The sequence below is a fragment of the Crotalus tigris genome, unplaced genomic scaffold (genome assembly GCF_016545835.1).
Source record: "Crotalus tigris isolate CLP2741 ecotype Arizona unplaced genomic scaffold, ASM1654583v1 scf7180000020307.159669, whole genome shotgun sequence".
Lineage (NCBI taxonomy): Eukaryota > Metazoa > Chordata > Lepidosauria > Squamata > Viperidae > Crotalus > Crotalus tigris.
The window spans coordinates 4,616-76,263 of NW_024097958.1; the positions used below are offsets into that span (position 1 = coordinate 4,616).

The 71,648-nt window shown below is 43.9% G+C and overlaps 1 protein-coding gene across 1 annotated transcript; it reads left to right on the forward strand.

Annotated features, from left to right (window-relative positions):
- The first annotated feature begins 22,106 nt into the window (after positions 1-22,106).
- Positions 22,107-49,835, forward strand: SUCLG1 (succinate-CoA ligase GDP/ADP-forming subunit alpha). The gene is made up of 9 exons (XM_039366419.1): positions 22,107-22,296; positions 27,920-28,023; positions 29,769-29,885; positions 32,745-32,957; positions 36,004-36,061; positions 38,810-38,893; positions 42,695-42,846; positions 46,301-46,489; positions 48,736-49,835. The coding sequence occupies exons 1-9, from the start codon at positions 22,122-22,124 to the stop codon at positions 48,760-48,762; spliced, it is 1,119 nt and encodes a 372-aa protein (XP_039222353.1). The 5' UTR covers positions 22,107-22,121; the 3' UTR covers positions 48,763-49,835.
- The last annotated feature ends 21,813 nt before the right edge of the window (positions 49,836-71,648 follow it).

The following is a 71,648-nucleotide window of genomic DNA, read 5'->3' on the forward strand; positions in this document are numbered from 1 at the left end:
AGAAAATTGGATGTGTTTAGCTTCAGGCTAAACGGAGTGATGGGCTAGCATGCTTCAAAAACCTGAAAGGATTTTGTAGGGGAAAAAAAAAAATCAAGATTTGTCTTTCCTCATTCCAGACTGGAGCAAAAAGCAAAAAGAAGAAGAAGAAGAAGAAGAAGAAGAAGAAGAAGAAGAAGAAGAAGAAGAAGAAGAAGAAGAAGAAGAAGAAGAAGAAGAAGAAGAAGAAGAAGAAGAAGAAATGGGGGAGAAGAAGGTTGAGAAGAGAGAAGGAGGAGGAGGAGAAGGAGAAGAAAAAGAAGAAGAGGAGGAGGAGGAGGGAGGAGGAGGAGGGGAGGAGAAGGAGGAGAAGAAGAAGAAGAAGAAGAAGAAGAGGAGGAGGAGGAGAAGGAAGAGGGGGAGGAGGAGGAGGAGAGGAGGAACGGAGGAGGAGGGAGGAGAAGAAAGAGGAGGAGAAGAAGGAGGAGAAGGAGAAGGAGAAGAGAAAAAAAGAAGAGGAGAGGAGGAGGAGGGGAGGAGAGGAGAGAAGAAGAAGAAGAAGAAGAGGAGGAGGGGGAGGAGGAGAGGAGGAGGAGGAAGGAGGAGGAGGGAGGAGAAGGAAGAGGAGGAGAAGAAGGAGAAGAGGAAGGAGGAGAAGGAGAAGAAAAAGAAGAGAGAGGAGGAGGGGAGGAGAAGGAGGAGAAGAAGAAGAAGAAGGAGAAGAAGAGGAGTAGGAGGGGAGGAGGAGGAGGAGGAGGAAGGAAGGAGGGGGAGGAGAGGAAGAGGAGGAGGAGGAGGAGGAGGAGAGGAGGAGGAGAAGAAAAAAGAAGAGGAAGAAGAAGAAGAAGAAGAAGAAGAAGAAGAAGAAGAAGAAGAAGAAGAAGAAGAAGAAGAAGAAGAGGAGGAGGAGGAGGAGGAGGAGAAGGAAGAGGGGGAGGAGGAGGAGGAAGAGGAGGAAGGAGGAGGAGGGGAGGAGAAGGAAGAAGGAGGAGAAGAAGGAGAAGGAGGAGGAGAAGGAGAAGGAGAAGAAAAAGAAGAAGAGGAGGAGGAGGGGAGGAGAAGGAGGAGAAGAAGAAGAAGAAGAGGAGGAGGAGGAGGAGGGGGAGGAGGAGGAGGAGGAGGAAGGAGGAGGAGGGGAGGAGAAGGAAGAAGGAGGAGAAGAAGAAGAAGAAGAAGAAGAAGAAGAAGAAGAAGAAGAAGAAGAAGAAGAAGAAGAAGAAGAAGAAGAAGAAGAAGAAGAAGAAGAAGAAGAAGAAGAAGAAGAAGAAGAAGAGATTTTTCTTCTTTTAAGATTCTTGTAGGGACTTATTGCAGACATTTATCATAGGCAACAAATCCTTTTTGAACCACAACTTAATAGGTAGTCCTGATTCTTTGCTCTTGACATTAATTTAGTCAACTAAAGTTCAATACTACATTGGATCCTGATAAAGGTCAACAGAATTCAAGATGGGTTCCACTTGGACTGTTTATGGCCAATGTAATAACTAGATGGATGATGCACTTAACTCCGCCCTCCCAGCTCTTCCTGCTCTTCTCCTATATTCAGCATCATTGAAGCTATACCTGTATACCATTGTCCCAACAATGCCCTGTTGACTGGGACAATGAAGTGAAATGTTTCACATACCTGGGAGATGCTGATTCACTTTGCTCCAGCTGGCAGTGCTCCATCCTGCCAAGAGAGCTCGTAGACTTTTGTCGCAAGCTCCAGCCCTTGACTCAGTTGTGGGATTGCTTCAGCCTCAGAGAATGTGACTCCCTTACATAATGCCATTCCTGAGAGTACAGAATTTGGGTGTCTTTTTTTTTTTTTAATTACTTGGTGCCAAACTGCTTTGACTCTTTCAGCTGAACATTCCTCTTCTTCTTGTACCATATCTGTTATTGGACGTTGGCGATCATGTTGGCGATCCTGTTTTTATCAGCAGCCGCACGAAAAAGTGCTGCTGAGTTTTGTCCAAACTAGTCCCTTATTTTGAAGCCACAATGTTCTTCTTCTGCCTGGACCTCGTTTGCCTTCAATCTTTCCCTGGAGGAATAAATGGAGCATGCCATATTTTTCTGGGCGTCGCATCACGTGTCCGAAATATTCTAACTTTCGTTTTTTAATTGTTTTGATGATTTCCCTTGGCTTTCCCAGGTGGCTTATCACCTCCTCATTTCTGATCTTGGAACATTCCTCACAAGCTTCATTTGATGGCCAGTGGCCGGACCATCTGCTAATGCTGTAGCTGTTTTCTAAGCAGGACACATACCTGCTCTGATTGTACACCACGACATGGGGTAAACTCATGATTTTCTAGGGAAGAGCTTTCCTTTGGCTTCTATTTTGGAACTGACCTCTTGCCCACAAAGGACAGTAGACTCAGTGTCATCATTGTCAGATGACTCAAAGGTCAACGGTTGTTCTTGGAAGACACCGTGCACTTCATGATTGGCTTCCGTCCACGGCCCGTACTAATAAAGAAAATGTCACTTTGATGGCAGGTAGAACCACTCAATCCTCAATGTTGCAATGCCGCTTAATTCTGCTTGGAAGAGTGGGACGTTGGAACTTAGATGGAAATCTACCAGAGTCTGTAAAGTAGGCTGGAAAATCAGAAAAAAACATCAAAAACAAGAGCCGAGGTGGCGCAGCAGTTAGAGTGCAGTACTGCAGGCCACTTTAGCTGACTGTGTTCAGCAGATCAGCGGTTCAAATCTCACCGGCTCAAGGTTGACTCAGCTTTCCATCATTCCGGGGTAGGTAAAATGAGGACCCAGATTGTTGTGGGCAATGTAAATATATATATATATATATATATATATATATATATATATATATATATATATATGTTTTCTGAGGTTTTCGCGGGTGTTTGTATGTAGGTCTTTGGTTGTTCGGGTTTTCTCCCGCGTAAAATTGGAAGTGTCTTGGCGACGTTTCGACGAAGTCCCATTCGTCATCTTCAGGCTGGTGTTTTCAGCTTCGTGCTTCGAGCAGCAATGTGTGGTCTTAGCTGTTTCTTCCTTTTAACTGCCAGTGGGGGTATGAACTGATTGGGTGGGAGCTTGGCTGTGTTCTGATTGGGTGGAGGTGTGTTCTGATTGGTTAGGGGCGTGGCTGTGCTCTGATTGGCTGGGGGGTTGGCTGTGCTCTGATTGGCTGGGGGAGTGTTCTGTTTGGTTGTGCTCAGGTTAGTCTGAGTTGCAGAGGGGTTTAAGATTTTGGGCTGCCTTGCTATTTTTTGGCTTCGCGTTTGTGGTCGTGCCTCATTTTCATGGAGGGTGTCAGTTTGCTTCATGTATGGATTGGAGGGCTTTAAAGTGGCTAATGATGCAGCTCTGGTCTGGCTTCTGGTTTGTGGTCGTGCCTCATCATCGGTGTGGCTTTGGGTTTGCTTTTTGCGTGGATGTGTGGTGGTGACATCCTGTGTGGTTTTTGTGAGTGTGGGTCTGGTATCATTTTTTGTATTAGGGAGTCGTTTGTCAATAAGGGCGGGTTTCCAAATGGCTGGTAGGCGGGAGGTATCATCTCGCTTGTTCATGCTGTGTGGGCGTTTTTCTATCTCGATGGCTTCTCTGATTATTCTGTTATTAAAATGTTCACTTTTGGCAATGGTTCTGGTATTTTTAAAGTCAATTTCATGTCCTGTGGCTTTAAGGTGTTGGACCAGGGAAGATGTTGGTTCCTCTTTTTTGACTGAGTTCTTATGTTCTTCAATGCGTGCACTTATTCTTCTGTTGGTTTGTCCGATGTATGTGGTGGGACAAGTGGTGCATGGGATTTCGTATACTCCTTGATTTTCTAATTCAATTTTATCTTTGGGGTTTCTAAGGATGGTGGATATTTTTCTGTTTGTGCAGAATGCTGTTTTGATGTTGTGTTTATGGAGGATCTTACTGATTCTGTCTGTGGTGCCTTTTATGTATGGGAGGAGGGCTTTGCCGTTTTCTTGTTCTTCGTCTTGGATTTTAGTGGGGGTTTCTTTTTGGATTAGGTTTGTAATCTTATTTCTTTGGAATAATATATATATATATTTGGTATATATATATATATATATATATATATATATATATATATATATATATATATACATTGCTTACTGGTGTACACCGCTTAGAGAGTGCTTGCACTTAAAGTGGTATATAAGTCTCATAAATAAATAAATAAATCAAAGGAGAATGCTGATACCTACAGCTTAATACCTGCTGGTATTCCTTAGAGATCATCTTCCAAGTGTTGTGTTTAGCTCCAACCTATTTTAATGCACACCATGACCCAGCCAAATATACGTAGTAGTAGGTTTTTGACTTAGAACTGTTCATTTACCATTCAAAGTTGCACTGAAAAAAAAAAGTGAGTTGTAATTGTTTTTCACACTTAGGACCATTGCAGCGTTCCCACATTTCCACGTGATCAAAATTAGGACGCTTGGCAATTGATTCATATTTATGACGGTTGCATTATCCTGGGGTCATATGATCCCCTTTTGTGACCTTCTGACAAGCAAAGTCAATGGGGGAAGCCAGGTTCATTTAACAATCGTGTTGCTAACTTAACAACCACAGTGATTCACTCAACAGCTATGGCAAGCAAGGTCGTAAAATGGAGCAGAACTCCCTTAACAACTGTCTTGCTCAGCTATGGGCTCCATTGTGGTCATCAGTTAAGGACTACCTGTATCTTAAAATATTAATAAGGTGAGCAGATGACTCTTCCATTGTCAGCCGTATATGGGGAAAGGGTGGTTAGTCCTTTGGACTTGCATTCTGGGAAAAAGACCTCAAAGCTCCTGTTTGAGCAGGGGGTTGGACTAAAAGACCACCAAGATCCCATACAGCTCCGTTATTCTGTTATCTAAGCCCAATCGTGGATACTTCTTCCAAGTACTTCTTCAAGATCACGTGAAGTATTAATACCACTCTACAGTGCCTTGGTAAGGCCACACTTGGAATACTGCATCCAGTTTTGGTCACCATGATGTAAAAAAGATGTTGAGACTCTAGAACAGTGGTTCTCAACCTTTTTAATGCCGCGACCCCCAACCAGTTGTAAGTCGAAGACTACTCAACCGGTCATAAGTCGAGGACTACTCAACTGGTGCAGCACCGTTTGCAGAATGGGACTTTTGGCGGGCTCAGCAGGACAGAGACAGCCTGGACAATTCCTATTGGCTTTTGAAAGCCAATAGAATTAGACTCTATTCAAGAGAGTCTATTCTATTGGCTTTCAAAAGCCAATAGAATAAAAGGGAGTAGCACAGCTAAGGAAAAGGGGGAAAAAATGGCAGACTGCGTTGTTTGGCGACCCCCGTGAAATGGTCGTTCGACCCCAAATGGGGTCCCGACCCACAGGTGGAGAACCACTGCTCTAGAAAGAGTACAGAGAAGAGCAACAAAGATGATTAGGGGACTGGAGGCTAAAACATATAAGGAACGGTTGCTAGAATTGGGTATGTCTAGTTTAACGAAGAGAAGGACAAGGGGGGACATGATAGCAGTATTCCAATATCTCAGGGGCTGCCATAAAGAAGAGGGAATTAAGCTATTTTCCAAAGCACCTGAAGGCAGGACAAGAAGCAACGGGTGGAAACTAATCAAGGAGAGAAGCAACCTAGAACTAAGGAGAAACTTCCTGACAGTGAGAACAATTAATCAGTGGAACAGCCTGCCTCCAGACGCAGTAAATGCTCCAACACTGGAAGTTTTTAAGAAGAGACTGGGCAGCCATTTGTCCGAAATGGTGTAGGGTTTCCTGCCTGAGCAGGGGGTTGGACTAGATGACCTCGAAGGTCCCTTCCAACTTTACTATTATTATTATTATTATAATAAGTTTCTTCCTCCCCAGATTGGTCTCAGCTCAGGAGTAACCTCAACTTCACACCATCTCAAACCTTCTCATCCTCTGGTTGACCCTTCACGAGGTGAGAATCAAAGGAATGCTCCAACGGCAAGCAAGTCACTCATTCCAACAGCATGTGTGAATAACAGTCTTGGCAAGGAGGAGGCTAGGACAACGAACTCTTTCATTCTTTGAGGATTATTGGAAACAGGATGACCGAGAGAGTCTGACTCACAACCATTTTTGTCCACAGGTCTACCCAGGGAGGGGTCTGCTGAAAACTTGATCCCTGGTCTGAATGCCCTTTGTTGCAAAAGACATTGAGGTTTCAGAATAATTCTCCCCTGGGAAAGATATTCTTACTCAGTCTGTCTGCATCAGCCGGGGCTCCATTTGCCAAAGCATTCACAAAAGACGCGGTCATCTTCATAGATTCTCCTTGGGAGATCTCCCAAGATCAAGGAGAGCATGCACTTAGTAGAGAGCAGTGTTCATTTGTGCGTCCTTGTTAAGCTACCCTATCCTCATATATCTGCTATGCCCTTAATCGGGGTTATAATAGAAATAGCAATAGCACTTAGATTTATATACCGCTTCATAGGGCTTCACAGCATCCTGCAAACGGTTTATAGAGTCCGCCTATTGCCCCCAATAATCTGGGCCCTCATTTTACCGACCTCGGAGGATGGAAGGCTGAGTCAACCTTGAGCCGGTCAGGAATGAACTCCTGGCAGTGGGCAGAATTAACCTGCAATACTGCATTCTAATCACTGTGCCATTATGGGAATAGAATAGAATAGAAAATAGAATAGAATAGAATAGAATAGAATAGAATAAATAGAATAGAATAGAATAGAATAGAATAAGAATAGAATAGAATAGAATAGAATAGAATAGAATAAATAGAATAGAATAGAATAGAAAAGAAAACAGAATAGAATAGAATAGAATAGAATAGAATAGAATAGAATAGAATAGAATAGAATAGAATAAGAATAGAATAGAAAAGAAAACAGAATAGAATAGAATAGAATAGAATAAGAATAGAATAGAATAGAATAAATAGAATAGAATAGAATAGAATAGAATAGAATAGAATAGAATAGAATAAGAATAGAATAGAATAGAATAAATAGAATAGAATAGAATAGAATAGAATAGAATAAATAGAATAGAATAGAATAGAATAGAATAGAATAAGAATAGAATAGAATAGAATAAATAGAATAGAATAGAATAGAAAAGAAAACAGAATAGAATAGAATAGAATAGAAAAGAAAACAGAATAGAATAGAATAGAATAGAATAGAATAGAATAAGAATAGAATAGAATAGAAAAGAAAACAGAATAGAATAGAATAGAATAGAATAGAATAGAATAAGAATAGAATAGAATAGAATAGAATAAACAGAATAGAATAGAATAGAATAGAATAAGAATAGAATAGAATAGAATAAATAGAATAGAATAGAATAGAAAAGAAAACAGAATAGAATAGAATAGAATAGAATAGAATAGAATAGAATAGAATAGAATAGAATAAGAATAGAATAGAATAGAATAGAATATAGGAAAGAATAAGAATAAGAATAAGAATAGAATAGAATAGAATAGAATAGAATAGAATAGAATAGAATAGAATAGAATAAGAATAGAATAGAATAGAATAGAATAGAATAGAATATAGGAAAGAATAAGAATAAGAATAAGAATAGAATAGAATAGAATAGAATAGAATAGAATAGAAAACAGAATAGAATAGAATAGAAAATAGGAAAAATAGAATAGAATAGAATAGAATAGAATATAGGAAAGAATAAGAATAAGAATAGAATAGAATAGAATAGAATAGAATAGAATAGAATAGAATAGAATAGAATAGAATAGAAAACAGAATAGAATAGAATAGAATAGAATAAGAATAGAATAGAATAGAATAGAATAGAATAGAATAGAATAGAATAGAATAAGAATAGAATAGAATAAGAATAGAATAGAATAGAAAACAGAATAGAATAGAATAGAATAAGAATAAGAATAGAATAGAATAGAATAGAATAGAATAAGAATAGAATAGAAAATAGGAAAGAATAGAATAGAATAGAATAGAATAGAATAGAATAGAATAGAATAGAATAGAATAGAATATAGGAAAGAATAAGAATAAGAATAAGAATAGAATAGAATAGAATAGAATAGAATAGAATAGAAAACAGAATAGAATAGAATAGAATAGAATAGAATAGAATAGAATAGAATAGAATAGACAATAGGAAAGAATAAGAATAGAATAGAATAGAATAGAATAGAATAGAATAGAATAAGAATAAGAATAGAATAGAAAATAGGAAAGAATAGAATAGAATAGAATAGAATAGAATAGAATAGAATAGAATAGAGGAAAGAATAAGATGGGAGAAAGGAAGGGGAAGTATAAAAGAAGGAGAAGGAGAAAGGGAAGAAAAAAGAAGGAGAAGGAGAACAGGAGAGAGATAAGGAGAGGGGGGAGAAGGGTAAGGAGAAGGAAAAGACCTTTAATACAATAAGGCTGGGTTGTGTGATGTTTTTCCGGGCCCTGCATTCAATCTTCAAGTGTTACATTAGTGGCCAGAGTTTAAAAGGGTAGTCAAGGCCAACTCTGTGTGGGTTCAGTAGAAAAAAAAATGAAATCTACAGTATTACATTAAGTGAATTCAGCTTAGATAATGATGCCCCAGGCATTTAATAACATCTTTAATAATGATGATGATGATGATGATGAATTATGATAAATGATTTATAAATGATAAAGTTAAACTGCTCTGGGACTTCAGAATTCAAACAGACAAGCACCTGCAACATAACACCCCGGACTTAACAATTGTCGATAAGAAAGACAAAAAAGTCTGGACAGTGGACGTGGCAGTGCCTGGAGACAGCAGAATAGAAGAGAAAGAACTGGAGAAGATAACAAAATACAAAGACCTACAAATAGAAATAGAAAGACTGTGGCAAAGGGTAGTACCAATAGTCATAGGCGCCTTGGGTGCAATCCCAAAACAACTGGAGCACCACTTGGACACCATAGGCATTGACAAATTCGCCATTAGTCAATTGCAAAAGGAGGCCTTACTAGGAACTGCTTCCATCCTGCGACGATATCTGTAATAACATCAAACATCCACATCTGCCTATCCCAGGTCCTGGGTAAGGACTCGATAGGTAGACAAAATGCCAAATCCATTCTGAACATCTGGCTGACTGTGCGATGATCCAAAATAATAAAGTTGGAAGGGACCTTGGAGGTCATCTAGTCCAACCCCTACTCAGGCAGGAAACCTTATGCCATTTCAGACAAATGGCTGTCCAGTCTCTTCCTAAAAACCTCCTGTGTTGGAGCATTCACAGCTTCTGGAGGCGAGTCGTTCCGCTGATTCCACTTCTTCCATATTAAATATTATAATTTGTTGGAATCTGTTGGGGCACATTCCCAGACTTTGGGGGGGGGCATCAGAAGTGACCCTTGGATACCCCTCAACCAACCCCCGCAGGCTGAATTGTTCTTAGACATCAAGGCCTCAAGAACTCTTGCAGAAGCTAGTAACCCCTTCGAGCAGTTACAGGCGGTCCTTGACTTACGGCGACAACGGAGCCCCAAAATTCCATCGCTCAGTGAGACATTTCTTAAGTGACTTTTGCCCCATTTTACGACTTTTCTGGCCCCAGTTGTTAAACGAATCCCTGCAGGAGTTAAGTTAGTAACATGGTTTTTAACTGACCACAGCTTCCCCCATTGACTTTGTTTGTCGGAAGGGGAATCACGTGACCCCCCAGGACACTGCAAACCGTCGTAAATATGAGTCAGTTGCCGAGCGGCTGAATTTTGATCACGTCAGTGTAAGTGTGAAAACGTAAGTGTGAAAAACGGTCCTAAGTCGCTTTATTGTAACTTCAAATAGTCACTAAACAAATCGTTGTAAGCTGAGGACTACCTTTTTATTATTCCATTAAATCCCAACTGGTCCGAAGCCGCTTTTTTTCCCCTGTGCCGATGTATCTTCCAACGGTCACTAAACGGACCATTGTTTAAGTCAAGGACTACCTGAATTATTTTGCCATTGAATCCCAACTGGATTTTCCATTAGTTTGTTTTGCTTATTTTGCTTTCTCCGAAGAGCATTAATATGCACAAATTCTCCTCAAGCTACTTGGATCTTCTCCTTGCTCATTATGAAGTTAAAAGAAAATTACCCTGAACGGGATGTTGGTGTCGTCAGAGAATCTGTTTTTGTCTGCAAAAACCCACGGTCAAAAAGAAAAATGTTGTATGTTTTTCATTATAAAAAGCAGCTCGGGGCCTCCAGTCCAAACATTTAATGAAATTCACCGCAAAAAAATAAAATAAAAATACACCTCAGACGTTTGCAGCCAGCGGAATCGTCCTGAGGTAACAGGGAATCAATGGGAAATAATTCTCTTTATTTATCCTCGTATTTTTTTGTTTATCAGCAGAAGTTTTCCCCCACTGCCCCCCCCCCGCAACCTTAGCTCCGGGATTTTTATAGAAGGCACCATGGAATTCTTTGCTTTTTTTTTTTTTCATGTTGTTTGAATTAGGAAAACTGGCAAGAGGCTGTTATGCATCGCAAATGAAATAAAACGTTGGGTGATGGCAGACGGCTGTTCTCTGGCTTGTGTGTGGAGACCTTATGTATCCTTTGTGTATGTAATATGTACCTAAAAAAAAACCCACCCACAGGCGGGCCTCAATTACACCAGGGGTCTTCAAACGTGGCCCTTTTATGACTCGTGGACTTCAACTCCCAGAATTCCTCAGCCAGCCACGCTGAGGGGAAAGCGAGAGGTTTCCAAGCTGAGCCATGCTGGCTCAGGAATTCTGGGAGTTGAAGTCCATGAGTCATAAAGTGGCCTAGGCCAGAGGTAGGCAACCTTGGCTCTTTTATGACTCGTGGACTTCAACTCCCAGAATTCCTGAGCCAGCCATGTTGAGGGGAAAGGGAGAGGTTTCCAAGCAGAACCATGCTGGCTGAGGAATTCTGGGAGTTGAAGTCCACAAGTCATAAAGGGGCCAAGTTTGAAGACCCCTGATATAGACTTTAAGAGGAGTGGACTTCAAGTCCCAGAATTCCTCAGCCAGCGTGCCTGCCTGAGGAATTCTAGGACTTGAAGTCCACAAGTCATAAAAGGGCCAAGTTTGAAAACCCCTCAATTACACTCTTGTGGCCGCCATTTTGATTTTTTGGGGACTGTATGCTGCAGAGTCCTCTGTTTTGCATTGCACAGGGAGTCATTGAGTTACGACCACAATTGAGCCCAAAATTTCTGTTGCTAAGTGAGACAGAAGTTAAGCAAGTTTTGCCCCATTTTAGGACCTTCTTGCCACAGTTGTGAAGCAAATCGCCGCAACTGTTAAACTAGTGACACAGCTGTTAAATGAATTTGGCTTCCCCATTGACTTGGCTTGTCAGAAAGTCACAAAAGGGGATCACACATGACCCCGGGACACTGCAATCCGTCATAAATACGAACCAGTTGCCAAATGTCTGAATTTGGGTCACACGGCCACAGGGATGCTGCAGTGCTCATAAGTGTGAAACTTTCAGTGATGTTATAACCTCAAACGGTCACTAAATGAAATGTTGTAAGTCAAATATCGGTGATATTTGAACAGCAGCCAAATGCTTAAATCATGCAATCATTCATTTTTTTTAAAAAAAAAAATCTGTAGGTAGTGCACAACATATAAGGAACGGTTGCTGGAATTGGGTATGTGTAGTTTAATGAAGAGAAGGATGAGGGGGGACATGATAGCAGCGTTCCAATATTTGAGGGGCTGCCCCAAAGAAGAGGGAGTCAAGCTGTTCTCCAAAACTCCTGAAGGCAGAACAAGAAGCAATGGATGGAAACTAATCAAGGAGAGAAGCAACCTAGAACTAAGGAGAAACTTCCTGACAGTTAGAACCATTAACCAGTGGAACAACCTGCCTCCAGAAGCGGTGAATGCTCCAATACTGGAAGTTTTTAAAAAGAGACTGGACAGCCATTTGTCCGAAATGGTATAGGGTTTCCTGCCCGAGCAGGGGGTTGGATTGGATGACCTCCAAGATCCCTCCCAACTTTATTATTATTATATCATGGGTGGGTTTATTGACCATTCAAATTTATAGAGCATCCCCCAAAAGCTACTTACAAGCGGGTTATAAAAGTCAAGAAACCTTTACTTTTATCTTTACTCATTTGCTCGTACAAATAATTATAGATTAGTGGTGAATATCTGCCACTCAGGTGTTAGATGAGGGTGAAGGTTAGTCCTCCGAGCTTGTGGGTTGATTTCCGAACGTTTCGTTACCAGGCGAGGTAACATTTTCAGCGGAGTTTAAGGTATGGCAGCGTCGGTGTTCTTCTGTTTTTAAGGGCTTCGTGTGAGCAACACAAACATCATCGGCCACGCTGTCCCCCACCACGCTTGTGAGTTCATCGAAGGCTGGCGCTCCACAAGCGATTCCATCAACAGACACATCGACCTCCAACCAGCCTATGAATCCCTCAGGATCCAGATCAACCACACAGCCAAGCAGAGACAGCACAACCCTCAACCATCCCGCGCAGTCCCCCCAAACCAGCACTTCACCTCCCAATAACTCTGACCTGATGTAACCTCCCCGTCACAAGACCCATCACAAGACTGCCAGTAGTCTTAAAGTTATCAAGGTTGCAGACCTCTGAATTACAGCATTGTCTCATCGGCCCCAAGTCCTGTCTCCCCATCTCTTCTTCTGTCTGTCCCTAATCCTTCTCTAGCTATAATGTTGCAGAATTAAAACCTGGGCCGGATTCAAGCATTTGGAGGGGAAGGTTTCCCAAGGTGGAAGCTTCAACCAGATGGCTTTGAGCCCTGCAAGGACCACGTTCTGTTCATCATCAGCCTTTTCTGCTCGCCTTGCGTTCTTTCGCGCATCTCTGGCGTAAGAAGGCGCATGGCTTCCCTGAACATGTTTTCCCACCCAGTGGCTGGATTCCTGCTGCATCCCGGTGAAAATGGTGGTTTCCTCCTACGCTTCTAGCTCCTGCTTCAGCAGAAGGTGGCCTTGGCTGATCTCCGAAGCTACGTTGGACATCAGCTTTGATGGGAGACCTCTGGGAAGTTCATTAGATTGGGAAAGGTCCCTCGAAGAAGGGGATTCTGGAATCTTTGTATGAACCTAGGGCAGGAATAGCAGCAGGGGATGGCAGAATCAGAAGGATGTAGGAGCATGTCTATATTCTGAATAGTTTGTTCCTTCTTGTGCTGCCTCTCTGTTCAGAAAGTGATAAGATTGTGGGAATCTAGGAAGGGCAGCAAAATCTGGAATAGATTGTTGCTTGATCAACATAGGGTTTGCTGATATAGGCTCCTTCTTTTGTGGAGGGAGGGGCTAGAGTTTAAAAGGAAGGGAGAGAGGGAGGGAAGGAAGGAGGGAGTTAGAAAGGAAAGACCGGAGGGAGAAAAGAAAGAAGGGAGGGAGGAATGAAGGAAAGAAGGGAGGAAGGGAGGAAAAGAAGGAGAAAAAAGAAGGGAGAGAGGAAGGAATGGAGGGAGGGAGGAGGGAAGGAAGGGAGGGAGGGAGGGAGGGAGGGAGGAAGGGCGGGAAGAAAGGAGGGAGGGAAAAAAGAAAGGAAGGGATGGAGGAATGGAGGAATGGAGGAATGGAGGAAAAAGAAGGGTGAAAGAAATGGAGGGATGAATGAATGAAGGGAGGGAGGGAGGAACAAAGAAAGGAGGAAGGAATAAAAGATGAAAGGGAGGGAAGGAGGGAGGAAGAAAGAAAGAAAGGAAGGAGGGAGGGAGGGAGATAGATGGGAATGCGAAGAAGGAAGGAAGGAAGGAAAGAAGGGAAAGGAAAGGAAAAAAAAGGATTGGAGGGAGGGAGGAATGAAGGAAGGAAAGAAGGGAGATGGGAATGCGAAGAAGGAAGCAAGGAAAGAAGGAAGAAGGAAGGAAGGAAGGAAGGAAGGAAGGAAGGAAGGAAGGAAGGAAGGAAGGAAGGAAGGAAAGAGAATAACAGGAATAGAAGGGAAACATAATTTCTTTTTTCCATGAAAACTGAAACTGAACAGACAAAAGAATTGCAAGAGCAAAAATTCTGGCACAAGACTAGGCCATATTGATCTATCAGATGTTAAGAAAGTGGTACCAGGAATAAACGTTCTTCGCCCATCTTTTCAGCAGATGGTTGACCTCCCGAATTGAACACGTGAGTCGCAGATCGTGCTGTAGAGATGCTGATCAGCCTGCTGGTACTATCAGACATGCCAATCATCTTCCCAAGGCTGGCATTTCATGTATACCATTATTGTTTTAATATATATATATATTCATTGAGTAACTATTTAATATTTAATAACTGATCGATTACAGTGATAAAAGCAAATGCAAGCTAAACTCGGAGAGGAAAAAAGAGAACTAGAAAGACTAAACGGTGCAAGGCAAGCAAAAAAAAAAAAAAGAGGACAAAGTAAGAAAAAGAATGGAAACATTTCAAGAATTTCAAGAATTCCCTTAATAACCATGTGACCAACTTAATGACTGCGTTGATTCCGTGAACAACTGTGGCAAGGAAGGTCGTAAAATGGGTCAAAATTCACTTAACAACTGTCATGCTTAGCAACAGAAATGTTGGGCTCACTTCATTGAGTCGAGCTCCTTCAACATTCCTAGAACCCCATCCAGAGATCAATAGACTTTCAATTCTATTTAATTCACTGCAGAAGAGGCTACGTCTGCTTTACTTGGACGATTAAACTATACACTTGCAGAAACAGTCAATGAAGCTGACGAAGTCAGATTCCACCAGCATATGGAGACAATTTGAGAGACCCATTTGAGAAACAGAAATTATACATTGGACTTGCAGCACGTAGAATATTTAACGATTGTTTACATCTTTTTTTTTCTTTTGTGCATATTTGTCCAGTCTGATTATGGGCCCAAAAAAATCTGAGCTGGACAAGAGATGTAATTCAACAAACCAAAATAGGATTCAATCCTAAAGACAACATTGAGGGCCAAATTTGTTTTCTTGACCAGCACTTTTTTTTTTTTTTGCGAATCTCCCAGACAGCACAGATCTTCTTAAAACTTTGTACTTCAAGCAAAGAAAGTTAATTTACTAGGCTTTCATCGGTGGTCCATTTTATTTATATGCTTATTAGTCATATTATTAACCATGAGAGTTGCTGGGAATCCAGAAACATATACATTTAATAGACTAATAGGGATAGAATCAAGATCACGTGAAGTGTTAATACCACTTTACAATGCCTTGGTAAGGCCACACTTGGAATCCTGCATCCAGTTTTGGTCACCGCGATGTAAAAAAGATGCTGAGATTCTAGAAAGAGTGCAGAGAAAAGCAGCAAAGATGATCAGGGGACTGGAGGCTAAAACATATAAGGAACAGTTGCTGGAATTGAGTATGTCTAGTTTAATGAAGAGAAGGACGAGGGGGGACATGATAGCAGCATTCCAATATATCAGGGGCTGCCCCAAAGAAGAGGGAGTCAAGCTATTCTCCAAAGCGCCTGAAGGCAGGAGAAGAAGCAACGGATGGAAACTGATCAAGGAGAGAAGCAACCTAGAACTAAGGAGAAACTTCCTGACAGCGAGAACAATTAATCAGTGTAACAACCTGCCTCCAGAAGTTGTGAATGCTGCAAGAATGGAAGTTTTTAAGAAGAGACTGGACAGCCATTTGTCTGAAATGGTATATAGGGTTTCCTGCCTGAGCAGGGGGTTGGACTAGGTGCTTCTCTCTTTGACGAGTTTCCATCTGTTGCTTCTTGTCCTGCCTTAATGTGCTTTGGAGAATAGCTTGACTCCCTCTTCTTTGGGGCAACCTCTGAAATATTGGAAGACTGCTGTCATGTCACCTCTGGTCCTTCTTTTCATTAAACTGGACATACCCAATTCCTGCAACTGTTCTTCATATGTTTTAGCCTCCAGGATTTATGTCTTTGCCGGCTAAGTTTCTAGAAGTCCCTAGAAAGTTCTAAGACATCTGAGGACAGGTACATTTCCCGTTGAGTGAAAATATAAAAAGGGCACCTCTCTTAGTTAATGGAGGAAGCTGTGGAAGGTGGTCAGATGCTGCTGGTGTTATATTTGGGCTGTGTGGGCTGGAGGTACAGCATAACTCCAAATGAGAGGAGGAATCTACAACGAAAGACACAGCCAGATGAGAAAGACAGATCTGCAGGATGGAGTTTGAGGGTGGAAATCTTTCAAGATTGTCCTTTCAAAAGGACACAACAGATGCCAACAAGGAAAGCTTGATAAAGATCCTGAAGATCCATAAAGCTTAAGAAAGAGCTACGTTTAGCTTCTGGCCACCCTCCTCTCTAAATTAAAAGCAAGTCTGAGAAATGAAAATATTGAAGTTGTCTCAACTTTATAGGAGTTTGATAAGGAGCACCTGCATGGATCAGGGAGGGAGGAGATGGTTTGAAAAACTGTAAACAGCTCTGCTTAACAACATATGCATAATCCACACAAGGAACAGTTGCTGGAATTGGGTGTGTCTAGTTTAATGAAGAGAAGGACGAGGGGGGACATGATAGCAGTCTTCCAATATCTCAGGGGCTGCCCCAAAGAAGAGGGAGTCAAGCTATTCTCCAAAGCCCCTGAAGGCAGGACAAGAAGCAACGGAGAGAAACTCATCAAGGAGAGAAGCAACCTAGAACTAAGGAGAAACTTCCTGACAGTTAGAACAATTAACCAGTGGAACAACCTGCCTCCAGAAGCGGTGAATGCTCCAACACTGGAAGTTTTTAAGAAGAGACTGGACAGCCATTTGTCTGAAATGGTATAGGGTTTCCTGCCTGAGTGGGGGGTTGGACTAGATGACCTCCAAGGTCCCTTCCGACTCTTATTCTGACTGTTTCTGTTAAGCTAATACATTAGAAACATTGTAGTATAATGTAATTACTTGAAAAGCACTGTGGCAACAATTATCCACATAATTTAGACACAAACTTTCTTTCTCTGTGTCCCCCCCCCACATGTGGGTGTGCAGGCATACAGGCATGTAAGTCCTTATCTCTAGATTGCTGTATTTTTGTAACCCTGGTGTAGAACTCCAGTCCTGATTCCAGCTGAAATGCCAAGTCTGCTTTTGTGATGTGGTTGCTGTGTAACTCTTTGTAGAGGAATTTTCTCTTCTTTCGTCTCCTGATACCGCCAAGGGCAAAGTGAGTAATTTATTTTATCCACTCTTCTTCTGATAACAACTCCGGAGTCAAACCGTGCAGTAATAGTGACATCTGGTGGACTTTTCATTAGTATTTGGAAATAGAAAAAATAAAAAATAAATTAGCTGGCTTTCATGCCTAAAGCGGGACTAGAACTCACAGTCTCCTAGTGATTGGCCCAAAGTCACCCAGCTGGTTTATATACCTAAGGTGAGATTAGAACTCATAGTCTCCTGGTGATTGACCCAAAGTTACCCAACCGGCTTTCATGGCTAAGGAAGGTTTTGAACTCACAGTCTCTTGTGAGTGCCTTAACTACTAGTCCAAACTGCCTCTCTCTCTATGGCTCTCTTAACAATCAAACAATCCAGAAATTCAGCTGTTTAAATTTCTGCAGATAGACCCCAATTCACATTTTGGAGAACATCCTGATCTTCTAGAAATGTAATCTTTCTGTTTTTTTAAAAATAAGTAAATAATATCACCCTGAACAGAGGAGGAGAGACTGTCAAGGGTGTTTGTGTGTGTTTGTGTGTCATTTCTTTTATCTTTCTCTGGGCCACCCAGATGCTACTCAAATGTCAAGATAACCTTTAGCAGACATAGTGGAGAAGGGGCACTGGGTGATTCCAGCAGAATACATACCAAATAAACAACGACAGCCGCTTTGAAAAGTCCTGACGGGCCATAAAAGCAGCCATCTCAAAGGGAGACACTGATAAGATGGTCAACAGAGAGAAAAGTCAATGACAACAAGGAAACATGACAGCTAAAGGACTGGAACAAGCCCACAATTGTCTAAAACAGTGGTTCTCAACCTTTCTAATGCCGTGACCCCATAATACAGTTCCCCATGTTGTGGTGACCCCCAAGTGGGTGTGGCCACCAATAAGAGGGAGTAGGACAGCTAAGGAAAAGGGAAAAAAATGGCGGACAGCATGGTTTGGCGACCCCCGTGAAATGGTCATTCGACCCCAAATGGGGTCCCGACCCACAGGTTGAGAACCACTGGTCTAAAACAATGTGAGTGAAATAGGGAATCCGATCTTGGGGTGGTGGAATGAACCTCCATTTCTAAACGTCAGTTTTGTCCGACCTGATAAACACTCTGATATAATCCATCTTTTGGAATTGTCGGAGAATGTTGGGAGTAAGGTGCAAAAGAGCTGCAATCACAAAGACACACTTATCAGATGGAAATTAGCAAGGTGGCACCATTCCGGTTATTTTTATCTTGTTTTTCTAAACCTAGGACAACAGTGTCCCAATGGACTCCCCTATTATCTGCTGGGATGGGTAAGCTGAGATCTTTCCTTTATCTCTTCTGAACGAGAACTGACTGCCAAGAACCAATCTCAGCTTTTTTATTTCACTGGCGTCAAATTGCCTGGGCACTTGCATTACAGGTAGTAAAACTGATCAAGGAGAAATAATAAGGTGACCAACTTTTTTACAGTGAAAAGGAGGACACAAATAAATTGAAGAAAAAAATATCGTAAATAAAAGAAACATTTTATTCATTGCAATAATACAGAATACACTATGATATGGTAAATGCATAATAAAAAACATTTGTAACAATAACATTTTATATTGTAATTATGCTTACATGCCGCGCCCCTGCCTGCAGCCGCCCCGCCAGCACTGCTGCCCCGCCATGTAGAGCAGGCCCCGCGGCTCCCAAAGCACCAGCTGCGCCAGCTCTGGCCCTGGGGGGCAACCCATCAACACACCCCGCTTGCAGCTGCCCCGCCAGCACCACCGCCCACCCTGCACAGTCCCGTGTAGAGCAGGCCCCACAGCTCCCACAGCAGGGGGGCAGCTGGCCACCACCACCCCTCACAACCCTGTCCGCAGCAGCCCCACTGCCCCTGCCTCCTGCGCCTGCAGCCATTATTGTCCTAGCAGGGCCGAAGATCAAGAGAAAGTTATCGTGGTGTTGCCGCTCCAGTCTCCTCCGGGTATCTTTGGGACTAACTAGGACAGTGGTTCTCAAACCTTTTTAATGCCGCGAACCCCAACTGGTCGTAAGTCGAGGACTACTCAACCGGTCTTAAGTCGAGGACTACTCAACTGGTGCAGTACTGTTTGCAGAATGGGACTTTTGGCGGGCTCAGCAGGGCAGAGACAGCCTGGACAATTCCTATTGGCTTTTGAAAGCCAATAGAATTAGACTCTATTCAAGAGAGTCTATTCTATTGGCTTTCAAAAGCCAATAGAATAAAAGGGAGTAGCACAGCTAAGGAAAAGGGGGGAAAATGGCGCACTGCGTTGTTTGGCAACCCCTGTGAAATGGTCATTCGACCCCAAATGGGGTCCCGACCCACAGGTTGAGAACCACTGAACTAGGAGATGGTGAAGTTGGGTAGCAGGGAGGGTGCAAAGTTCCTGCCAATTCACCTTTGCTGCAGACAACTTACATGTGCAAAGTTTGCCAGCCGGGTGTTTTGGCGTGCTCAGCAGCAATTCCTACTGGCTTTCGAAAGCCAATAGGGGGAGTAGCACAGCTCATGCAAAAGTTGAAAAAAAAACCATCAAAAAAGGTGCCAGAACACCATTCTGAGCATTCTATGAGGAAAAAAAAAAAGCCCTGCAGATTAGTCTTCAAATATCGAAAAGGAGGACATGTAGGAGGACACTTTTCGAGGGAGGACAGAACTCACAAAAGGAGGACTGTCCTCCCTAAAGGAGGACGGTTGGTCACCTTAGAAATAAGAAATGTTCTGAGAAATGAGAACAGTCAACCAATGGAACATGTTGCCTTCAGATGTTGTGGGAGCTTCATCGCTGGAAGCTTTCAAGAAGAGACTGGACTATCCAGAGAATTTTTAGAAGGAGGGTAAAATTTACTCCGCAATTATTTTTGTTAGGTATTGTTACAGATTGTGATACAAAGGAGGTAGTATTGATGTTAAATTTGATTACAGCCGCTAGGCTGTTAGTAGGACAATATTGGAAGAAGGAATCCTTGCCTACATTGCAGGAATGGTTTCTCAAAGTAGCTTATCTGGCGGAAATGGCAAAGATCTCGGCTTTCTTAAAGCAACAAACGCAAGAGAAGTTTTTTGCTGTTTGGGATAAATGGATAAAATTTATACAATTTAGATTGGGTATACAAAAATATTATATAGTTTTTTCATAAGTTTTATTTTTATATATATTATAGATAATCTTTCTATATATATAAATATAAAGTTCTTAATTTAATTTTTATTTTTACTTTTTAGCCTATATTCTGCTCTGGGAAGCTCAGGGGGGGGGAAGGGAGGGGGGGGGTTTTGGGAGGGGTGGGGTTTTTTTTTTATATATATGTATTGTTTAGTTTTATTTTTTTGTATATGTTGTCTCTTGTTTTGTATTCTTTTTTCTTTTTTGTAAAATTTATAAAACTTTTAATAAAAAAAAAAAAAAAAAAGAAGAGACTGGACTGCCATCTGTCAGAAATGGTGTAGGTAGGGTCTCCTGCTTAAGCAGGGGATTGGACTAGATGACCCCCAAGGTCCCTTCCAACTATTCTATTCTATTCTATTCTATTCTATTCTATTCTATTCTATTCTATTCTATTCTATTCTATTCTATTCTATTCTATTCCATTCCATTCCATTCCATTCCATTCCATATTTTCTCTTCTCTTCTCTTCTCTTCTCTTCTCTTCTCTTCTCTTCTCTTCTCTTCCATATTTTCTATTCTATTCTATTCTGTTCCGTTCCGTTCAGTTCCATTCCATTCTTCTAGTCTAGTGTAGTCTAGTCTTGTCTAGTCCTTGAGTTATGACCATAATGGAGCCTGCCCTTTATAGTCTTAAGTGATGAGGGACATAAAGTGGGTGGGTCACGTGACTGACCCGATTATATGTCTTTTGGGGGATGGTCGTTAAGTGAATGCAGCAGTCACTAAGCGAAGCCATGGTTCACTATCGGCCGATTTTGCTATTTTGAGACAGGTGACCAATGGCAATGTCTCTTAACCTTGGAAAACTTTTAATATATGTGGACATCAACTCCCAGAATTCCCCAGCTAGCATGACTGGCTGGGGAATTCTGGAAGTTGATGTCCACATATCTTAGAGCTGTTAAGGTTGGGAAATACCATTCTATGGAGTTTTGTAGAATTTTCTTCTGACTTTAAAGTCCAGCTTTTATTCTCAGCCACGGTTTGCCTTTGGGCAACATGCCAAACCCTAAATCGTGGTTTCAAAAGCATGGGAGGGGCTGCATTAGCACCGTGTCACTCACGGTTTTACTCTGATCTAAGCTTGATGCTGTTATACGAAATATTGGGGCAGCCTCCACTTGCCGCTAAGCTCTGTTGCAGTGGTTCTCAACCTGTGGGTCGGGACCCCATTTGGGGTCGAACAACCATTTCACGGGGGTCACCAAACAACGCAGTCCGCCATTTCCCTCCCCCCCCCTTTTCCTTAGCTGTGCTACTCCCTTTTATTCTGTTGGCTTTTCAAAGCCAATAAAATAGACTCTCTTGAATAGAGTCTAATTCTATTGGCTTTCAAAAGCCAATAGGAATTGTCCAGGCTGTCTCTGCCCTGCTGAGCCCGCCAAAAGTCCCATTCTGCAAACGGTGCTGCACCAGTTGAGTAGTCCTCGACTTACGACCGGTTGAGTAGTCCTCGACTTACGACTGGTTGGGGGTCGCGGCATTAAAAAGGTTGAGAACCACTGCTCTATTGCATAGGGCAGGGGTCTTCAAACTTGGCCCTTTTATGACTTGTGGACTTCAACTCCCAGAATTCCTCAGCCAGCGTGCATGCTGGCTGAGGAATTCTGGGAGTTGAAGTCCACAAGTCATAAAAGGACCAAGTTTGAAGACCCCTGGCATAGGAACTTAGGTAATTCCACGCCTGAAACTACCTCCCCCACAACCCCTCGCGTCAAGGGAGGGCTTCTTTCCTAGGATTAGACACCTAAGTGCCTGATTGATTTTCCTCCTCAAGCGCCCAGGGAGAACAAGAACCAGTTTTTTGGAGGGGGGGACGCGTAAAGCATCCCTGTTGTTCTGGATGGCGCGAGGGAAAAAGGATTGACGGGCCGCTCCCAATCAGGCGCCAAGGGCACCCTCAGCGCTCTGCGACGCATGCGCGCCGCGGTCGGCTGGGTGGGGGGCCTGAGGACCGGAAGAGGCGGGCCTAGCGCCATCCCCGCCCCGCACCCCCTTGTCATTGGCGGCCCCGCTGGAGGCACCGCAGGGACGGCGGCGATGTCTTGCTGCGGAAGCGGCGCCGGAGGCCTCGGCCGCCTCCTTCTCCTCCGTAAGTAGGGGGGCGGGTTGGGGGGGTGGGCGGGTGACGGGCCGAAGGGGGGGGAGGCTTCCTCTTCCGGCCGCGGTCACGTGACCGCGAGCGAGGTTGGGGGGGGTCCGCTCTCCCGACAGGGTGGATGGGTGGCTGTTTTGGGTGAGGGACTGCAGGCTCCATAATCCCCAACCGTGGTGTGTCTCTCCCCTTTCCCCCCCCCTGCCCGCCCCAGTCTGCCAGCGTGGCCTAGCCTTTCCCAAGCTTTGGACTACAACTCCCATCATCATCCCCAGCCATCTTACCTGTTAGGTTGGGCGACATATCCCTCCCCCAATCCTCCCCAGCAGGCTCGGCCTTTTCCGTCCTGCCCACATTGGAGTATCTTTTCCCCCACCAGGCTGGAACCTTCCCCCCCACTTCAGGCGCCCTGAACTACAACTCCCATCATCCCCAGCCAGCCTTATCTTACCTGTTACATTGGGGCGACATATCCCCCCCATCCTCCCCAGCAGGCCCGGCCTTTTCCCTCCTGCCCACATTGAAGCATCTTCCCCCCCCCGCCAGACTGGGGCGTATTTTCCCCCTTCAGGCGCTCTGAACTACAACTCCCATCATCCCCAGCCAGCCTCATCTTACCTGTTACATTGGGGTGACATATCCCCCCCCAATCCTCTCCAGCAGGCCCGGCTTTTTTCCTCCTGCCCCCATTGAAGCATCTTTCCCCCCCCCGCCAGACTGGGGCGTATTTTCCCCCTTGAGGCACCCAGAACTACAACTCCCATGATCTCCGGTTGTCGTGGCTGCTTCTTTCTTCTTCGGTGACACTCCTTTGTATTAAAAAAATAATAAAATCTATCATTCCTTGTGCCTGGGAGTTGGGCGGGAGTGGAGGGGAGGGTGAGGGAAGAGGGTCGCTTTGGGGATCCCATTCAGAGACTTCACCTGGAGCAGGGGTAGGCAATCTTGGCTCTTTTATGACTGGTGGACTTCAACTCCCAGAATTCCTGAGCCAGCCATGCTGAGGGGAAAGGGAGAGGTTTCCAGGCTGAGCCATGCTGGCTCAGGAATTCTGGGAGTTGAAGTCCACGAGTCATAAAAGAGCAAAGGTTGCCTACCCCTGTTATAGTAGATAAGGTACCAGGCTAGAAGCCAGGAGACTGAGAGTTCTGTTTTAGGCATGAAAGTTGTCTCAGTGGCTTTGGGTCAATCATTAGGAGATTGTGAGTTCTAGTCCTGGCTTAGGCATGAAAGCCATCTTTGCAAATTAGGGCTAATCCCAGGGTAGGCAACCTTGGCTCTTTTATGACTTGTGGACTTCGACTCCCAGAATTCCTGAGCCAGCCATGCTGAGGGGAAAGGGAGAGTTTCCAAGCTGAGCCATGGTGGCTCAGGAATTCTGGGAGTTGAAGTCCACGAGTCATAAAAGAGCCAAGGTTGCCTACCCCTGACCTGGAGGAACCTAAAACCCAGAATAAAATGAAATAAATTAAAATCTGCCCTGAACTCCGTGAGCTGCATTTCTGAGTTTTGTTAGGCTTTCAAGCTACAAGGCAGTGTGTCCTCTTTGCGTTATTATTACATGATTATTCTTGTAGAAAGGAATAGACTCTCATCTATTGAGATACAGGTAGTCCTCAATTTACAACTGAGCCCAACATTTCTGTTGCTAAGTGAAAGGGTTGTTAAGGGATCCCACAGGTGCCTTTTCAGGAGGCAACTGGACTTCCTTGTTTTTTTTTTCTTTTTGAAGACATTTCGCTTCTCATCCAAGAAGCTTCTTCAGCTCTGACTGAATTGGTGGGGAATGGAAAAATTTATACTCCTTGCAGACAGCTGGTCATTTGCATTCTTTTAGGGAGCCTTTGAAGCTACCTGGGTTTTTGTCTGTAAACCTCAACAACTCTCTAAAAGGATGCAAATGACCAGCTGTCTGCAAGGATATAAATCCTTCCATTCTCCACCATTCAGTCAGAGCTGAAGAAGCTTCTGGGATGAGAAGCGAAACATCTTCAAAGAAAAACAGGGAAGTCCAGTGGTCTACTGAAAAAAGCACCTGTGGGACAACTGTGACCTGGATGGATGAGAGTTTCTATAGACAGTTGTTTATTGAGGTTTGCCCGTTTCACGACCTTCCTTGCCATAGTGGTTAAGTGAATCACTGCAGTCATTAAGTTGGTAACACAGTTGTTAAGTGAATCGGCCTTCCCCATTGACTTGGATTGTCAGAAGGTTGCAAAACTGGACCACTTGACCTTGGGACACTGCAACCGTCACAATCAGTTGCCAAGCGGGCGGATTTTGATCACGTGACCATGGGGATGCTGTAATGGTCATAAGTGTGAACGACGGTCATAAGTCCCTTTTTTCAGTGCTGTAACTTTGAACGGTCACTAAATGAATGGTTGTAAGTCGAGGACTACCTGTAGATGGAATCTATTCACAGAGCCAGTTTTGTCTAGGAGTTAAAGCACCCAGTTCAAAAAACAAGTGATGGTGAGTTCTAGTCCTGCCTTGGCTATGAAAATGGACTGGGTGACTTTTGGGCCAATCATCAGGAAAAAGTGAGTTCTAGTCCCACTTTAGGCATGAATGCTGGCTGGGTGTCTGGGCCAATCACTAGGAGATGGTGAGTTCTAGTCCTGCCTTAGACATGAATGCTCACTGAGTAACTTTGGGCCAATCAGCAGGAGAAAGCGAGTTCTAGTCCTACTTTAGGCGTGAATGCTGGCTGGGTGTCTGGGCCAATCACTAGGAGATGGTGAGTTCTAGTCCCGCCTTAGACATGAATGCCGATTGAGTAACTTTGGACCAATCAGCAGGAGAAAGCGAGTTCTAATCCCACTTTAGGCATGAATGCTGGCTGGGTGACTTTGAGCCAATCACCAGGAGATGGTGAGTCCTAGTCCCGCCTTAGACATAAATGCCAATTGGGTAACTTTGGGCCAATCAGCAGGAGAAAGTGAGTTCTAGTCCCACTTTAGGCATGAATGCTGGCTGGGTGTCTGGGCCAATCACTAGGAGATGGTGAGTTCTAGTCCCGCCTTAGACATGAATGCTCACTGAGTAACTTTGGGCCAATCAGCAGGAGAAAGCAAGTTCTAGTCCCACCTTAGGCATGAATGCTGGCTGGGTGACTTTGAGCCAATCACCAGGAGATGGTGAGTTCTAGTCCCGCCTTAGACATGAATGCTCACTGGGTAACTTTGGGCCAATCAGCAGGAGAAAGCGAGTTCTAGTCCCACTTTAGGCACGAAAGCTGGCTGGGTGACTTTGGGCCATTCACTCTCTTTAGGTCAATTCACCATATAGGATTGCTGTTGTGAGGTAAATAGGAGGAGGAAGGGACATTAGGTATGCTTGCAGACTTGAATTACTTTAATTAAAAATCAGGATAAAATCTAATCAACAAGCAAACCTCTAATTACTGCAAAGGTGATGTAGTCTCGGACTGCAGACCATATGTGTCCTCCTCTGAGATCCTTAAAACAATTCTCAAGTAGGATGGGGATAAATATATCGTTTGTTGTGGTTGATTTTTTTTTGGGGGGGAGTGGTTGGGACATATTTAATAATTAAAAGTCATCCCCTAATTCAGTGGTTCTCAACCTTTTTAATGCCGCGACCCGCAACCGGTCGTAAGTCGAGGACTACTCAACCGGTCGTAAGTCGAGGACTACTCAACTGGTGCAGCACCGTTTGCAGAATGGGACTTTTGGCGGGCTCAGCAGGGCAGAGACAGCCTGGACAATTCCTATTGGCTTTTGAAAGCCAATAGAATTAGACTCTATTCAAGAGAGTCTATTCTATTGGCTTTCAAAAGCCAATAGAATAAAAGGGAGTAGCACAGCTAAGGAAAAGGGGGAAAAAATGGTGGACTGCGTTGTTTGGCAACCCCGTGAAATGGTCGTTTGACCCCAAATGGGGTTCCAACCCACAGGTTGAGAACCACTGCCCTAATTGCAAAAGAGTGATCTTAATCACATTGCTGGAAAGTAGAATTGTCATTCCTTTAATTATTGCTTCTGTTACTTGGGATTTGATTCCTACACTTGTTCCTAGAGCTGTTGTATATATATATTTTTTCTAGGCTAAGGGTGCATTAGGTGTCTTTAATCTAAACCCTTCACAATGTTCTAAAGTGATCTTTTGGCTTCTGTATCTTGCATCCTTAGAAACTACAATAAAGTTGTGTTTTGTTTGAAAGAAAAGCAAAAAATAAAATAAAAATAGGGTTTTTGTTTGAATCCTGGCAGAGGTATTGTATCCAGAATATCTGCAGAGAACTGGGATACATTCATTTCTAGAATTGCGATAACTTGGTATCTCCACTGTGGGCAACTAGGCAAGCAGTGTGTGCGATACCATCAAAAAAAGAGTATTTTGTTTGCAGATGGGGCTGGACGCTTGGTAAAAGTAACAACATGTTGTAAGGCAATTCTGCTTGGAAAGTTTAGCTTGGGTATACACGTGCAAACTAGTTCTTCTTCCCAAAACATTCAACTCCTATTAGTACTTATAAAATGCAAATACAATTGTCAATCTGGGTCTGAGAATCTCCGAGTTACATTTGCTCATTTAACTCTTAAAGCTGTTGACCTTCATTCTCTTCCTTAAACAACAAAATAAAAATGAATTGGCTAAGTACTAAGTGGGGCAAAGGTACGAGTCTTAATTGTTCTATAATTTATTAAACAAGAAGGTAACGTGCTACTGGCACTGGAAGAAGAATCAATAAGCTTTGGGTGACAGCAGAAGTCTCCAGCCTTGGCCATTTTTAAGACTCGTGGACTTCAACTCCCAGAATCCCCCAGTCAGCAGGGTTTCACGCCTTGACATTCTTAACTGGAATGTTGCCTGTTTTGGTATCTTTGATGTAATTCACATTTGGCTGGAGAATTAGTGAAGACTTTTGACTTCTTTTAAACCTGAGTTCTCCTAAATCGGGTAGGCAACCTTGGCTCTTTTATGACTGGTGGACTTCAACTCCCAGAATTCCTGAGCCAGCCATGCTGAGGAGAAAGGGAGAGGTTTCCAAGCTGAGCCACACTGGCTCAGGAATTCTGGGAGTTGAAGTCCACAGATCATAAAGAGGCCTAGGCCAGAGGTAGGCAACCTTGGCTCTTTTATGACTCGTGGACTTCAACTCCCAGAATTCCTGAGCCAGCATGGCTCAGCTTGGAAATTCTCCCTTTCCCCTCAGCATGGCTGGCTGAGGAATTCTGGGAGTTGAAGTCCACGAGTCATAAAAGAGCCAAGATTGCCTACCCCTGCGACTACTGTTTAACACATTAAATTTTCAGAGAATTTAGTTTTGATTTTCTGCTTCTATTTCTTTCTTTTTTTAAAAAAAATATATGAGTTTTAGAGCACGGATATAGTTTGGAGACTCCCTTCACGGTGTTTTTGTAATATGAAGTTCCCCCTATTACTCTGGTCAAGTCAGCAGCCACTCGGCTTCCAACTTTTTCTACGCATTTATCCCAACACACTTAAAAAAAAAAAAGCACGGCATCTTTCCTACAATTTTCAGGGAAGAAATATGATGCCACCTTAAGCTGCTTGAAATTTTGCAGATATTCTTGGAAGTGAATAATTTATTGTAATTTTTCCTTCCCCCCCCCCCTTTTTTTATTTTTAGTGCAGAAGAATGGAGTACGGCACTGTTCGTATTCAGCCACGCGGAAAAATATGTACATCACTAAAGATACAAAGGTTATTTGTCAAGGTTTCACTGGCAAACAGGTGGGTGCTCAAATGGCCAATTTCTTGTACCTTTGCTCAGGTTGTGTGGTATCAGGAGTTTTTGCCCTATGTTTGTGAGAAGCTTAGAATTCCTTATCAGGGCTTCCTGGTTGCAGAGATCAGAAGTACTTACAATCGGTTGCTTAGCGACTGTTTGAAGTTTACAAAGAACCCCAAAAAAGGGATTTATGACCCAAATCTGAAGTACTTATGTTCTGTCTTTCTCTTCTCTCTCTCTTTCTCTTTCTCTTCTTTTTCTTTTTCTCTTTCTCTTTCTCTTTCTCTTTCTCTCTCTTTCTCTTTTTCTTTCTCTTCTCTCTCTCTCTCTCTCTCTCTCTCTCTCTCTCACACACACACACACACGCAATCACATGCCTTCAGGGACTCAGCAACACAACTGCATTTACAGTTGTTTGCAGTGTCCCCCACAGTCGCCTGGTTACATTTTACCACTATTTTGCAAAAAAAACAAAAAAAACAAAAAAAACCCCAACCCTGGAAGTTATTTCGGGTTTTCAGGAAAACCATGCCGATAGCAAATTATTGGTTCGTTTAATGACTGCAGTATTTGCTTAACAACTTCAGGAATTCACACTGCAACCATCACCAAATTGTACAGTTGGGTTAGTCCCACGAGCGACTTATTTTGCGACCATTGCAATTTACAGTCCGAATGGGCAGGCTGCTGCAAATGGCTGCATTTCCTTGACTGTGTTTTTTTACGATGGCTTTGCTGAAAATCAGCATTGACATCCGGTTTTCATCAAAAACTGGCCCATAACAAGCCATGAGTTTGTTTTATAGTCATGATGTTCGTTTTATGACCCCTGCTAAAAAATAAAAAGATCGTAAAATTGGATCGACCACATGGGTGATCCATTTTGCGACCATTATGACTTACAGCCCTAATGGGAAAGCTCCATTATGGTCGTCAATCTCAGACTATCTGTATGTGGGTTCATATCTTGGTTTTCATTGTTCAATTACAGCAGGGTTCCCCCCCCCCCCTCCCTTCATTTAGAACAGCCTGGCTTCGTCAGGGCTCCTGGCCAATCACCAGGAGACTGGGAGTTCTAGTCCTGAATTAAGGAACGAAAACTGGCTGGGTGGCTTTGGGCCAATCACCAGGAGACGGTGAGTTCTAGTCCCGCCTTAGGCATGAAAGATAGCTGGGTGATTTTGTGCCAATCACCAGGAGACGGTGAGTTCTAGTCCTGTCTTAGGCATGAAAGACAGCTGGGTGATTTTGGGATAATCACCAGGAGACAGTTAGTTCTAGTCCCGCCTTAGGCATGAAAGACAGCTGGGTGATTTTGAGCCAATCACCAGGAGACTGGGAGTTCTAGTCCTGAATTAGGAACTAAAACTGGTTGGGTGGCTTTGGGCCAATCATCAGGAGATGGTGCGTTTTAGTCCCGCCTTAGGCATGAAAGCCAGCTGAGTGACTTTGGGCCAATCACCAGGAGACGGTGAGTTCTAGTCCCGCTTTAGGCATGAAAGACAGCTGGGGGATTTTGGGCCAATCACCAGGAGACGGTGAGTTCTAGTCCTGCCTTAGGCATGAAAGATAGCTGGGTGATTTTGAGCCAATCACCAGGAGACTGGGAGTTCTAGTCCTGAATTAGGAATGAAAACTGGCCGTGCAGGACACATGTTCTTACTCCTTGCCTACTCATTCTCCCCACCTCCTTCCTTCCGCCCTCCGTTGAATCGATCGTGCTTTTATGTTTGTACCTCCCCCGCAGGGCACTTTCCACAGTCAGCAGGCCTTGGAGTACGGCACCAATTTAGTCGGAGGGATTTCGCCCGGCAAAGGGGGCAAAACTCACTTGGGACTTCCAGTTTTTAATTCCGTCGAGGAGGTAAGATCACGGAGCCTTACGCCAAGCACCGTCTTGTCTTTCATGTCCTCGCCGCCGTACCTCTACGAGGCAGCTTTCAAAAGTAGCTGCAAACTTTGTCAAGACAGAATTTATCGGGTGTTTGAACCCCATCGTGCAAACTCTGTTCAGCTAAGATTGGTTGCGATAGAAGAGAATATTCGCAGCCAAAGGTTGAACTGTGAGTTCCTTGGTACTCTTGAACTTGGTGGATTTCTTGCATGCAGACGTTTTATTACCAAGTTAGGTAACATCATCTGGGCTAGAAGAGGGGGGGGGTTGCGGAATGGAGAAGAGGAGGAGGAGGAGGAGGCAGAGGACTGTAGGGTCCTTGGTGTTCTCTGAGCTTGTTAAGGTGTGTACCAAGAGCATTTTCCAACAGTGAGGACTGTGTGGTTCACTCAAAAGTTGTTAGTTCCTCAGGGTGAAAATTGTTGCAGAACCAGTCTCAAGAATAAAAAGTGGGCAGAGCGTCTGATTGTATAATTACACCCTCCTAACTTGTAATTAGTTATTCAGATTTTAACAATCAAATTGTTCAGGCAACCACATCTTTTGCAAAGCTCTCGGGCTGGCTTGACCCCACCCCGTCAGCTTTCTTTGCCCGTGTGTGCAAACACAGCCACTTGGCCTTGTGTGTGCAGAGGTGGATGCTGAGAGCCAGAGATGGCTTTTAAAGCAGCTATGCAAATGTCAAAGATGCAGCTACTTTCATGATAACAAAAAGAAGTATTTTGCTTGCAAGATATTACGAGTCGTTTCTTTCAAATCTTTCTTCTCCCCTTTCCAGACTCCCTAGATTTGCAGGAAGCCTTCATATTATGTTCTGTTTGGTCCTAAAAAAGTTGGTAGATCATTTTTTTTTTTCAACATAATGTTCTCTGTTGCTTTTAACACCCCTAATTCCGTGATGTCTGTGTTACAGGACTTAGAGGCAAAAGATAGCACGATCACCAACATTGTGTTTTGGATCAAAAGTATTCGCGCAGCACTTCTTGATCTGAACCTTGTAACATTTGTCATGTTCTAACACAGTGTTTCTCAACCTTGACAATTTTAAGACATGTGGACTTCAACTCCCAGAATTCCACAGCCAGCAATGCTGGCTGTGGAATTCTGGGAGTTGAAGTCCACATGCCTTAAAATTGTCAAGGTTGAGAAATACTGTTCTAACACGATGGAATAAGGGCAGTTAATATAAGAAACTCTGGTGGTGCAGTGGTTAGATTGCAGTACTGAAGGAGTTCGATCTGACAGGCTCCAGTTCCACCCTGCCGAGGTCAATAAAACGAGGATCCCAATTTTTTGGGAGGCAATATGCTGACATTGTAAACCACCTAGAGAGGGCTGTAAAGCACTACTGGGCTGTATACTGTATAAGTTTAATTGCTATTGCTATAACCCAAAGACTGACCTGAATCAATCATGTCACGCCATAGGCCAGCTGGTGAATCTAGTCCAAGGATAGGCAATCTTGGCTCTTTTATGACTTGTGGACTTCAACTCCCAGAATTCCTGAGTCAACATGGCTGGTTCAGGAATTCTGGGTATTGAAGTCCACAAATCATATAAGAGCCAAGGTTGCCTACCCCTGACCTATACCATCTCAGACAAGATGATGCTCAGATATCAGTCCTATAGCTCAGAGGTCTTCAAACTTGGCCCTTTTATGACTTGTGGACTTCAACTTCCAGAATTCCTGAGTCAGCATGGCTGGCTCAGGAATTCTAGGTATCGAAGTCCACAAGTCATAAAAGAGCCAAGATTGCCTACCCCTGGACTAGTCATTGGGCTCGCTAAACAATATAAGGGAACATCTCATTTATATTATTACAAGAAGATCTTCCATGTGTATGTTTTTGTCCCTATTCTTTCCTATTCTGGGATAGAAAAGGTTTAAAAACTAAAGTTGCCTTCTATAATGTATCCACTTGTTTTATGCTTGCCCCGTCTGGGGTAGTTTCCTTCCCCGTGGTATCTTGCAAGCATGTTTTGAGCCTGGCCATGTAGCTAAAACATCTGAAAATTAGAAACTCAGATATCTTTAGGGCAGGGGTAGGCAACCTCGGCTCTTTTATGACTCATGGACTTCAACTCCCAGAATTCCTGAGTCAGCATAGCTGACCTTGGGCCAGTCACCAAGGGACTGAAATACTTGTAACATTCCAGCACTTCCATTTTATTTTTTAAGTTTAGAAGTGTTTCAGAATCCTGTCTTCTCTAAGTCAGTTTTTTTAAAGACTCCATCGTCCCTTAAAACAGTGGTCCCCAACCTTTCCAGATTTGCGAACCGGAGAGGGGGGAAGAGGGGATGCTTCCGCAGCCCGGTTCCGACGGTCTGTGGCTCGGTACTGGATCGCACCTGAGGGGTTGTGGACCCCTGCCTTAAAGCAGAGGTCCCCAACCTTTTGGGCACCAGGGACCGGTTCCGTGGAGAGAGGTTTTTCCGTGGACCGGAAGGGATGTGGTTTTGTGTGCTGCCTGCATCCCGCGGATGGGGCTTTGCTTGTTTGTGCGGACCAGTTGCTGGCACGCCGTGGCCCGGTACCGGTCCACGGACTGAGGGTTGGGGACCCCTGCTTTAGAGCACTTAATCTATGCTGGAGAATTGCTTTTGGGTTTTAAACAGTAAAATACGTTTGGGCCACGTATTTTATTGACCAGCTATTTGCCAGCGGGTTGGTGGCCCAAAATTGCCTATTGAACTTAAGGGAGGGGCGGAATTATTTCAACGAGGGGTGTAAACCAGAATGTTTAATGTCTAATACCAGATTACAACATGCTGCATGCCTCACAGGAACAGTGTTTTTTTTTTTAAAAAACAGTGTATTTGGCTCTTAGGCTAAAGTAAAAACGGGTGCTACCGCCTCAGCCATATACGTGCCGCCGCCGTTCGCTGCCGCTGCCATCAATGAAGCCATTGACGCGGAAATCTCCCTTGTTGTGTGCATTACAGAAGGTATTCCCCAGCAGGACATGGTGCGCGTCAAGCACCGGTTGAGTCGTCAGGACAAGACTCGGCTGGTCGGCCCGAATTGCCCTGGAGTCATCAATGTAAGGGCGGGGGGCAAGGAAGCTGAAATAGTAGGGGCGCTTGGGACATAGTAGAAGCCGGGCGGGGTTCTTCTGCCATGAGATTGGTCGCCTAATGCCAGTTTAAGCGAGGTAGTAAAAGCAAGGGAGTAGAACTCAGTGCCCACCCTCAGCGGTGGAATCTTGAAGGTTGAGGTCCTCTCTCCCTCTCCCTTCCCCTTCCCTCTCCCCTCTCCCTGTCCCTCTCTCTTCTCCCCCTTCCTCTCCCTCTCCCTGTTCCTGTTCCCTTTCTCCTCCCTTTTCCCCCTTCCCTCTTCCTTCTCCCTTCCCATCCCCTTTCGTCTCCCTCTCCATTGTCCCTTTCCTTGTCTTTCTCCCTTTCCCCTCCCTTCTCCTCTCCATTCTCCCTTTCCTCCTCCCCTCTCCCTTCCCCTCCCCTTCTCTCTCCATTCTCCCCTCTCCTTTCATCTCCCTCTCCACTCTCGCTTTCCCTGTCCTTCTCCCTCTCCCTTCTCTTCTCCCTCTCCCTTTCCCCTCCCCTTCTCTCTCCCTTCTCCCCTCTCTTCTCCCCTCCCTTTTCCTTGTCCCTTCTCCCTTTCCTCCTCCCCTCTCCCTTTCCCCTCCCCTTCTCTCTCCCTTCTCCCCTCTCTTCTCTCCTCCCTCTCTCCCTCTTCCTTGTCCCCTCTCCCTTTCCCCTCCCCTTCTCTCTCCCTTCTCCCCTCTCTTCTCCCCTCCCTCCCTCTTCCTTGTCCCTTCTCCCTTTCCTCCTCCCCTCTCCCTTTCCCCTCCCCTTTTATCTCCCTCTCCACTCTCGCTTTCCCTGTCCTTCTCCCTCTCCCTTCTCTTCTCCCTCTCCCTTTCCCCTCCCCTTCTCTCTCCCTTCTCCCCTCTCTTCTCCCCTCCCTCCCTTTTCCTTGTCCCTTCTCCCTTTCCTCCTCCCCTCTCCCTTTCCCCTCCCCTTCTCTCTCCCTTCTCCCCTCTCTTCTCTCCTCCCTCTCTCCCTCTTCCTTGTCCCTTCTCCCTTTCCTCCTCCCCTCTCCCTTCCCTCCCCTTATCTTCCCTTCCCCTTCTCCCCTCCCTCCCTCCCTTGTCCCTTTACTCCTCCCCTCTCCCTTTCCCCTCCCTTTCCCTCTCTTGGGAACTCTCCAGCTTCCACCTTCCCTTATATAGTCAAGATGGACAGCATTTCATATGCATTTGTTACGTATATGTAGGGGTGTGGGTTCATGCATAAGTTGTATATAATATGTTTTGGGTATGTGTCATGTATGTGTTTCACTTTGAGAGCGGGCAACTGAATTTCATTTTTCGATGTGTGCCGTTGTGCCCACAGTAAAAAAACTGACAATAAAGGTTATCTTATCATCTTTCCCTCTCCCACCTCCTTGCCCCTCCATCTCCCTTCTTCCCTTCCCTCTCTCCTCCCCTCCTATCCTCTTTTCTCGCCCTTCTCCTTTTCTCTTCTCTCTTCTGTTCTCTCTTTCTCCCTCCCCTCTCCTCTGTATCCTCCCCTCCATGCTCCCTGTCTTGCTGCAATCCAGTGCCTCCCCATAGCTCAGATAACTCAGCCCATAACTCTCTTTACTCCCCTTTCCTCTCCCTGTTCCTTGTCCCTTTTCTCCTCCCTTCCCTCCCCCTTCTCCCCTTCCCTTCCCTTCCCTTTCCCTGTCCTTCTCCCTCTCTCTTCCCCTCCCTTCTCTCCTCCCTCTCCTTCTCCCTTGTTCCTCACCCTTTCCTCCTCCCCTCTCCCTTTCCCCTCCCCTTCTCTCTCCCTTTACTCCTCCCCTCTCCCTACCTCTTCCTTGTTCCTTGTCCTTTTACTCCTCCCATCTTCCTTTCCCTCTTTCTTTCCCTCTGGTCCCGCCTCCGCTCCCCTTGCCCCTCCATCTCCCTTCTCCCCTTCCCCTTCCTTGTCCCTCTCCTCCTTTTCCCTTCTCCCTTCTGTTCTCTCTCCCTCCTCCCCTTCTCTCTCCCTTCTCCCCTGCCTCCTCCCCTTCTCTCTCCCTTCTCCCCTGCCTCCTCCCCTTCTCTCTCCCTTGTCCCCTGCCTCCTCCCCTTCTCTCTCCCTTCTCCCCTGCCTCCTCCCCTTCTCTCTCCCTTCTCCCCTGCCTCCTCCCCTTCTCTCTCCCTTCTCCCCTCCCTCCCTCTTCCTTGTCCCTTTACTCCTCCCATCTCCCTTTCCCTCTCTCTTTCCCCTTGCCCCTCCATCTCCCTTCTCCCCTTCCCCCTTCCTTCTGTCCCTCCCCTCTCCTCCTTTTCCCTTCTCCCTTCTTTTCTCTCTTTCTCCCTCCCCTCTGTCCCCTCCCCTCCATGCTCCCCTGTCTTGCTGCAATCCAGTGCCTCCCCATGGCTCAGATAACTCTCTCAGTCCACCTACCTTATCTTCAAGGTTCCGTTATGAGGATAAGATGAAGGGTGCCCCATGGAAGCTGTCTTGAAATGAAGAAAAAGTGCAATATGAATCTTTAAATAGCCGACTACGCTAGCCTGCTCTTTGCCATTATCCCGGGTGACCCTGATTTGATTCCACTCCTGTTCACCTTCAGCCTATATATAATCTAGTTTCTGAGTTAGGCAACTTAAATTCAAAAGTCCACTTCCCTGTGAGAGTGTCATTTGTTTGCCCAGGCTATGTTTCCAGCAGCTATTGAGACAACTGAAGATTGAGGGTGTTTAAAAAGCAGCATTTCCCATGCTGTGCTTTAGGAACTTCTGCATTGCATAGCCGAGGTCATTAATTATAATAAACTGCTTTTAAAAAAAAAAAAAAAAAAAAAGCTTGATGAGCACTACTTCAGACAGGGTGGACAGTCAGTGAAAAATCAAAAGCCAGAGATTCTGTAGCAAACGCATGGGAAATTCTGTGCAATTCTGAAAGCCTTTACAAAGACATGCTTTGTATTTCTAGGAAGCACACACAAAAGTGCCCTTTTGAATAACTTGTGCGACAGGTTTTGTTTTTTGTTTTTTTTTTTTTTTTTTTAAAAAAGACCTAAATCAAATCTGATCAAGTTTTTGGGTTCTGTTTTTTTTTTTGTTTTTTGTTTGTTTTTGTTTTGTTTTTTAGCCTGGAGCATGTAAAATTGGTATCATGCCTGGCCACATTCACAAGAAAGGAAGAATCGGTAAGTTCTGAAAAAAGATACAACCTGTATTGTTGTACATTTGAATTAACATCTGCATCAATAACAGTAACAATAACAACAACAACAAAACAACAACAACAACAACAACAACAACATAATAATAATAATAATAATAATAATAATAATAATAATAATAATAAAAAATACAAGCAGCGGCATGACAAAGTAGCAACAATGGTGCATTGGAAGATCTGCAAAAAATATCATTTGCCTGTAAGCAAAAACTGGTGGGATCATAAAATAGAGAAAGTCATAGAAAATGATCAAATTAAACTGCTCTGGGACTCAGAATTCAAACAGACAAGCACCTGCAACATAACCCCCCAGACTGAACAATTGTCGATAAGAAAGACAAAAAAGTCTGGATAGTGGATGTGGCAGTGCCTGGAGAAGCAGAATAGAAGAGAAAGAACTGGAGAAGATAACAAAATACAAAGACCTACAAATAGAAATAGAAAGACTGGGGCAAAAGCAAGCAAGGGTAGTACCAATAGTCATAGGCTCCTTGGGCACAATAAAACAACTGGAGCACCACTTGAACACCATTGGCATTGACAAATTTGCTATTAGTCAATTGCAAAAGGCGGCCTTATTAGGAACTGCTTCCATCCTGCGACGATACCTGTAATACCATCAAACATCCACATCTTCCTATCCCAGGTCCTGGGTAAGGACTCGATAGGTAGACAAAATGCCAAATCCAGTCTGAACATCTGGCTGACTGTGCGATGATCAATAATAATAATAAAGTTGGAAGGGATCTTGGAGGTCATCTTGTCCAACCCCCTGCTCAGGCAGGAAACCCTATACCAGGGGTAGGCAACCTTGGCTCTTTTATGACTGATGGACTTCAACTCCCAGAATTCCTGAGTAAGCCATGCTGGCTCAGGAATTCTGGGAGTTGAAGTCCACGAGTCATAAAAGAGCCAAAGTTGCCTACCCCTGGCCTATACCGTTTCAGACAAATGGCCGTCCAGTCTCTTCTTAAAAACGTCCACTGTTGGAGCACCCACAGCTTCTGGAGGCAGGTTGTTCCACTGGTTAATTGTTCTTACTGTTAGGAAGTTTCTCCTTACTTCTAAGTTGCTTCTCTCCTTGATGAGTTTCCATCTGTTGCTTCTTGTCCTGCCTTCAGGCGCTTTGGAGAATAGCTTGACTCCCTCTTCTTTGGGGCAGCTCCTGAGATACTGGAACGCTGCTATCCTGTCCCCCCTTGTCCTTCTCTTCGTTAAACTAAACATACCCAATTCCAGCCACCGTTCCTTATATGCTTTAGCCTCCAGTCCCCTCATCATCTTTGTTGCTCTTCTCTGCACTCTTTCCAGAGTCGCAACATCTTTTTTACTTCGTGGTGACCAAAACTGGATGCAGTATTCCAAGCGTGGCCTTACCAAGGCATTATAAAGTGGTATTAACATGGTATAGGCTGATACCGTGATTCTTTCTTGATTCCTTCCCTTTGTTAATCTTAAAAATGCAGGGGAATAAATTCTATATAAATGAAACTAGACATCTATTGATTGAGTTGATTTACTCAGCCTAAGATAGGGACAAGTAAAAATGGTTAGAACGGAGTACGGTTAGCCCTTGACTTACGGCCACAATTAAGCCCAAAATTTCCGCTGCTGTGAGACAGTGGTTAAGTGACTTTTGCTCCCATTTTATGACATTTGTTAAGTGAATCGCTGGTGTCGTTAAATGAGTCCCACGGTTGTTAAGTGAAGCTGGCTTCCCCATTGGCTTTGCGTGTCAGAAGGTCGCAAAGGACAGTCACATTACCCCAGGACACTGCGACCGTCGTAAGTATGAATTGTCCAAATGTAAATCCCATGACCGTGGAGATGCTACATTGTTCATAAGTGTGAAAAAAGATCCTAAGTCACTCTTTTGGCGACGTCATGACTTTGAGTGGGTCACTAAACGAATAAGTTGAGGACCACCTGTACAGCCTTATGCTACATGTACAGGAAGTAATAATAATAATAATAGTAGTAAAGTTGGAAGGGACCTTGGAGGTCATCTAGTCCAACCCCCTGCTCGGGCAGGAAACCCTACACCATTTCGGACAAATGGCTGTCCAGTCTCTTCTTAAAAACTTCCAGTGTTGGAGCATTTACTGCTTCTGGAGGCAAGCTGTTCCACTGATTGATTGTTCTCACTGTCAGGAAGTTTCTCCTTAGTTCTAGGTTGCTTCTCTCCTTGATTAGTGTCCATCCATTGCTTCTTGTTCTGCCTTCAGGAGTTTTGGAGAACAGCTTGACTCCCTCTTCTTTGGGGCAGCCCCTCAAATATTGGAACGCTGCTATCATGTCCCCCCTCATCCTTCTCTTCGTTAAACTAGACATACCCAATTCTAGCAACCGTTCCTTAGCTTCTTCCGAGAAACTCGGGAAAAATTACTTGTAACCTGTCCTCAAAGTTACGACCACCATGTCTTACACACACACACACACACACACACACACACACACACCAGTCACATGATTGCATTTCAAGCGTCTGGCAACCTGTTCGTACTTACTACTGGTTTCCAAGTACCCTACCATCATGTGACCATCATTTGCTGTCTTCTCTGCCACTAGAAGGTCAAATTTCAAAGTCTTCATCCAATGAAAATGTGTAAGAATAATTTTGAAAGAGTTTGATTCATCCATTGCGTTGTAGGAACTCTATCAACCAACTATCAGCCCGATACTTCATTCCCCCGTTTCATTTTTTTTTTCCCAGGTATTGTCTCCAGATCTGGCACTTTGACCTACGAAGCTGTCCATCAAACAACTCAAGTCGGATTGGGACAGTCCTTCTGTGTTGGTGGGTTTGAAAGAGGCTCAGTTCATGTGTAAGACCACACCTATGATTGTAGAAACTACATAGAGACACGTCCCCTCTTCCTTTCTATCTTAAATGTGTATTTTTGCAAAGAGAACGAAGGCAAAAAAAAAAATAATAATACAGCAATGTCAGGGAAGAATTCTGGTGATTGAGGGTGAACTGTGCAATATCTCTAGAGCAGGGGTAGGCAACCTTGGCTCTTTTATGACTCGTGGACTTCAACTCCCAGAATTCCTGAGCCAGCGTGGCTCAGCTTGGAAGCTCTCCCTTTCCCCTCAGCATGGCTGGCTCAGGAATTCTGGGAGTTGAAGTCCACAAGTCATGAAGGGGCCATAGCTCCCCCATGCTGGCTCAGGAATTCTGGGAGTTGAAGTCCATGAGTCATAAAAGAGCTGAGGTTGCCTACCTCTGGCCTAGGCCTAGGCCGCTTTATGACTCATGGACTTCAACTCCCAGAATTCCTGAGCCAGCATGACTCAGCTTGGAAACTCTCCCTTTCCCCTCAGCATAGCTGGCTCAGGAATTCTGGGAGTTGAAGTCCACGAGCCTAGGTTGCCTACCCCTGAACTAGAGGCCTATGGATATTCTCAGTCATCCAGGTCATGGTTGTCCCAAAGGTGCTTTTCCAGCAAGCAACTGGACCTTCTAGGAACTGAACTGAAGAAGCTTCTTGAATGAGAAATGCAATATTTTCAGGGGAATTTTTTTATTTTTATTTTTAAAAAAAGTCCAGTTGCCTTTTGGAAAAGCACCTTTTGGGATGCCCATAGATGAATTCACAATATATATATTTCTATACAGTGATAGTGGAAGAATGGGTATCCTTCTGAGTTGACTTCATGATGGAAGTGGTGTTTGAAGCCAATTCTGAAGAAGAGCAATGTTAAAACAGTAGGGTTTCATAGACTTTGCTCCTGGTCCCTCTGCTCCAGAATAGAAGTTTCTAATTACAATCCTCAACTATGTGAAGGTCTGTAGACCTTCTGTAGAGTTGGAAGGGACCTTGGAGGTCTTCTAGTCTGCTCAAGTCAGAAAATGCCTATACCGGGGTAGGCAACCTTGGCTCTTTATGACTTGTGGACATCAACTCCCAGAATTCCTGAGCCAGCCATGCTGAGAGGAAAGGGAGAGGTTTCCAAGCTGAGCCATGCTGGCTCAGGAATTCTGGGAGTTGAAGTCCGCTAGTCATAAAGCAGTCTAGGCCTAAGCCATAGGTAGGCAACCTTGGCTCTTTTGTGACTGGTGGACCAACTCCCAGAATTCCTGAGCCAGCCATGCTGAGGGGAAAGGGAGACGTTTCCAAGCTGAGCCATGCTGGCTCAGGAATTCTGGGCATCATAAAAGAGCCAAGGTTGACTACCCCTGCCCTATACCCTTTCAGGCTAATGATTGTCCAGTCTCTTAAAAACCTCCAGTGTTGGAGCACCCACAACTTCTGAAGGAAAGCTGTTCCACTGATTAATTATTCCCACTGTCAGGAAATTCCTCTTTCGTTCTAGTTTGCTTCTCTTCTTGATTAGTTTCCACCCATTGCTTCTTGTCCTGCCTTCAGGTGCTGAAATTGAAGCTCTGAACATTCAGGTTTCTGGAACTGCTTTGCAATTCTCCTGCGTGTAACCTACTACCGTGCAAAATTGCTCATGGGGGGAATCGGATGACATATCTGCCTTCTATTTATAGGACAGGAAAGGCAGGCCTTGACCATATTAAACCAGCTCCCTGCAGTTGCTCAGCACGGTGATAAGACCAAGGGCAAGCTCTTGAATAGTCCAGGCAAACGGTCTTGAGTGACTAATATAATACTTTAGCAAAGCGTCAATTTATATTGTGATGATTTTTGCAATTCCTGGTCATAGGCTTCCGGCACCCCTCGGTCGAGGTGAACTTAAATCTATGTGTGATTAAGTGCTCTGAATAAATTGTCACTTCAGCCAGAGAACACTTGAATAGTTCATTTTTACAGGTCAGAGCGAAATATTAATCTGGCTGTGAAAACAGTGGTTTTTCTATTTTATTCTGTAATTCTCCTGTTTCTCTTTTGAGTTCCATTCTGTTTCAGTTCTGGCTGGATTTTAAATTGCCTAGCCTTGTTTTTTTTCTGTACTTCCAAATTAAACCTCGTTGTACAAATAGAATATATGTTTTCTACTTGCTAAAAACTGCTGGGGAACATTTCCAACAAACCAGGCAATTATTACCATCTTGGTGGACATGCTGTCTAAAGCCAAAAGATTTTAGTTAAGAATACATACCTGGTTAGAGAAGACGATGAAAAAACGTATAGAGTTTAAGCCAGAATTATTTTGGTTAGGCACAATGGTAGGAAATGAATGAGAAAGAGTGTGTATATTTAATTTTACATCTGTTAACTGTAGCAAGAATTGTATTCGTTCAATATTGGAAAAATCAAGGTCTACCAGCGGAGGAAGTATTAATTTAAAAAATCTTAAGTGTGTGCAGAAAGGGATAGATTGACACTGAAAATGAAAGAAAAAAAGACTCAGTTTATTTTAGAACATGGGATATCTTTTTTCATTGGCTAGAAAAACCAGGTAGAGAGAAAGGGAACTTAATAGGTATTAGTAAGCTAGGTATTGAAATCCAGACAATACGTTGCTGACAAAATATCAAGCACTTGTTATTATAAAAAACTAATATATATACACATATACATACACATACTGCAAAAAACGAACCAAACATGAACACCAGGAAAAAATTTAAACTAGAAAAGTTTAATAAATTACCAAGCTTTCGTCGGAAAACTACCGACATCGTCAGGGCTTAATGCTAGTCAATGAGAGAGACTTATATAGGGTTGATCAGCGTTTGCACCCGGCTCCTGGACCGCGTCACCGGTCCTAGTTGATTGGGCACCGGTGACGAGGTCCAGGAGCCGTGTGCAAACGCTGATCAACCCTATATAAGTCTCTCTCATTGACTAGCATTAAGCCCTGACGATGTCGGTAGTTTCCCGACGAAAGCTTGGTAATTTATTAAACTTTTCTAGTTTAAATTTTTTCCTGATGTTCATGTTTGGTTCGTTTTTTGCAATATGAGTATACCCAGGAATCACATTTTTAATGATATTATTGACTATATATATATACACATACATATACATACACACACACACACACACATACAGACACAGACACACACACACACATATTTATATACACAGAGATACACACACACACACACACACACACAAGCTGGGGAACAGCAAGGGAAAAAGCGCTCTCTTATTCCTGCATGGAAGATGTCCCGTCTCTGTGATTGGGAGTGTGTGTGTTGTATACATGTAATCCTCGACTTACGACTTAAGTTAGTAACTCGGGTTGTTAAGTGAATCTGCTCCCCCATTGACTTTGCTTGTCAGAAGGTCGCAAAAGGGGATCACGTGACTCCCCGGGACGCCGCGATCGTCGTAAATACGAGTCAGTTGCCAAGCAGCCCGATTTTGATCCCGTGACCACGGGGACGTTGCGACGGTTGTAAGTGTGAAAACGGTCAGAAGTCGTTTTTTTTCCCGGTGCCGTTGTAACTTCAAGCGGTCCCTAGACAAACTGTTGTAAGTCGAGGACTATCTGTGTTTATATTTCGCCAAAACCTGAAGGATTGTAAAAAAAGCAGTTGAAAAATCACAGTGGTTATTTAAGGCCAGATCACTCTTGGCGCCTTCACAAGAGTTGATCTTTAAGACTCTTCAGTGGCTTCCGAATGCCTCATGGTGCCTCTTCCTGGCTTTTGAATGGAATTTTTCTTCTTTTTTTTAAGGGATTGGAGGAGACCCGTTTAATGGGACAAATTTTATTGACTGCCTGGATGTCTTCCTGAAGGATCCCCACACCAGCGGGATAATATTGATAGGGGAGATTGGCGGGAACGCCGAAGAAGACGCTGCGGACTTCCTTAAACAAAATAACTCTGTAAGCTGGAAGGTCCTCAAAAAAATGTGACTGTTTTGAGGTGGAAATGTTCTGGTTTCGGAAAGGAGGTGGAAGGAAGTTGCTCATTTAAAAAGCCATTTGGAATTGCATCCAAATATGTCTGTCCATTCGGGGAGAATTTTTATACCCCTGTATAGAAGGATGCCTGGAAAAAGTGTAATTCAATCTGAAAATATGCTTTCTTGCACCCAGTTTTCTGGAGAATAAAAGGACAGTCTTTTCTCTGTCCTTGGTGAGGTTGATTCCCTCCCCTCCACTCTGCCTTCCTTCCTTCCTTCCTTCCTTCCTTCCTTCCTTCCTTCCTTCCTTCCTTCCTTCCTTCCTTCCTTCACATTCCCATCTCTCTCCTTCCTTCCTTCCTTCCTTCCTTCCTTCCTTCCTTCCTTCCTTCCTTCCTTCCTTCCTTCCTTCCTTGCATTCCCATCTCCCTCCAATCTTCTTCCCTTCCTTCCTCACATTCCCATCTCCCTCCTTCCTTCTTTCCTTCTTTCCTTCCTTCATTCTTCCCTCCCTCCAATCTCCTTTCCCTTCCCCTTCCTTCCTTCCTTCTTCCTTCTTTGCATTCCCATCTCCCTCCCTCCCTCCCTTCCTTCCTTCCTTCTTCCTTCTTTGCATTCCCATCTCCCTCCCTCCCTCCCTTCCTTCCTTCCTTCCTCACATTCCCATCTCCCTCTTTCCTTCCTTCCTTCCTTCCTTCTTCCTTCTTTGCATTCCCATCTCCCTCCCTCCCTCCCTTCCTTCACATTCCCATCTCCCTCCCTTCCTTCCTTCCTTCCTCACATTCCCATCTCCTTCCTTCCTTCCTTCCTTCCTTCCTTCCTTCCTTCCTTCCTTCCTTCTTCCTTCCTTCCTTCCTTCCTTGCATTCCCATCTCCTTCCTTCCTTCCTTCCTTCCTTCCTTCCTAATTTCCTTCCTTCCTTCCTTCCCTTCCTTCCGTCCTTCCTTCCTTCCTTCCTTCCTTCCTTCCTTCCTTCCTTCCTGCATTCCCATCTCCCTCCTCCCTTCCCTTCCCTTCCTTCCTTTTCCTTCCTTCATTCCATCTCCCTCCTCTCCCTCTCCTTCCCTTCCTTGCATTCCCATCTCCCTCCTGCCCATCCATCCATCCATCTTCCTTCCCCTTGTTCTCACCTGATTTTGTTTGCCCTGCTACTTCTGCCCTTTTGTTTTCGTGTCTTTAAAAGTTGCAACAAGCTGTGAAACGGCCCAGAGCTGCTGCGAATCAGGTGGCATATAAATTTAATGTATTACGATTGCGATTATGGTTGGCCGCACCATCAGCCAGCAAACTGGCCTTCGATTTCTTCTGTCAACATTTGACAACTTGGCTGTTTTATTTATTTATTAAGAAAACCGATAGGGCTGCCCAACTCATGGTGACTCCAGGCGGCTTACAAAGATAAAGCCCCAGTAAAAACAACAATCCCCCTCCCTCTTCTGGCAACAGCAATCAGACCGACCATTTGAGGCACTCTGAGTCACTCTTGGATTCCTAGACCCATTGGCAAAAGCACGTCTTCAGGACCTTGTGAAAGAGTGTCAGAGTGGGGGCCTATCTGTTCTCTGCAGAGATGTCCCAAAGGTGCTTTTTTTTCCAGGAGGCAACAGGAATTTCTTATTTTTTTCTTTGAAGATGTTTCGCTTCTCATCCCAGAAGCATCTTCAGCTCTGACTGGATGATAGGAAAGGGAAGGATTTATACTCCTTGCAGACGGATGGTCGTTTGCATCCTTTTAGGGAGTCGTTGAGGCTACTTGGAGGCTTATCTGTGTCCTCAGGGTCACCTGAGTGGTGCAAATGAGTGTGGAGCCTTCTTGGAATGGCTGAAAGGACTGTGTTGTAGACTGGAGACAGGTAATAGAGAAACCTCCAGATGGCCTCAACGACTCTCTAAAAGGATGCAAATAACCAGCTGTCTGCAAGGAATGTAAATCCTTCCATTCCCCACCAACCAGTCAGAGCTGAAGAAGCTTCATGGATGAGAAGCGAAACGTCTTCAAAGAAAAACAAGGAAGTCCAGTTGCCTCGTGAAAAAGCATCTTTGGGATAACTTTGGGACGACCATGACCTGGATAACTGAGAATCTCCATAGACTCTCTGCAGAGGTAATGTTCCATAAGAAGGGAGCCACCACAGAGAAGGCCCAGACGCACCTCCTTTAAGAGAGGAGACCTCTAGCATCCCCTGTCTTCCTGCTCAAGTAGATGATGATGATGATGATGATGGTATAATAATAATAATAATTAAAAAAAACAATTGTCGATAAGAAAGACAAAAAAGTCTGGATAGTGGACGTGGCAGTGCCTGGAGACAGCAGAATAGAAGAGAAAGAACTGGAGAAGATAACAAAATACAAAGACCTACAAATAGAAATAGAAAGACTGTGGCAAAAGCAAGCAAGGGTAGTACCAATAGTCATAGGCTCCTTGGGTGCAATCCCAAAACAACTGGAGCGCCACTTGAACACCATTGGCATTGACAAATTCGCTATTAGTCAATTGCAAAAGGCAACCTTATTAGGAACTGCTTCCATCCTGCGACGATTTCTGTAATACCATCAAACATCCACATCTGCCTATCCCAGGTCCTGGGTAAGGACTCGATAGGTAGACAAAAATGCCAAATCTGAACATCTGGCTGACTGTGCGATGAGCAATAATAATAAAATTGGAAGGGGCTTTGGAGGTCATCTAGTCCAACCCTCTGCTCAGGCAGGAAACTCTCATTTCAGACAAATGGCTGTCCAGTCTCTTCTTAAAAACTTCCAGTGTTGGAGCATTCACCGCTTCTGGAGGCAGGTAGTTCCACTGGTTCATTGTTCTCACTGTCAGGAAGTTTCTCCGTAGTTCTAGGTTGCTTCTCTCCTTGATTAGTTTCCCTCCGTTGCTTCTTATGATGGGGAAAAGACGGTCCTTCAGATAACCTGGTCTCAAACCATGTAGAGCTGAGACCAGCTTATTTGAATGTTCTTTCAAGTCTTTGTCTCCTGCACATTTTCACGGCTTAATTACTCCACCTTCCTTGTCATCTCTTTTACCTTTAAAACAAAATAACTAGCTAAAATAATTCAAATGCTGCAGGTGTGCACCTATATTTGGGGACCTCCCATTCCATCGGGAGCACTAACTTGGGGCTCAGTTGAAACTCAGCACCATTCAGGGGCCCACCCGGCGCCTGTTTCCGCCCTAGAATATCCTCAGCCAAAGCTGTTTTCTGTCTCCGCCGTTTAACTTTATGGAGTTTTCATGGCCCGCTTGTGCTCAGCAAAGCAGTTTTGCTCCATTTTGTTCTCTCGGAATCTCCGAGTTGCTGCTCTGGCATCCCTTTCTGAGAACTTCGAAGCCTCCTTTAGTCTCTGACTGTGCCGTTAATTACGCTCCTTGGACCAATTGTATTTCTGCTTCGCTTTCTGAAATGCATTTTTCCCCCCCCCAGGGTTTAAACTCCAAACCCGTGGTCTCGTTTATAGCCGGAGTCACTGCTCCTCCGGGGAGGAGAATGGGCCACGCAGGAGCCATCATTGCTGGTGGGAAAGGTGGAGCCAAAGAGAAGATTGCAGCCCTGCAGAAGGCTGGGGTCATTGTCAGTATGTCTCCTGCGCAGCTGGGATCCACGATGTACAAGGTCAGTCGAGCAGTTCTTGAAAAACCTGGGTAAACAAGGCGGCTTTTTTGAGGAGTCGACAAAACCCAAATCTCTGTGTTGTGAAGTCTGCTCTATTTCTTTTTTAGGTGGGGTTAAAAAAAAGGGACCGATTTGGAAATGGGTGTTCCTGCCCTTATTCGATCATGCATTGTGGCTTTCCCGGCTTAGGTCCCATTTCATGGTTCTTGCGAGGTTAAAATGATGCAATTGTTACCTGCCCAGGCTGAGATAGATGGCTGGATAGATGGATGGATGATGATAGATGATAGATAGATAGGTAGATGACGGATGGATGGATGGATGGATGGATGGATAGATAATAAATAAGTAGATAGATAATAATAGGTAGATGACAGGTGATAAATAGGTAGATGATAGTGGTAGGTAGGTAGCTAGGTAGATAGATAGATGATGACAGATAATAAGTAGATGACGTGATAAATAGATGATAGTGGTAGGTATGTAGATAGATAAGATAGATAATAAATAGGTAGATGATTAGGTAGGTAGGTAGGTAGATAGACAGACAGATAGATAGAATAGATATAATAGTAGATGACATAATAAATAGGTAGATGATAGATTAGGGAGGGAGGGAGGTAGGTAGGTAGGTAGGTAGATAGATAGATAGATAGATAGATAGATAGATAGATAGATAATAAATAGATGATAGATTAAGTAGATAGATAGATAATAAATAGGTAGATGATGGATTAGGTAAGTAGGTAGGTAAGTAGATAGATAGATAGATAGATAGATAGATAGATAGATAGATAATAAATAGATAGATGATAGATTAGGGAGGGAGGGAGGGAGGTAGATAGATAGATAGATAGATAGATAGATAGATAGATAGATAGATAGATAATAAATAGATAGATGATAGATTAGGTAGATAGGTAGATAGAAGATAGATAATAGATGATAGATTGGGTAGGTAGGTAGGTAGGTAGGTAGGTAGGTAGATAGATAGATAGATAGATAGATAGATAGATAGATAGATAGATAGATAGATAATAAATAGGTAGGTGATAGATTAAGTAGATAGATAGATAGATAATAAATAGGTAGATGATAGATTAGGTAAGTAGGTAGGTAAGTAGATAGATAGATAGATAGATAGATAGATAGATAGATAGATAGATAGATAGATAGATAGATAGATAGATAGATGATAGATTAGGTAGGTAGGTAGATAGACAGACAGACAGACAGGCAGACAGACAGACAGACAGATAGATAGATAATAAATAGGTAGATGATAGATTAAGTAAGATAGATAGATAATAAATAGGTAGATAATAAATAGGTAGATGATAGATTAGGTAAGTAGGTAGGTAAGTAGATAGATAGATAAATAGGTAGATGATAGATTAGGTAGGTAGGTAGGTAGGTAGGTAGGTAGGTAGGTAGGTAGGTAGATAGATAATAAATAGGTAGATGATAGATTAGGTAGGTAGGTAGGTAGGTAGATAATTAGGTAGATGATAGATTTGATTGGCAGTTAGGTAGGTAGATAGATATAAATAATAGATAGATAATAAATAGGTAGATAATAGATTAGGTAGACAGACAGACAGGTAGGTAGGTAGGTAGGTAGGTAAATGATGGGTTAGATAGGATAGACAGACAGACAAACCTGTTACCCTTTTCTATTCTTTTATTGTTAGCTGCCCTTAGCACTCAGAAAACAAAGGGTCATTATAGAGAATTACATTAACCATGCTGTGCAGCTTATCAATAGTGGCTGTAGTCCTCCGGATCAGCTAAAAAAATTCACATTTGCCAACCTCCGTGCCCGGCAGATAGCACTCACCTGCCTTCTTGTGAGATCAGATCATTTTGACCAGGTGCTATTTGCAGGCTAGGCCAGGCAGAGGCAGTCTGAGACAAAAGAAGAGAAATGGGAAAGGAAGACGATGAGGGAGAATTTGTTGCAGCGTTGCTTGTGGTTGTTAACGCTCGTGTCAGAAGCACTGAGGCAATTCTGGGTTGAAAGGATTAGCCAGTGACATCACTGTTGCCTTGGGGATGCCCACTTGAGGGCTCCTTTCATGCCCCCCCCCCCGGCAGGAGCTGGAGCAAAGGACAGGAGCTCACCCCATCCAACGCTTGGGTCTCAAACGCGAGCTTGCTCACCTCAACCCAGCAACCTAATCACATGAGCCACTGTGTAGCTTTGGTTAAAAAACCTCCTTTTTCTCTTTTTCTTCTTAATCCTCCAGGAGTTTGAGAAGAGGAAAATGCTATGAGAAAAGAATCTTAAGAACGGTCGGGATCTCTCTGCAAAAACCATGCACTCTTCACTTCCCTCCACGCCCTGTATTCTTCGTGTACTCCAGTTTATTTGTCGGAATACAGCAGCGCTCCGTCTTACAAAGTCAAATTTGAACACCACCAGGGTTGGTTTTGGTGGTAGGTTCTTGATTTCACACATGATTGTACGTGATAGTCAATAAATCAATCTACTACTATTACTAAATTTGATTCTTTGAAGCGTGGATGCTGGGTACCTTTTTCCTTGCAATGCTCACGTTACATAAATAGGATTTTTTTTTAAAAAAAAACAGTGCCTAAACTGTTAAAAGGTTTTACCAACTGCTAAAATGTATACTTTAATATTGCTTTTCTGTTTGAGTTTGGGGATTTTATGCTTTGTATCTGGCTGGCGGATGTGCCTAATGTAGCAAAGTATGCTTCCTGTGGTTTAATTCACCTATTAGTCCTCAAAACAATTTTTTTTTAAATATACATTTTTTTTCTCAGCTATTTTTTTTTCTTTCAAGGTAGTATTAAAATTCCAGAGTGAAGGTTGTGGACTCAGTTGGGCTAGAGGCGAAACTGCAGGTGCCTGGATGTGCAATTCATATTTTGTAGTGATGCATTATATTCCAAATTTTGCAAAAGCATCTTTTTTTTTTTAATCCAGATAACAGCAGTGTTTAGTCTTTTCACAGTTACATTTTAACACCACCAGAGTTGATTTGGGTGGTTCTTAGGCAGATACGTATAAAGTTCTCACTCGTGAAATTTTCCTAAAGGAATGGGAAAAAGAAATAGAAAAGGCTATTTTTTATATATATCTGTGGACGAGGTATCTTGAAAAGTTAAAATAAAAAAAACCTGATCCTTTAGTTCCTTGCTCTGTTGAGCCCAGCCACGCTTCTGTTGGATGTTACATGTCCTTAAATATTATGTAACAGTTTATTAAAATTCTGCATGTAGAATCCCCGTGTTGATTTCAGCGTGAAGACCAATCTCCACATAAAATATATCGTTCTTTTACTTATATCTTCTTCCATAATAAACATTTTCCCATCAAGTACTTTGAACTGCCAACTTCTTGCTTTTGTTTCTACATTAGAATCTGTGCCGAGAGCAGGGCCAAAAAACGAAACAACTTTACATCACATCCCATGTTAAAATGACTTTATCAAATGCTGTACAGGTAGAGTCCTTAGGTTACGACCATCATGGAGTCGTCATATTGCAATCGTAAGTCTTGCCCATCGTCATAAGCCTCAAAAGATTTTAACGTGTTTTTTTTCTTGTGGTAAATGGTTAAGCAAATACTGCGGTCCTGAAGCAAACGCATGGTTTGCTGTAAGCCGGTGTTGCTGAAGATGGGAAGGCAATACCAGTTTACCACCAAACCCGTCGTGAAACGTGGCCGGGAGACCATGGGACACCGCAAACAGCTCAAAATGTGGGCTCGTTCATATGACTTGTCTGAACTTTGAATACAGATCATAAGAGCCGTGGTTAATATTGCAGTATTGTAAAATGAGGACCCAGATAGTTTGGGGTGGGGGTTTCCTATAATCCGCTTAGAGAGGGCTGTAAAGCACTGTGAAGGGGGTGCATAACTCTTTAAGTCAGGGGTCTTCAAACTTGGCCCTTTTAGGACTTGTGGACTTCAACTCCCAGAATTCCTCAGCCAGGCACGAAGCTGCCGCCCCCCTCTTCCCAGAAGGAAACAAGGAAAAGAGGTGAAGAGGATGCGTATAACGTCCCAAACAATCCTGCGGATCCCGCTCAAAGCATCGCTTAACGTGCCACGTCCTGCCTAGAACGGGTTATTTTAACGTGTTTTTTTTTTTAAAAAAATGCTTTTTATGTTGTAAGCTGCCCAGAGACGTTGGATAATAAGATGGGCGGCAGGTAAATTTCATGATGAATCAATAAATAAATAATGCCTCCCCAAAGTCGGGTTTGTCGTAACTTCCAACGGTCGCCAAGCCACCAGTCGTAAGCTGAGGACTCCCTGTAGTGATATATTAAGGGAGTTAAATATAATGGAAGGGAAGATACGTTCTTTGACGAAGCTGGTAGGAAACCAGCTGAGGACTGCCTTTATTCACGTTTCAATGTAGGACTTTGGATCCTAACCGTGGTTTTCTGAGAAATTATATCCTCCCTCTAACGCTTGGACAGATGCTGATTTGTAGCTGGAGCAGTGGTTCTCAACCTTTTTAATGCCGTGACCCCCCAAAACCGGTCGTAAGTCGAGGACTACTCAACCGGTCGTAAGTCGAGGACTACTCAACTGGTGCAGCACCGTTTGCAGAATGGGACTTTTGGCGGGCTCAGCAGGGCAGAGACAGCCTGGACAATTCCTATTGGCTTTGGAAAGCCAATAGAATTAGACTCTATTCAAGAGAGTCTGTTCTATCGGCTTTCAAAAGCCAATAGAATAAAAGGGAGGAGCACAGCTAAGGAAAAGGGGGAAAAATGGCGGACTGCGTTGTTTGGCGATCCCCGTGAAATGGTTGTTTGACCCCAAATGGGGTCCCGACCCACAGGTTGAGAACCACTGAGCTAGAGAGAGAGAGAGAGGAGGTTTGTCTGGGGAAAAATAACTTTCCATAGATAATGACCCCAGTACCGAGTTCTGCTGTTTTTAAATAAAATGCGATGCTTGCGATCCTTAACGAGCGATAATGAAATTTGATGAAGTTTTCGGTTTGGTCTTCATTAGGCCTGGAAATAAAACCGACAAAATGAAACCCGGCTGGTAATGTTGCGTGGCATTCATTACTTCCAAATGCTGAATTTGGAGGAAAAACAGAGCGGGGGGGGGGGAGGGAAGGAGGGGGGAGAAAATAGAAAATACCAGCGTATTGACTCAGCCGTGCTTAGTTGTGGGACTCCCAAACACGGAGACTTTTTGACTTGGACAATTTTGGCCGAAGCAAAATCTTTTCAAGAAGACATGTCCAGCCTCTGGGAAAATCCTTTTTGATTGATTTAATAATAATATTAATAAAGTTGGAAGGGACCTTGGAGGTCATCTGGTCCAACCCCCTGCTCAGGCAGGAAACCCTGTACCATTTCAGATAAATGGCTGTCCAATCTCTTCTTAAAAACTTCCAGTGTTGGAGCATTCACCACTTTTGGAGGCAAACTGTTCCACTGATTAATTGTTCTGTCAGGAAGTTTCTTCTTAGTTCCAGGTTGCTTCTCTCCTTGATTAGTTTCCATCCGTTGCTTCTTGTCCTGCCTTCAGGCGCTTTGGAGAATAGCTTGACTCCCTCTTCTTTGGGGCAGCCCCTGAGATATTGGAACATGGCTAGCCTGTTCCCCCTCTTCATTATTAAACTAGACATACCCAGTTCCAGCAACTGTTCTTCATATGTTTTAGTCTCCAGTCCCCTCATCATCTTTGTTGCTCTTCTCTGCACTCTTTCTAGAGTCTCAGCATCTTTTTTACATCGTGGTGACCAAAACTGGATGCCGTATTCCAAGACTGGCCTTACCAAGGCATAGTAAAGTGGTATTAATACTTCTCCATCCTTTTGTGCATACACAGCTCCACAATTGTGCAGAACTATAATTTACTTTTGAGAAAAACTATTTCAGGTCACAGAAATGGATATTCAGGTAGTCGCCCACGGCCAGACCTTCAAAGGGGACTTACAATTCAGATTTGACAGTTCCAATGCCCACCCCACCCCCCATGATCAGGTGACCCCACTTTGTGTCCATCACACCTTCCTCCTATTTTCCCCACAGTAACAAACTTGAGAGGTGGGTTGGGCTGAGAAAGAGAGAGGGGCTGGTCCAAAGTCAATTGGCTTTCATTCCTAAAGTGGGACTAGAACTCACTGTCTCCTAGTGATTGATTCAAAGTCACTCAGTCAACTTTCATGGCTAAGGCAGGACTAGAACTCACCACCTCCTAATGATTGGCCCAAAGACACCCAGCCAGCTTTCATGACTAAAGCAGGACTAGAACTCACTGTGATTGGCCTAAAGTCGCCTAACTGGCTTTCCTATCTAGGGCAGGACTAGAACTTGCTATCTCCTGCTGATTGGCCCAAAGTAAAAAAACTGGCTTTCTAGGCTAAGGCAGGACTTGAACTCATGATCTCCCATTTTCTAGTCTGGTGTCTTAACCACTAGACCAGGGGTAGGCAACCTTGGCTCTTTTGTGACTCGTGGACTTCAACTCCCAGAATTCCTGAGCCAGCCACGCTGAGGGGAAAGGAAGAGGTTTCCAAGCTGAGCCAAGCTGGCTCAGGAATTCTGGGACTTGAAGTCCATGAGTCACAAAAGAGCCAAGGTTGCCTACCCCTGCATTAGACCAATATCTTACAGAATATCCTATATAAAATGATATTTTTAGAAAATAAAATTATGGATAGTTGTAACCCATTGCTATATTTAAAAGTGTTTTATATCTGCATCACATCAAAGTCACTTAGTGAATAACAACAACAACAAAAAAACCTATCACATTTTTGCCAACCTTCCATGGGCTCGGATACTAAGCAAGAAGGGACTTAATTAACATTGGGATGAGAGACCACCAGGAGATTTTAGTCTGTTGTGTCTACCTTGAAGAAATCTGGAAGAAATCAACAGGAAGTCACATCTATATCATTACCAAGAAGGATTTGAAGCTCCATATATATATATATATGGAGCTTCAAATATATATATAATCTTCACAATATTGTTCAAATATTAATGGCACCACCCTGATTTTAATTCTCCCTACTAGCAAAAACAAAGGAAATATTTTAGAAATCTCCATAACCTCCTAAAATACAGATTGTTCATTTTCTTCAAGGCTTCATTAAATAAAAATAAGGGTGGAAAAAGTCCAATTAAAACCATTATCTCCGTTGAGGCTTTGTCTCATGATTTAAACGTTGGATGTTCTCATGATTTAAGCATTAACGGGGAAGCTGTGCTGAAAAGGTTGCTGTGTCAATCTGATTTAACGTCTTTGTGAACATACACTGATGGAGCCTTGTGTTATTTTACAGCTGTCTTCTTACGTGGTCACAATCGGACACCGAGTTCTTTCTGACTTTCAGTTCTTCACAGATAGCTTGAATTTCATTTAAAACAAAACAGTATTTTTGGAAACCTTTCAGCTGGAGGGATCAGTTTAGGTTTGAGATGTTTCACTCATACATTTAAGAGCCAACTTGCTTAAAAAACACAGTGGCTCATCTTTCTAAAATGCTGCTCGGGAAGTAAAAATAGATACCAACCCAACTTTCTCCCACATTCTTTCTCCCACATTCGGAATGGATTTTTTTTCGAATTCCATCTTGCTGGTGAAGAAAACAATCCAATTTAGTTTGCTTGGATTCAGTAGCAACTGAATTCTCAGTCTGCTGGACCTGCTAAATTCAACAGGTACTTGATAGCCTCTGGACACGATTACTGGACCTTGTTCGTTATGTAGCCTTTGAAAATGAGCCTTTTTCCAGCAGGGGAAAAGGAAACTCAGAGATCTAGATATGAACAGAAGAGAATAATTTGTGGGGTTGAACTCTGGAGTCCTTGGGGCTCTCTGAGCTTGGTGGTTTTCTGGCAGACGTTTCGTTACCCAGCTAAGTAACGTCATCAGGGCTAGGAGGGAGAGGGGTTTGGGGAGAGGAGGAGGAGGAGGAGCAGGAGGAAGAGGAGCAGGAGGAGGAAGAGGAGGAGGAGAAATCCTTGGTGCTCTCTGAGCTTGAAGGTTTTCTTGCAGACATTTCATGATCCAACTAGGTAACATCATCAGTACTAGAAGGGAGTGGGCTTTGCAGAGAGGAGGAGGAGGAGGAGGAGGGGAGGGAAAATGAGGAGGAGGGAGGAGGGGAAGGAGGAGGGGGAGGGGGAGGAGGGAAGAGGAGGAGGGAGGTAAAGGGGAGGAGGAGGAGGAGGGAGGAGGGGAAGGAGGAGGGGGAATGAGGAAGAGGAGGAGGGGAAAATGAGAAGGAGGGAGGAGGAGGGGAGGAGGGGGAGGAGGAAGAGGAGGAGGAGGAGGAGGAGGGAGGAGGGGAAGGAGGAGGGGGAGGAGGAGGAGGAGGGAGGAGGGGGAGGAGGAGGAGGAGGGAGGAGGGGAAGGAGGAGGGGGATGAGGAAGAGGAGGAGGGGAAAATGAGAAGGAGGGGAGGAGGGGGAGGAGGAAGAGGAGGAGGGGAAAATGAGGAGGAGGGAGGAGGGGAAGGAGGAGGGGGACGAGGAAGAGGAGGAGGAGGAGGAGGGGAAAATGAGGAGGAGGAGGGGGAGGAGGAAGAGGAGGAGGAGGAGAGGAGGGCAACGACTGGGATCCTCTGTGCTCTCTGAGCTTGGTTGTTTTCTTGCAGACGTTTCATGACCCAACTAGGTAACATCATCAGTGCTAGAAGGGAGTGGGGTGTGGGAGGAGGAGGACTGTGGGGTCTTTAGTGCTCTCTGAGCTGGGCTGTTTTCTGGCAGACGTTTCATGACCCCACAAATATCAGATATCGGACCAGTATATGCCCTCAGGTCACAGTCGGTCATGATGTGATCTACAGTTTGATATTGGACCCCGCAGTCACACTGAGGGGTGATCAGGTAGATGATCACACTGCTGGTGATCCAGAATGTCAAAATCTGATCTTTTTGATACAAAGGCTGCAATGAGCTTTTACCAGCACTAGAGGGCAGCATATACTATGGGGGAAAAAAAAAAGCAGAGGGAGGCCTGCATCAAATGGTTTATATTCCAATAAAAACACTAATATTCTGGATCAAGAAAGTGCAAGCTTTTCTGACAGAAAGGGGCAAATGTAACATCCTGATGAATCTGAGGAGCAAATAAGCAAGGGTTCAATGGATTTTACTGTTTTCTCCAGACACTCTCCGTGTGTGTGTGTGTGTGTGTGTGTGTGTGTGTGTATGTGTGTGTGTGAGAGAGAGAGAGAGAAAGAGAGAGTATGCTGATAGGTAATATATACAATGCAAGAGAATTCAGTGCACGCCCGAGGAGACGCAGGCCTGTGTGAGTGTGTGTGTATTTTGTCGTTTTAATTGTATAATTACCTCTCTAGGGCAGCCATTCTCAACCTTTTGCCCAGAAGGAATTCTTGAAATAAGGTTCGACTCTCCAGGAAAATACAAAAAAAAAAAAAAAAAATTCACAGTGAAAAGTTTGAGAGTCTTTCTAATAACCACAAAGTGTCACATCAGCCACTGTAAGAATTCTCTGTGAAGGTCAGCATTTGCACAGTGCACAAAGTTTTAAAGAGCGTATAGGAGGTCAGTACTGCGCCCTCCCTCACTGAATGAAATATTTTGGGGAATATTAAAAAAAGACAGGATAGAATCTTTCCCCTGTGGGAAGTCAGCCCCCAGAGAAGGAAATATTAAAAGGGCAGAAAAATATATTTCCTCAAAAAGATCTTAAAGAGGCAGAAAAGCATGCCCAGTTTTTTCTTAATAGCCCCAAGTCTCCCCCCCCCCAAGCAGAAACCAGCTCTGTAGAAATGCAGATGTAAATCATTCAGGAAGGTCGAAGCTAGAAGATTAAGAAGACAAAGACACCTAAAATCTACATGCCCCACCCAAACTCTAAAATAGGACATAATAGAATTAACTCACAGATGCCAAAGGGCACACCCAGACTCAGGTCAGAATACATGACACAGGAAATACAAAGCCTCAAACAGGAACAGGAAACAACTCCAAACAAAAGGCTCCAGAGGGTATAAAAACACACTCCCTACATGTGCTTTCTTTTTTTTTTCCAGAGCCATCTTTCTATCTGGCTCTCCTCTTCAATAAACTGCAACCTTCTTTTTAAAACAGTCGCCATGTTGTTTATTCCTGGCTTGGACTGAACGATGATGAAGACTTTTCCTTCAACACCCTTAAAGGAGAAATGGAGAAAAAAAATCTTAACAAAGGCAGAAAACAGCCCCAGTCTCCCTGCTATAAGGGAAAAAAAGCCTCAAGCAAAAAGGCCAGTCGTTAGGAGATTTTGAATGGATATTCAGAAAGACTGGACCAATTTATCCATAAACAAAATGCCTTCAGCCCCCACGGCTGATGGGATTAAGAATTTACATCCCCCCACCCAAATTCTAAGGACAGGACATGACCTTTAGGACATAATAGGATTCACCCACCACCACTGATGCAAGGGTCACTACATTGCACAACCCCCTGGAGCACCTCAATCAGAACCCTATAAAGATCCATCCACTTACAAACCAAAGATGCTTTATCATGAGGCAACTGGATGTTCTTGTTTTTCTTTGAAGACATTTTGCTTCTCATCTTAAGAAGCTTCTCCAGCTCTGAGTGGATGGTGAGGAATGGAAGGATTTATACTTCTTGCAGACAGCTGGTCATTTGCCTTTTTTTAGAGAATCGCTGAGACCTCTTGGAGGCTTATCTGTGTCCTCAGGGTCACCTGAGTGGGATAAATGGGTGTGGAGCCTTCTTAGAACTGTTGAAAGGACCATGTTGTAGACTGGAGATAGATGATATCAAATCCCTCCCCCTCTGTTGATCTGACATCATCTATCTCCAGTCTACAACACGGTCCTTTCAGCAGTTCCAAGAAGATTCCACACCCATTTGCACCACTCAGATGACCCTGAGGACACAGGTAAACCTCCAAGTGGCCTCAAAGACTCTCTAAAAGAGGGCAAATGACCAGCTGTCCACAGAGGTATAAATCTTTCCATTCCTCACCATCCAGTCAGAGCTGAAGAAGCTTCTTGGATGAGAAACGAAAAGCCTTCAAAAAAACCCAAGAAAGTCCAGTTGCCTCATGAAAAAGCATCTTTGGGATAACTATGATCTGAATGATTGAGAATCTCCATAGACATCCACTCTCTCAGCCATTTTGTCACATGCTGTTGCTGGTTCTGCTCTTCAATAAACAAGAACCTTGTTTCCTAAGCAGCCTCCATTTTATTTCTAGCCTCTTACTCCCAGCTTTGAACTGGACCTGATTTTTCTTTCAACAAGTGTTTATTATTTTTCAATAAGAGCATCTGGTGGAACCTGAGAATTGGGCAGAAATCCAAATGAGAAAGGCTGGATACCCTTGATGCAGTATGGCATGGAGTAGAATTTCTATGACCCAAACCCAAGATAGGAACCAATATCCAAGCTATGAAATCCCACTCCAATGAATGTTTGTGATGCAATGGTCCAACTTTAAAAAAAATGCATAAGAAAAAGACCTTCATCGGCTATGAAAAAGGCAAGGATTTCTAAAAATAACCTACACACAGAACCTTTAAACAAAACAAGCACTTGACACATGTGTGGGCTTCAGCAAAATGGAGAACAAAATTATACATGCAGGGAACAACCAGCCCCAACACGTGTAACAGATTTTTCATAAGAATTTCTTTTTTTAAAATCAGAAATGGGAGAAAAATGTGCTTTAAAATGAGAGCTCAGAATAGGTTGAGGTATCTAGCCCAGTGCTTTTCAATCTTAGCCGCTTTAAGATGGGTGGACTTCAACTCCCAGAATTCCCCAGCCAGAAAGAATTCTGGGAGTTGAAGTCCACCAATCTTAAAGTTGCCAACGTTGAGAAACACTGGTTTAGCTACTGAGGCAGACATTATTCAGGCTGATTCTGGACTGAGAGCTAAACCATCTCGTGTCAAACTGTTTTTGAGATTTTGAGAAGATTTAGCACAATGAAGAACCTCCAACCAGATTAATGCAGGCTGAAACCTGCAGCCCTCTTAATAAAAATCACATTTCCCCAATCTTCTGGCTTAACCAACTATATCTTCTTTTCTCTCTCATAACATTACTCTATTTTGTTGTTGTGTCCTATCATCCTTTTGTGCTCTCCTCCCCCCCCCCACTTTTCTGCATTTACGGCTGAGCTTCCATCTCTGGCCAGGAGACATTGTTGTGCCTGCTTAGAATTCTGCTTTTAGCTGTTACTGTATAATTATATTGTGGCTGGTTTTGTTTTTCTTTTGATGGCATTATTTCCTGGGTTTGATGTTGCCAAGCAAATGGCTTGTGACCATGCCAACAAGCATGGTTGTTTATTATATATAAGCATTGGGGGCCAATACTTGTATATAATAAAACTGTAGCAGAAGAAATGATAGTAAATAAAAACCTGTGGAGATGGTTACCAGCATTAAATTCCTGGGTGTGCAGTTAACAAGTAGGCTGGCTTGGTCGCTCAACAGTGAGACTCTGGTGAAGCGGGCACAGCAGCGCCTGCATTTTCTGTGTCTCATGAGAAAAGCTCATCTTCCTTCTGCTGTCCTTACCACTTTCTACAGGGGGACGATTGAGAGCATCCTGTCATACAGCATCACAGTCTGGTTTGGAAGCATCCCTGCTTCAGACAGGAAGGCAGTGCAGAGAGTGGTGAGGACAGCAGAAAAAAATCATTGGCAGTTCCCTCCTTTCCATCCAGGACATAGCACAGAAGCGATGCTTCAGCAGGATCTGCAAGATTGTCTGGGACACAACACATCCTCTCAACCTTGTGAACTCTCAAGTTTCCTCTTTCTGCTATATATTCAAAATGGACATTGTGAATGCTCCATCACTGGAAGTGTTTAAGAAGAGACTGGACAGCCATTTGTCTGAAATGGTATAGAATCTCCTTCCTGAGCAAGGGGGGGTGGACTAGAAGACCTCCAAGGTTCCTCCCTATTCTGTTATAAATACCAAGCACCTGAATTTTGATCACATGATCATGGGGATGCTGTGACAATCATTAGACTGAGGAAAGGTCATAAGTCACATTTTCTGTGCTGCTGTAACTTTGAACCCTCATTAAATGAACGGGTTGTAGGCTGAAGACTCTCTGTGTAAAATCATTTGTGGAGTTATAAGGTATTCCCAAAGGTGCTTTTTCCCCCCCAAAATGCAACTGGACTTTGTTTTTCCTTGAATACTGCATTCTAACCACTTGTTCTGTCCCAGGCTGTGTGAGTCCTTGTTATGCCCACAAGGAGAAACCCCTCTTCCAATAAGCAGGCTGGAACCGCAGGAAAAAAAAAAATCCCCTTTTATTATTCACAGACCTGAGTCAATGTCCAAGGCAAACAAACACAGTCCACAGAAACTCGATCCTCAACACGAATGGTTGCAATGGCAACCAGCACCTCCCACACCTTCCCCTGAATTATAATTCAGCCAAGGCGTGGCTTCCTGATGCCTTCTCCTTTGCCTTTGGAGCTGCCCTATTGCATTCCTCTGTCCTACTCTCTTCTCTTCCTGTGCTTTTGTGCATCCTGGATTTGTCCCAGCTGTTCTTCATCACTGTCCAACTCAGACTCCCAGCACAGCTATGTCTCAGCCTGAGCGGGAGTAGAGGGGCCAGGCTCCTTGTCCGACTGTAAGTCTTGGAGCTCCTCAGAGCTTTCCTCTGACTCTGATGTCACTCCAGGCCCCTCCTCCTCCTCCTCCTCTGATTCCTCAGACATAGCTGCTGGATCCACTGGCTGGTGAGGAAACACAACACCGCTGTGCCACCACAGAGGTGGTTAGATAGTGTCATTGATGTGAATTTGGGCAAACTCCGGGAGACAGTGGAGGACAGGGGGACTTGGGGTGATGTGGCCCATGGGGTCAGTAAGAGTTGGACACAACTTAGTGACTGAACAACAACCACAACAGTCTAACTATCTCAGCAGTTCCATTCATTTCCCCATCTCTTCTCCACCATAGGGAACACAGTCCTTACATCTCTGCGTATCAGAAGCTTGTGGCTTTTACCACACGTGGAACCAAGTCCCATATTTTCTTTCAGTCGGTTTGTCGATCAAACCTAGAAGAAAAACTTCTAATTTCATGTCTATTAATTTACCTTTAAGAATTTTCTGCGCTAAGAGACGACTCTGGTTCCAGCTTTTCTTACCTTAGTTGACCCCAGATTTCCATCAAACACATCCCTGGAGGCTTTGAGTAGTTTTTGCCAAATCACATCCTACCGAAAATGTCACACTGAATAATGATCCTTGCAAGAGTCTAAGGTAGAAAAAAATTGGCAGGTTGAAGCCTTCTCAAGCCCCCACCAGGCTGGGGAAAAAAAAGGAGTACCATTCAAAGGTCTATGAAGATGCTCAGTCATCCAGGTCATGGCTGTCCCAAAAGTGCTTTTTGTGGGTTGTAAAGTAGCAGGAAGCGGCTTATAAGTCTAAGTGCTATTGCTGCCATTCGCCTGCGCACCGCCCTCAGCCCCCCCCCACACCCCACAAACCGCCGGCCCTGCTTTTCCCCTGCCGAGCCTTCCCCAGCCCCCCCCCAATGCCAGAATTTGCACCAGCCTTGCTCCCTCCTCCCCTCTTTTGTTTGAGTTGCCAGCCAAGCTGTTGTGGGAAGTCAGCCCCCCCCCCAGAGAAAGAAATATTTTTGGGGAATATTAAAAGGCAGAATATTATATTTCCTCAAAGGATTTAAAAGACAGAAACCAACCCCCCCCCCCTCAAGTCTCTCTGCCCCAAACAGAAACCAGGTCTGCAGAAATGCAGATGTGATGATCTTGTCAGAAAGATTGGAGCCAGGAAGCTGGGATTAGAAAGATAAAGATCCCTAGAATCAACAATTCCTTACACCCCCCCCCCCAAAAAAATAAAAAAAATCCAACACTTGTCAGCCACAGCCCCAGGGAAGTAGGATATGACCTGCTCCATCAGAATACCAGAAAGGCACACTCAGACTCAGATCAAAGTTCATTCCACAGGAATAACTCCAAACACAAAAGTCTAAGAAGGTATAAAAACCCACCACTCCCTGTTACATGTGGTCAGTTTTCCACAGAGCCATCTTTCTGTTTGGCTCTGCTCTTCAATAAACTACAACCTTCTTTCTAAAGCAGTCTCCATTTTGTTTATTCCCGGCTTGGACTGGACCCTAATGAAGATTTTTCTCTCAACGCTATCTTTGTGAAGCCCCCTCTCCCTCCCTTCCTGGTCCTCCCAACACACCCTCACCTCTTTGATCCCCCCCACCAGTGACCCTAGCCACTCCCCCTACCTCCCGTCCTGGTGACAGAGCTATAAAGCCCCAAAACTTGTGGAGCAGTTGCAGCACTTTTTTTAAAAAAAAAACCCCAAAGCCCCTGTGATTGCCCATTGCCCATCACACGCTGCCCTCCGCAGCACCATGGCTTCTGCCTGCCACCTGATTGGCTGGCAACTATTTGTCCCCTGCAGCCAAAGGTCCAGGATGAAGAGTGCCTTGTGAATTGGCTGGGGCGAAGGGCATGGGGTGGAGGGCCAGGGGTCCCTTGGCCAAGGAGAAAGAGTACAGACAAGAGCAACAAAGATGATCAGGGGACTGGAGGCTAAAACATATAAGGAATGGTGGCTGGAATTGGGTCTGTCTAGTTTAATGAAGAGAAGGACAAGGGGGGACATGATAGCAGCATTCCAATATCTCAGGGGCTGCCCCAAAGAAGAGGGAATCAAGCTATTCTCCAAAGCACCTGAAGGCAGGACAAGAAGCAATGGATGGAAACTAATCAAGGAGAAAAACAACCTAGAACTAAGGAGAAACTTCCTGACAGTGAGAACAATTAACCAGTGGAACCAACTGCCTCCAGAAGTGGTGAATGCTCCAACACTGGAAGTTTTTAAGAAGAGACTGGACAGCCATTTGTCCGAAATGGTATAGGGTTTCCTGCCTGAGCAGGGGGTTGGACTAGATGACCTCCAAGGTCCCTTCCAACTTTATTATTATTAATGGCTGGGGGAGGGCCAGCGGAGAAGGGAAGCTGGCTTTAAATGGGCTGAGGTGGGAGGCAAAGGAGGCACAGCCAAGGGTCTGTGCCTAAAGATCCTAGACCTGAAGAGACTAGGAATCAGTGGTGGGATTCAAATAGGCGAAGAACCGGTTCTCTGTGTGGATGCCGTTTCCAGAAGTCCATTCCAGGCCTGGGCGACAAAAAATTAGCTACCGGTTCTGCCGAAGTGGTGCGAATCGGCTGAATCCCACCACTGCTAGGGGTGGAAAGCAAAATATTGAAGAGTGGCTATGCAGCAGATGCTAAAGGCTGGATTTGCCCCAGTCTCTATAATCTGGAGTGTTGCTCGCTCCTTAAGTATTAAATAAAGGTAAAAATGCCCTCAAAGTGAACTCAGTTCTCAGCATCTATGAAAGGGTTTGTGCAGCATCTGAGAACTAGCTCTCCACTTGGGAAGCGCTGTGGTTATTGTTGTTGTTATTGGCTTCCCATTATGGTCTAAAGCGCTGAGAGTTCCTATTTGTATTCCCTCCCAATAACAGAACTACAGAGTTGGAAGGGACCTTGGAGGTCATCTAGTCCAACCCCCATGCTCAGGCAGGAGACTCTGTAGTACCATTTCAGACAAATGGCTGTCGAGTCTCTTCTTAAAAACCTTCAGTGATGGAGCACCCACAACTTCTGGAGGCAGGCTGTTCCACTGGTTGATTGTTCTCGCTGTCAGGAAATTTCTCCTTAGTTCCAGGCTGGATCATTCCTTGAAAAATTTCCCCGTTACTTCTTGTCCTACCTTCAGGTGCTTTGGAGAATAGCTCGACTCTCTCTTCTTTGTGACAGCCCCTGAGATATTGGAACACTGCTATCATGTCCCCCCTTTCAATCCTTCCTTTCATTAAATCAGACATACCAATTCCAGCAACTGTTCTTTATATGTTTTAGCCTCCAGTCCTCTAATCATCTGTGCTCGCTCCAGAATCTCAACATCTTTTCTACATCATGGCAACCAAAACTGGATGCAGTATTCCCAGTGGGGTACAGATGCAAAGTCGGTCCAACTTTTTCAAGGCCAACCGTGGCCAGCTAGATGTGGCCACTTTCTAAGACCATTCAATACCATTTCCCCTTCAAGGGTCTGTTTACCACTTTCCAGTCTGGTGGGCAACTCAACAGATGAGATCTCCTGCTCTGAAGACAGGGCCAGAATAGAAAACATTGGGAATTAGATCTTCAGTTCTTTAATTTTTTTTTTAAAAGCAAAAATAACATTTGGGGAGATGCCTAATTTCCTTTGGGAAAGTGGTGTTTCTAAAGGACGAAAAGAAAAGATGTGTTATGAAATCCAAGCAGGATTATGCTGAGCGTTGGTTGCAGAAAATGCCAAGAGCAGCTACTAGAGTAAGATTCTGACAACCGGCATGCCTCAAATTAACCCTATAAACTTGGTTAAGGAAGAGAGAAAGAGGGAGAGGGAGAGAGAAACAGAGAGAGAGAATATGAAAGAGTGAGAGAGAGAGAAAGAGAGAGAGAGAGAGAGAGAAAGACAAAGAAACAGAGAGAAAGAAAGAGAGAGAGAGAGAACTAGAAAGAGAGAAAAAGAGACAGAGACAAAGAAAGGAAAGAAAGAGAAAGAAAGAAAGAAAAAAAGAGGGAGAGAAAAACAAAACAGGAACAGAAAGAGAAAGAGAAAGAGGAAAAGAGAAAGAGAGAACTAGAAAGAGAGAGAAAAAGACAGAGACAGAGAAAGAAAGGAAAGAAAGAAAAGAGAGAGAAAAACAAAGAGGAACAGAAAGACAGAGAAAGAGAAAGAGGAAAAGACAAAGAGAGAGAGGGAACTAGAAAGAGAGAGAAAGACAGAGACAGAGAAAGAAAGAAAGAAAGAAAGAGAGAAAGAAAGAAAAGAGGGAGAGAAAAACAAATCAAGAACAGAAAGAGAAAGAGGAAAAGAAAAAAGAGAGAGAGAGAACTAGAAAGAGAAAGACAGAAACAGAGAAAGAAAGAAAGAAAGAAAGAAAGAAAGAAAAGAGGGAGAGAAAAACAAAACAAGAACAGAAAGAGAAAGAGCAAAAGAGAAAGAGAGAACTAGAAAGAAAGAGAAAAAGACAGAGACAGAGAAAGAAAGGATAGAAAGAAAGAAAAAGAAAGAAAGAAAAGAGGCAGAGAAAAACAAAGAGGAACAGAAAGACAGAGAAAGAGGAAAAGAGAAAGGGAAAGACAGAGAGAGAGAGAGAGAAAGAGAGAGAGAGAAGAAGAGAGAGAGAAAAGAAGGAGCAGGAGGAGGGGAGAGGAAGAGAGAAAGAGAGAGAGAAGGAGAGGGAGGCTTCCACGTTTCTCCTCTTTGTGAAATCCTTCTCTATGCTTTCTCAGGAGAAATGAACAATACAACTGCAGCTTTGTCTGCATCACACTTGGAAACTGAAAGTGAAAAGGAGGAAAATAAAATATCGAACCTTGTGGAGGAGAGAGAAAAACACCAATCTTTCGTCTGTGGTCCCCAAAGCACCCACATTTGATTGATTTTAATCTGATGAATCGCATGCCATCGGCTTGGCGTGGACTCTGATTGACCACACATCTGGATTCTCTCTGTCCTTCAGATCTTCCAAGGGTGTATCCATCACCACCCTAATGAAGTCCACCCACCTCAGTGCTGGTCATCCTCTTCTTCTCTTTCCTTCTGACCCCAAGAATGAAGACACAATTAAGACTATTTCGGTGTAAGTCATTTTTAGCACCCCCTACACCTCCAGTAAATTAAGGATGAAAGAGGGTTAGTTTCTTAAAAAAAATCTGGAGAGAAGAGGTTGAGAATTTTGTTCCCTGACCTCCTGACAGAATAACAGAGTTGGAAGGGATCTTGGAGGTCATCTAGTCCAACCCCCAGCTCAGTCAGGAAATCCTATAGCATTTCAGAAAAATTGTTGTCCAATCTCTTCTCCAAAGTCTTCTGAAGGCAAGCTGTTCCACTGATGAATTATTCTCACTGTCAGAAAATTTTTCCTGAGTTCTAAATTGGATCTTTCCTTGATCAGTTTCCATCCGTTGTTTCTTGTCCTGCTTTCAGGTGCTTTGGAGAACAGCTTGACTCCCTCTTCTTTGGGGCAGCCTCTCAAACATCGGAACACTGCTAACATGTCACCCCTCGTCCTTCTCTTCATTAAACTAGACATACTCAGCTCCTGCAACTGTCCTTCAGATGTTTTAGCTTCCAGTCCTTTAAACATCTTTGTTGTCCTTCTCTGTACTCTTTCTAGAGCAGAGGTCCCCAACCTTTCGGGCACTGGGGACCGTTTCTGTGGGGAGAGTTTTTTTCGCGGACTGGAGGGGGGCGTGGTTTTGAATGCTACCTGCATCCTGCGGATGGGGCTTTGCTTATTTGCACGGACCGGTTCTAGAGTCTCAACATCTTTTTTTATATCATGGTGACTAAAACAGGATGCAATATTCCAAGTGTGGTCTTCCCAAGGCTTTATAAAGTGGTATTAACGCTTGATTCTTTGTTGTTGTTAGTTGCAAAGTCGTGCCCAACCCATCGCGATCCCATGGACAATGTTCCTCCAGGCCTTCCTGTACCATCTTCTGGAGTGCATTTAAGCTCACGCCTACTGCTTCAGTGACTCCATCCAGCCACCTCATTCTCTGTCGTCCCCTTCTTCTCTTGCCCTCCATCTTTCGCAGCTCTTCTCCAGTGAGTCCTTCCTTCCAATTAGGTGGACAAAGTATTTGAGTTTCAACTTCAGGATCTGGCCTTCTAAAAAGCAGTCAGGGTTGATCTCCTCTAGGACTGACCGATTTGATCGCCTTGCAGTCCAAGGGACTCGCAGGAGTCTTCTCCAGCACCATAGTTCCAAGGCCTCAATTCTTTGGCGTTCAGCCTTTCTTATGGTCCAACTTTCACAGCCATACATTGCAACTGGGAAAACCATGGCCTTGACTATACGTACTTTTGTTGGCAGGGTGATGTCTCTGCTTTTTACTATGCTGTCTAGATTTGCCATAGCTTTCCTCCCCAGGAGCAAGCGTCTTTTAATTTCTTGGCTGCAGTCCCCATCTGCAGTGATCTTGGAGCCCAGAAAGATAAAATCTGTCACTACCTCCATTTCTTCCCCATCTATTTGTCAGGAATTGAGAGGGCTGGATGTCATGACCTTGGTTTTCTTAATGTTGAGTTTCAAGCCAACTTTTGCACTCTCCTTCCTCACCCGCATCAAGAGGCTCTTTAGTTCCTCTTCACTTTCTGCCATTAGAGTGGTATCCTCTGCATATCTTAGGTTGTTGATATTTCTCCCGGCAATCTTAATTCCAACTTTTGATTCATCTACGCCTTTGTTAATGCAGTTTAGGATTGCTTTAGCTTTTTTGGGCAGCTGCATCACACAGCTGGCTCATATTTAAGGGATCGTCCACTAGGACTCCAAGATCCCTCTCACAGTTGCTATTATTCCTTCTCACAGGGATCTTGAGATCCCCCTCACAATCACACAGTTACTACTATTGTGCCAGGTGCAATTTCAGGCATTTTTTGTCTAAAGGTAGAACCTTAGCTTTCTTTCCTGAAGCCTTTTGATATATACACACGTGTGTAGTGTTTCTTTGGTCAGGTACAAAGCAAATGGTCTGCCTGCACATTGATTTTCAGTTAAAAAAAAAAAACGAGTAAAAATGAAGGGGAAAGCAATTACGCAGTAAAGTGATCCAGGAGTCTTTGGCTTTGTTCAAAGACTTTGAACTTTGGCTTTGTTCTTAGCAGTAAATACTTAGCTGCAGTGCATGTATTTAAAAGAGCCAGGGAAACCAATTCCTCCATTGGTTTGTGGTTTTGATCTCGTCTTTAAGGCTCTGGAAATGTTTTGATCCAGTTTAATCACAGCGCTTTGATGCTCTTGAGTCATGGGATGTAGTTCCAGCCAGTCCACTGATGATGGAAAAAGCAGGAAAAAAAAGTGATATTGCAATATTTTTAGAGCCGGCTTTGGCAATTATGGTGATTTATAGCCCAGCTTACTTGATCCAGCCAGGGAGGTGTTGACACGTGAGTAATTAATCTCAGACCTGAAAGATGTTTAGCTTAATTTTTCTGGTCCCAAGACTGAGACCCTGTTTCTCTTTCTTTAGATGGATGAAGTCAATTAAATCTTCTATTAAGGCTTCTTTGGGGACACCTTCCTATTCCTTTCCTGGGTGGTCTTTTGTACCGACTCCTATGATAATGATGTTAAAATTGCACGCAGAGTCATTTATTCTTTGGAAAACTGATTCCTTCTGCCTTTTAGCATGCAACAACGTAGCACACATGCAAATGGCTGGGGTTGTTTATTATTTTTTTTCAATCTTTCTTTCTTTCTTCTCTCTCTCTCTCTCTCTCTCTCTCTCTCTCTCTCTCTCTCTCTCTCTCTCTCTCTCTCTCTCTCTCTCTCTCAGGTTTTCTGAGGTTTTCACGGGTGTTTGTATGTAGGTCTTTGGTTATTTGGGTTTTCTCCCGCGTCAAATTGGAAGTGTTTTGGAGATGTTTCGACGAAGTCTCATTCATCATCTTCAGGCTGGTGTTTTCAGCTTCGTGCTCCTAGAAGCACGAAGCCGAAAACACCAGCCTGAAGATGACGAATGAGACTTTGCCCTTCATCCACGCAGTGACATTGACAGACTTTATCTACCAAGGCAAATAGGTGGGCGTGGAATGCTACAAGTACATCAGATGGTTGAAGAAGAAAAAAATGGCTTTGGAAGAATATCTGAAGAACAATGATGAAGACGCACTGAAATTAGTATATCAGGAAGGCTTACTGACTACCGGAAAGACCAAACTGACCTACAAAAAAGACCAAATGAAGAACAGAATAGAGGCATGGGAAGACAAAGCGCTACATGGCCAATACATTAAAAAAATAGCTGGGAAAGCAGATAATAACAAGACCTGGCAATGGCTAAGAGCAGGAAAATTGAAGAAAGAGACTGAGGGACTAATTCTGGCTGCACAAGACCAAGCCTTAAGGACAAATGCATATAAAGTCAAAATTGAGAAGACAGCAACAGACAGTAAGTGCCGCCTGTGCAAAGAAGCTGAAGAAACAGTGGACCACTTGGTAAGCTGTTGCAAGAAGATTGCACAGACTGATTACAAGCAGCGGCATGACAAAGTAGCAACAATGGTGCATTGGAAGATCTGCAAAAAATATCATTTGCCTGTAAGCAAAAACTGGTGGGATCATAAAATAGAGAAAGTCATAGAAAATGATAAAATTAAACTGCTCTGGGACTTCAGAATTCAAACAGACAAGCATCTGCAACATAACACCCCAGACTCAACAACTGTCGATAAGAAAGACAAAAAAGTCTGGATAGTGGACGTGGAAGTGCCTGGAGACGGCAGAATAGAGGAGAAAGAACTGGAGAAGATAACCAAATACAAAGACCTACAAATAGAAATAGAAAGACTGTGGCAAAAGCAAGCAAGGGTAGTACCAATAGTGATAGGCTCCTTGGGTGCAATCCCAAAACAACTGGAGCACCACTTGAACACCATCGGCATTGACAAATTCGCTATGAGTCAATTGCAAAAGGCGGCCTTACTAGGAACTGCTTCCATCCTGCGACGATACCTGTAATACCATCAAACATCCACATCTGCCTATCCCAGGTCCTGGGTAAGGACTCGATAGGTAGACAAAATGCCAAATCCAGTCTGAACATCTGGCTGACTGTGCGATGATCCATAATAATAATAATAAAGTTGGAAGGGACCTTGGAGGTCATCTAGTCCAATCCCCTGCTCAGGCAGGAAACACTAGACCATTTCAAACAAACAGGAGAGAAAAGATGAAGGCAGAGGGGGAGGAAAAATAACTCAAACCCTCCATTCCATTTCTGGCTGTGATGAAAAATGGAATCTAACGATATTTAAACAAAACCATTAAGCTTCCTCTGCCTTTTTTTTTTTTCTCGTTCTCCCAGCAAGCATCTAAAATCAAAACTTTATGAACAAAGGAAAATTGGGACCTGAGTCACACATAAAGTAAACCCTGCTGATCAAATCCATCCTCGGCTAATGCTTTAAAGGGCAATAGACAGGAATTAAAACACATTCCACACATAATTGTAAAGAAAGAGTCTGTCCTTAAGCTCTGGAAGTAAAAAAAAAAAGAGAGAGAGACTGTCTGAAGAGCCATTACAAACCATTTATGCCCTTTCAAGGGAGGGTCACAAAGAACGTTTTTCCTATCATTATCCCAGTTAGATGTGTTGGGCTTTTGCAATAAAGAAATGAAGTTTCAAAAGTGCTTTAAAATTGGGGATGGGTAACATTTTGGGGACTGCGTAGCACACGTAACACTGTGGGGGTGTAGAGAACTGAAATAAGCATTTATTAAGTTCCCACGGGAAAATGCAGGCCGTCCTTGACTTATGACTACAAGGGAGCCCAAAACTTCCATCATTAAGTGAGACGTTTGTTCAGTGTGTTTTGCCCCATCTTACCCTCGCCACGGTTGTTAAGTGCATCACTGCAGTTGATAAGTTAGCAACCCGGTTAATGAATGAATCCGGCTTCCCCTTTGACTTGGATCGTTGGAAAGTCGCAAAAGCGGATCACACAACCTCGGGACAGTCATAAGTATGAGCCAGTTGCCCAGCATTTGAATTTGGATCCCATGATCACGGGGACGCTTCAAAAGTCATAACTGTGGAAAACAGTCACAAGTCACTCTTTTCCGGGCTGTTGCAACTTTGAACGGTCACTAAAAGGAGCTGTTGTATGTCAAGGACTACCTGTATGTCAACGAAAACTCCATCACCAAGGCCAAACATGTCTAAAGGTTCAATCACGGCAACTTGGTTAATCTGAGACGTCTCGTTGCTCATCCAATCAACTTCATCGGTCAGAGCAAAATTAAAATGAGCGACAAACAACATCCCAGATTAACCACGTTTGGTCCAGTTGCCATGATTCAACCTTTAATTGTTGGCTTGAATGATTGACTTTTCATTGACATATTGCAAGCCGTTTGGGGGAGAAAACCCTGAAGTTGGTTTGGCAAGATTTGCCACATTCCAACGGCTGTCTGACTCTGCCTAATTATTAAAATTAGAATCAGAATAGAGCTGGAAGGGACTTTGGAGGTCTAGTCCAACCCCCTGCTCGGGCAGGAAACCCTATACCATTTCAGACAAATGGCTGTCCAGTCTCTTCTTAAAAACCTCCAGTGATGGAGCGCCCACAACTTCTGGAGGCAAGCTGTTCCATTGGTTAATTGTCCTCGTCGTTAGGAAGTTTCTCCTTAGTTCCAGGTTGCTTCTCTCCTTGATTAGTTTCCATCCGTTGTTTCTCGTCCTGCCTTCTGGTGCTTTGGAAATCAAGTTGACCCCCTTTTCTTTGTGGCAGCCCCTCAAATACTGGAATATTCCTATCATGTCCCCCCTAGTCCTCCTTTTCTGTAGACTAATTTTGCTCTGACTGATGAAGTTGCTTGGATGAGCAACGGAACGCTTCAGATTAACAAAGTTTGGTCCAGTTGCCGTGATTCGGCACATTTACCTGGGAAATTTTTAGCTCTGGCATCATCTCGTGCTATCAATCGGTTTGATGACTGAAATGCTTTCAGAATTTATGTCTTTGGCAAAACAGCAGATTCAAGGTTACCTGGTGTTAACTCTCTCTTATCTCTGTCCACCGCCAAGTACAGAGTCAGCTTGTTAGAATAACAATTAGAGCAGTGGTTCTCAACCTTTTTAATGCCGTGACCCCCAAACGATCGTAAGTCGAGGACTACTCAACCGGTCGTAAGTCAAGGACTACTCAACTGGTGCAGCACCGTTTGCAGACTGGGGCTTTTGGCGGGCTCAGCAGGGCAGAGACAGCCTGGACAATTCCTATTGGCTTTTGAAAGCCAATAGAATTAGACTCTATTCAAGAGAGTCTATTCTATTGGCTTTCCAAAGCCAATAGAATAAAAGCGAGTAGCACAGCCAAGGAAAAAAGGGAAAAAAATGGCGGACTGCGTTGTTTGGCGACCCCTGTGAAATGGTTGTTCGACCCCAAATGGGGTCCCGACCCACAGGTTGAGAACCAATGAATTAGGGGCTTGACATTTCTCCGACATCAAAGCCTCCATCTTACCTTCAAAGAATCTACCTGAAGCACCTCCATCCTTCGAAATAAATGTCACCTCTCCTTTTTTGTTAGCTTGCATCCTTACCAGTTGTACAGTCATT

Coding starts and splice junctions, on each gene's coding strand:
- SUCLG1 (XM_039366419.1), top strand. CDS start 22,122: ATGCGCGCCGCGGTCGGCTGGGTGGGGGGCCTGAGGACCGGAAGAGGC. Junction 32,958..36,003: donor ATTGCCCTGGAGTCATCAAT/GTAAGGGCGGGG, acceptor TTTGTTTTTTAG/CCTGGAGCATGTAAAATTGG. Junction 46,490..48,735: donor TGGGATCCACGATGTACAAG/GTCAGTCGAGCA, acceptor TTAATCCTCCAG/GAGTTTGAGAAGAGGAAAAT.